Source organism: Gossypium hirsutum, chromosome A12 (genome assembly GCF_007990345.1).
Source record: "Gossypium hirsutum isolate 1008001.06 chromosome A12, Gossypium_hirsutum_v2.1, whole genome shotgun sequence".
Taxonomy (NCBI): Eukaryota; Viridiplantae; Streptophyta; class Magnoliopsida; order Malvales; family Malvaceae; genus Gossypium; species Gossypium hirsutum.
The window spans coordinates 80406219-80478307 of record NC_053435.1 but is presented as its reverse complement, the minus strand read 5'-3'; the positions used below and the strand labels follow the sequence as shown (position 1 = coordinate 80478307).

Sequence of the window (72089 nt, the reverse complement as noted above, 5' to 3'; positions counted from 1 at the left end):
TTAAGTGATAAGTAGCTACCTACCTATTTATTTTATTCAACATTTTTTTTTGTTGAAATTTTTATATTAAGTAAAAAATTAAAATGACTATTAAACACATTTAGAATATTAAATATTAAAAATTTTCATTTTCAGTGAAATGAAAATATTCTATGGTTTATATTAAACACACTCTTATATATACTAATAATATTGTAAAAATAGAAAACCAATTTATTCCAAATCAAAGTGATTAAATGCCAATTAGGCTTTGGCTTGTTATTTAAGGCGAAGGCCCTAAGATATTGAGTACTCAGGTTCAAATCCTATCATGTGCAATTGAAATGTGTGCGTCTCCATTCAACAATGTGTGTATGTCATTTGTGAGTTTTGTTTGATTCTTTCCAATTCTTCATTGCTTGTGTTTCGTATTAGTTTGATTCTACATTGAAGTTGATCAATTAATCTCTCTAAAAAAAATTGGAGCAAAATAATCATTGGTAATTTCGAAACTTAGTAACTAAGGAAAATTCGGTTAAGAAAACGGTCTACAATTATAGTGGAAGTTTAAAAAATTTCAAATCGAGTTAGCTTGTGATATTTATAGCAATAAACTTTTATCAAAAAGTACATGTGCTTTGTGTGAAATGAGTTTGAGTCGATCTTGGCTTTTAACCGAACGACTTTCTCCGTTATCCTCGTACCTTAAATTCCACTGAGTATGGGCTCAAGCAACATAAATCAAACACAGAATAAGAAACAATATTATTACTTCCAGGAGGAAAATAATTTTCTCAATAGAAACCAGTAAAGATCGTAATTCCCAAAAAATAGAATTTATTCTAAGTAAATAAATTACCACTTTTTCTGGCAGAATAACGATAACTCTATTTTCAAGAAGTGTGTGTTTAAGATCAACTGATATCACCTATTTATAAGAAGAGATAGAAAACTTCATCATTTCCATTCATTTGGTTCTACACGTAATTTATTTCTAGTTTCAACGAGTTAGCAGTAGGACCGATTGAACATATAAAATTAGGGTTCAAATAATTTATAATTAAATCTAGTTTTTCGCCCATTAATCATAAACTTATTTAGTTACGAAATCATTCCCCTATAGTATTATGATTGAGCTCTCCCTAATTACATACCATTATGAAAGCTATTTAATAAAGTGCTTGCCTAATGACTCTGTCATAAGTGTAATACCCTTATCGGGTATCCTTAAGCTCTATGAGATAAATTTGTTCTTCCAATATGATCTTATTTTATCTCATAGTAACAATTATATCTTCCTTGATGAAAAGTTATTTTTTGTCAAATAGTAATCAATTTATTTATCATAAAGACAAATGACCCATGACCATGTTTACTTTTCATCTATCATGCAATGTCGATGAGAGGATATCCTTTACCCGTTAGTTAGACTATGAATTCCACTATTGTAAATGATGCTACATACTGCAGAAGTCATTTGTGCAATGCACCAGCTTCTGATTCCTTATCTATTTGAACTCAAGCTTTTACTTACATCAAAGTATAAGTATCATGCATACATAGTCCATCCACTTAAGATTAAGGTATATCACATTATGAAAGTCACAAGTGAATTAATACGTAAACGGATCTAAGATCTATTCTACTCGGGTCTTGTCTTATGTACTATCATTCCAGTCAGTCACATCTATGTCTCTATGTCAGTCACATCTATGTCTCTATCTTCTAAGAATCATCCGCTCCGATGCTCAAGACAAAACATCTCCCTAATTGGACTTGATAAACGTCATATTATTCTTTCAATCAGATTGCTCATTTCCAATTAGACTAAGGACATGTTTGGATTTATCTACTAATACATGTCTTTTTGTATTACGATCTGACCATGTAATACCATTAATATTAATTAAACGTTAGATAACCAGTGAATCAATATTTGCTTCCATTTTGCTTTGTGTGCAAAAAAATTAATCATAATAAACAAAGACCATTAATATAATCAATGAATATTTTATTAAACCAATTTGTTTGAAAAAATTCTAGTATACAAAGACAAAAATACTACACTTAGGGCACTAGATCCAACAAATTAATCACAACGTTAATGTCTTCCATCAATTGTACATAATTTTGATTGGTATAATAACAAGTTTAGCCTTCAATGTTTACATATTTTGTCATTTTGGCCTTAATTCTAAAAAATCAACAAATTTAACCTCAACATTTACGCATTTACACGAATGTTGCAAGATAAATTTGTTAAATTAGGACCAAATCTATAGAATGTGTAAACTTTGAGGGCCAAATTCATTATTATTCCAATCAAAATCATGTACAATTGATTGAAAATATTAGTATCGTAATTAATTGTCCTTAGTTGCTCACTTTTGAAATTGCTCTAATTTTTTATAAAGGAACCAATTTGCTCAAGGGATCAGGGAGATTTTTTTACCAAACTCTCAAAGTAAAGTTATTAAATCTTAAGTGTTAACCAAAATTAAATATATTTTAGTTCATCATTGTATGTAAAAGTATATAATATTGCATTCGAAATGGCAAATTTTAATTATCATCTCTCACCTCAGCTTCGATTCCAACAAACTAAGTTAACATAACCATTATTGAATGTATCGAAAACAATGAAATTTATTTTCAAACAGGCCCTCCCCGACGGCGCCTGCAAAGGGTTTTTTGAACATTGAAAAATGTTGTCTCCTACAATAACTCATCTGCCGGTCTACATTTGGAGAAAAATTAATTACATCACATGTAGATAAGAACACTATCATTAATTTTGATGTAATACTTGGTTAAATTTAATTACTAATTTTATATTATACATATAATTTTAAATTCTAAAAAAGACAAGGATTAAATTTACAAATTTTACAAAGTATAAGGACTAATAGAGAATTTAACCAAGTTTTTACTTACAAACAAATTAAGACAATCAATTACAATCGGTATAAGAATTTATGAATTCATCCATTTGTACAAATGCATACTTTATATTCACATGGAAAAAAAAATTGCAGATTACTGTTAAAGATACAACCAAAAAAAAAAACTCGGGACCTAATTGAAAAACATATAAACCTTAAAAAACTTCTGAAAACTAATTAAAAGAGGCTTAAATTTGTTAGTCTCCTAAGAGTTGATAAAAGCTTTGGCTGGTGATAGTTATATCACCTTCACTTGTATCTCTAACTTAATTTCGTTGCATTGTGATTCGTCTGCCTGTCACCGGAATGCGAATCCCAAGGTTCTTTTGTGATCCGGCGTTCCTGCAAAACAAGATAACAGTATTAAAACTCCTTTTCAGATACCGGAATGGCTAATATAAATGAAAACGAAGCTCACATCGCGGAATAGTAGATCATCAGCTTCGAGCAAGTGGATAACATGCCCCATTTTTGGCCTTTTTGTTGCATCAGGATCAACACATCGAAGAGCGACTAATAGTACACGTTTAAGCGCTTTTGAAGCAGGCATCACGGGTAACTTAGGATCGATTACTTCTTCGGCTTTTCGGTTTCCGACCATGGTTTTTAACCATTCCACTAAATGCACCTCTCCTTGTGGTCGGGTATAGTCAACCGGACTTCTCCCGCTAATAACTTCCATAATAAGTATGCCAAAACTATAGACATCGCTCTTCTCGGTTAACATGCCGGTACAAGCATATTCCGGAGCAACATAGCTGGAAAAAAATGGACAAAATGATTAATCTTGGAGAGAAAAAGGACAAAGGCGGTAAAGGTATAATAGATACCCCTGTACTAGAAATCAAATTGTATTTTGACTCTTAATAAAAAAAACTGAACAAATTAACTTCTGCACTTTAAATCAAAGAGCAAACTAATCCTTTCAATTAAAATTTTCATCCATTTTTATTGTTAAAAACTAATGTGGCTGACGAAATAACTAGATAATTATACCTAGTGTATAACATAAACCTTAAACCCTACACCTCATATCATTATACAGAAACCAAAATTTAATAATAGAAATAGATGAAATTTTTAACAAAATGATCAATTTGCTCTTTGACAGATTATTTTACTCATTTTTAGATAAATGGGAAAAAATACAATCGATATGATACTTTTACCGACAAAAAAGCGGCAAAATGGAAGTATAAACCAACCCAAATGTGCCCATCACTCGAGTAGTCACATAACTCCGTTCGGAACACAAGAGTTTGGCAAGCCCGAAATCCGAAACCTTAGGGTACCATTGACGGTCGAGCAGGATGTTGCTAGATTTTACGTCTCGATGAACAACTTTCGGTTCTAGACCTTCATGAAGGTAAGCTAAACTGCAAATAACAATGGCATCCAAAGCAAAGAAATGAAGGAAGAGAATTTTACATGAATCAAAAGCACAAAGATGTAATGTTTTATAATTTTATTACCCCTTTGCTGTTCCTAAAATGATATTCATACGAATATCCCATGTAAGTGGACTAACATCACCAACATCACCATGGAGCCATTGCTCTAAATTACCATTGTCAACGTACTCATACACAAGCATCCTGCATAGCAAAACAAAACCCAGATACTAAGTTATCTTTCATGTCATTTTACTATCTATATTCAAGTTTCGGAGTTGTTCTTCTCCAATGACGTTGTCGACACTTTTAGTAATACTATGTCAACAACAAAATGCAATCTTACTTTCACAGTAACTTTTCATTGCACTAAAGATGTAAGTTGCAGTACCTGTAAGCACCTTCAACACAGTATCCATGTAATCTCACAAGATTCTTGTGCCGTACACGTCCAATTGCTTCCACTTCTACTTTAAATTCCTTCTCAGCTTGACCCCTGCAAATATATATATCAATGATTCGCAATAAACCCGAATCATAAATACAAACAAAGATGAACAGTAAGACGGATAAAAAGAGAAATTGGATACCTGTTGTTGAGCAAATTTTTTACAGCAATTTTAGTCCCATCAGTTAAAACACCGTAATAAACAATGCCGTAGCCACCTTCGCCGATGACGTTTTCTTCACATAATCCATCGGTGGCTAACTCCAGTTCCCTTAACGTATACCATCTTCCCCACCCAAGGTGACATACTTCCGGCCCGACCGTCCCGCTCCCAAACGACGGTGTTTCGCTCACGCTGGTATGTCCTTTACTTTCTCCGCTAGAGAACACCGTCACTACGTGCTGCTGCTGCTCCGTTTTCCCCAAGTCCACTTTAACCTCCTGAACGGGCGGCGTGACTCGTTGGTGATCCGGCGCCGATGGCTGACGGTGGTGGACTATTTCCTGGATCTCTTTGCAGATTGGCGGTGCGGGGTCAAGCTGTCGGTGTCTCCGAGATTTGCGGCGGGTTGTCAGACAAAGGGAGAGAAGGAACAGAGATAAAACTATGAAAGTACCGAAAAGGATTCCGATCACTACCCATAGCTTTAACCCGAAAACCGACGTTGGTTTCGATAGCTCCGAGTTAACAAACGCCGCGTCGTAAACCGACATTTTCAGATTCCGGCAGTATTAGCTTCACCGGAAATAAAAAAAATGGAAAGCCAAAAAGAAACCCAAAAAGGATGAATAAAAAAGAAAGTTTAAAATCAAAAGGAGCACACAAATAGAAAGATAGTGCTTCTTCTTCTTCTTCTTTAATGATCTGCACTTACAGCACTGAACACTTCTTTTAATACCTTCTTGCAACTATTTAAATAAATAAATTACTTTAATTAATGAAAATTAAAAATGTTTATTTTTTGTTTTAGTCCCTCTATGATACTAACATTTAAATTTTAATCTTTTTATTTAATTTAAAATGTGATTCTAAAATTGATGTGTTTCTTAAATTTTAAGTGTTTATTATAATTTTAAAAACAAATAAAATGTCATCTTGAATTTAAATGATATTTAAATTTATTAATATTATGAAATATGAATTCTAAATTTTAAAAAGATATAAATATGAACAACATAATTATAGGTTCTGATTATATCTGTTTTTTTTTACATAATATTTAGAATTACCTATAGCCCCACCCTATAAATAAAAGGATAATGTATTTCAGCGCACTATAACTATATCCTCATGTATTAGTAATAATATTTATGTCAATCGAGTTAATATTCAGTATATATAATATAATTTAAAGTGAATTGTATACTCAATATACGCAATACAAATAAGAAAGGTAATTTTATAATTTTACATTAAAACTAGCTTCTCCAAAAATAAGATTTTTTATAATTTAATTCATCTAATTTTATAATATTATTAATAGGTGGAGATTAATAACCCAATTAATTGTTGGAATTAAATGAAGCCATAAAAAATCTTTTAAAATAACATAAAGTATTCAACTGACATGTGTAAATTGACTAATTCGATTTTCATGTGATATAATGTGGAAATAAAATGGAGATTAAATCTCAAGCTTTAACAAAATGGAGGTACTACAACTGAAATTAAACCAAATTAAAAATGTTAATGTCTACCTGTCATTCTTAGCTAGAGTTGGACTTGGAGTTGGAAATTTATGTATAAAATTCAAATGACGAAATTATCCTTTTCCTTTTCATTTCTTTCCAGTTAAATTATGTTATTAGTCTCCCTATAATGCGTAAGTTGTAAATTTAGTTTTTTATACTTTAATTTATTCATTTTGAATCCCTATACATTTTGAATTTTGAAATTTTAATTACGATCATATAATGACCTTTTTTTTATACAATGTCTAAAATTATCCATAGCCTCTCACTAACCCTTAATTAGGAGGATAATATGCTTCAGCATACTCAAACCCACATCCTGTTGTACTAACAACAATGCCGATGCCAATCGAGCTAAGACTCAATCGGCATGACTATAAATTTTATTAAGTTTTGCTATTTCCAAAAATTTATATGGTAAACATATTATCACATGTGTAATGCAATGTCAGCTTGCTATTTTTATATATTATTCTAAAAAAATCAACAAATGAATTTAATGACTCTCATTTGTGTCAAGATTGAAATGTCAAAAATCGAAGAATATAAGGACTAAAAATGATTAAATTGAAGAACGTGGACTAAATCTACAACTTCAAGCTTGGTACATGACTAATATCATAATTTAACCAAACAATTTTAATTTTTACTGTTTGAGTTAGGACTAAAATTTTAAAATTCAAAGAGTATAGGAAAACTTGATCAATTTCTAAAGTACAGAATTAAAATTGACCAAATTAAATTATAGAGACTAAATCATCAACTTATGCATATTATAAGGATTAACAGCAGAATTAGACCTTCTTTCGTGTTAGTATATTTTAAGCCAAGTCCGGATAAATTTTCGACGGCTAATGACCGTTAAGAGGAAAATCATAGGATACTTTTTGTTGTAGTTAGCTAAGCTTACACCAAACGGTCAAGATGTAATCGAGCGAATCAGATTGAATATGGACGTCCCACGTGGGTATACAAAGTAAGCAACGATGATAAGGACTTACACGTGTAAGCACAGTATTATTTACAAGTAGATTTATTCACGGTGAATATCTTGAATTGAATTTAAATACAAAATATAAAAATAATTTGTGCTAATTTAATCCATTTCGAATTTAAATTAAATAGTTTAAAAATACAGTGGTGCTCATCGTCTTAGGTATAACTTAAATTCGAATAGTTACATTACTTTTAAGGCTTTGTCCTCTCTTTTTTTAATAATTCAAAAAGGAAATTAAATTTTTTTTAATTGTAAAAAGGGTGATTTCAACATGTAAAACTCATGCCATAATTTTGGTCCAGCCATAAATACCTTAACTCACAAGCAAACTGCAACTATTAATTAATTAGTCAATTTCATTTTATTTTATAAAGTCAAATAAAAAATAAGTGAAATGGTTAGGGTTCTTACTCTATTTTAATTAGTGGTTAAGAATTCAGTTCTCATCTTGAGTACATGGATGAAGCTAGAAAAAGTTTTTAAGAGGGCTGAAATTAAATTATAATTTCTACAATAGTAAAAATACAATTTTATCATTTTAATGTCTCTATTTTTATAATTTTTAAAAGATTAAATTAAATTTTTATCATTTTTAAGGGGATTAAAGTGTAATTTTACATTTATTAATTTAAAATTAAAAAAATAAAAGGCCTAAATGAAAAATTTTCTATTTTAAAAGGGATCGGAACCCAGACCCTTACTAGCCCCCTACTACACCCTAATCTAAATATGAAACAACTTTAGAACTCGTGCCCAATATCTAACCTCTTTCTATATATACTTTGAGAAATCATAAAAAGAAAATGATAGGTTCAACTTACCTAGTTGGTTAACAAGTTTTTTAATATTTAAATAATAGTTTAATTTTGGATAATAAAGGATGTATTTGATTTAATGATATATCTTTAATATTAAAATTAATAGCTCCTTTTAGTTTCAAATAAATTATTTTAATTTTTTTAAAAAAAAATTAAACCAGCTTTTAAACTTAGAGATTATATTGATTTGGACAATTTATTGTTATTTTTATTCAATCGGTCCAATTTAATTATGATAATATATTAATATTCTAAAAGACAGAAAAGAAAATTGTGATGGAAAGTGGGGAGACGAGAGGCGTTATTAGGAAATTTTGAGTAGATAAGGATAAATCATTGCATTAAATTATTGGTCAGTATTTTATATACTATTAGTATAATATTCTAATTTTATAAATACTATAATCAAATTATTATAACATAAATAGATTAATAATTAAAAAAAATTAAATTAAATCGATTTATTGAACTAAAATTCACATACGACATCGATATATTATGAGATTTTGAAACCCACACATATAATTGTAAATAATGAGTTTTAAACTTGAGTATTTAAATCTCAAGGTCTCCATTTTTGCCAACAAGCCGAGCCTTATTCGTCTCTTTTTTTTTTCAAACTCTTTTACTATACATTATAAATATAAGAAAATATGAGTTTAAATGTATTAAAGAGCATTTATTATCCTATTTAATAGTTCGAAATGAGGGTATGAATAGATATAAATTTTTTTAAAGAAATAAATAAATTTCCTTAATTATAGAATGTTAAAGTATTTTTGAACATGGTTTTATTACTTGTTGTTTTGTGGGTTCAAAAGACAAGTTGGAATTAGAAGGAAGCTAAAAGTAGTGTTCTTGAAGTTTTCTTTTTGTTTTCTCTTTTTACATAAGGAATAAAGAATATGCATTATTGTACTAATCATTCATAGTCACTATCATGATTTTATCATTCAACTATGATATAATAATTAGAGGATATGTTAGTGGATGTCTAGTGTTTTTCATTAAAGTAGCATTTATGAATAAAGATGGCAATTTATATGAACTGTTTTCTTTTGTTGATTCAATAAAAAAAATATTAAAAAGAGAAACTTTTATTTAAAAAATAATTAAATTCCTAACCAAGTATTGAATTTCAAAAGACCTGAGTAGAAGAAAAAAAAGAGTTGGAGGGCATCCAAGTTTATTGAGCATATTGATTTAATTTTGGGTTAAATGAATTTGATACTTCGAGTTTTGAGTGATTTTAATTTAAGTCATTTTATGTTTCACTTATTCATGTTGAAATTGGAGTTGTCCAAGTGGAGCAAGTTCTAATTGATTGTTTTAAGCTCAAATCATTTTAATTTCCTCATTAAAGTCATTTTTAGTTCAAGTTGTTTCAAGTTTTGCTCGATTATGAATCTGGATCGATTTGAATGTTCCAGAACGAGAATCAGACTAAGGAACAAGAATTTAATCCTGACTGAAACTCCCCTAAAGAATGATGCATTACAATCAAGGTTCTAAGAACTAAACCGACATTCAAACTTGTAGCTATAAGGTTATCAATTCTTGATTCAATTAGTTCGTTCAATTTAATTAAATGAATTATTTAAAAATTCATAAAATTAAAAAAAGATATTCGCAGGTCACCTTATCTAACCCTTCTCTCTAAACTGATATCCCAACTAGTTAGGATGGTCCAACCAATATATCCAGTCTGATTTAAACAACATTGACTACAATGTCTCCTCTCACATCATTAGACATACATTCCAGAAATGATGCAAATTATAACAACAAAATGCTACAAATATCCTCAGCCGTTGTCTGGATTTACTTATTGCATCAAACGTGATCCTCGGTACCGACACTGTAATTCTCATGTCTATCAAAACTATTCGGATTCTAACCTTGAAAATCCCTAACTCGTAAGGAGCCCCAAATTAAAGAGCCTATCTAGTAATGAATATATAACCTCTCAAATTTAAATGGTCGTCCATGTGAAGCTACTATTACCAAAATGATCTTGTATTCATGATGCATATTTTATATGCCAATAATATGCATACATACACATATACATACACGCAGACATTATTTGATATTTCAGTTCATGATCATGGCAGTGAGAGCCATCATATGGAGGTACTGCAAAAGCTTATTGAGATGGAACGAAGGTCAAACTCAAAGCCGATCAGCCTTTTCGGTGTGGCTAGTCATAGTCAAGCGATGTATGGTCATGGTCACAGTCACAATTCAAAGATCTATACACGGTAGCCTCTAACAGGCTAATACATTTGTATGATATAAACAAGGCATAGAAAAGACATCCAGTGTATTGACATGCATGCATGCATGCATTCATACATATATACATAACATCTGACTGCTACACCTTGTTAGCAAGTTAAGCAGCAGGACCATTTACCTGCAAGCTGGCATTAAAGCCTTGGAATGAGCAATGAAAGAGAAGAGCGCACAAACTGTTCCACAAACACTTTAGAGTACCTTGTTATGCTGATGGACTGGTGTTTGCCGAGATATGTGCGAGATTGATACTGTAGGAGCTACCAAGTTTCACATCCTCAGGCTCTCCAGCATTTGATTTTATTACTAGTTAGTAATGAATGTAATCTATATTTTGACCAGATATCGTTTAGACCTTTCGGCATTTACCAACCTTTAAGTCAGAACAGGAAAGAGAAGCCAAGAAGGACACTAAATAAATTCAACATGATGAGTTCGGATTCAAACTTGAATGTGGTTTCAGTGTTATATTTACAGACTTCCATCAACAATTTTTTAAGGGCTAAAAACTGAAAGTTAATATATATTGTGTAAAAGGTAACAGTGCTGAAGAAGAGGAAAAATAACTTACATGATCTTCAAACTCGGGGCTTGTCAAATTGACACACAGATTTCTCATCAACAACAATGCCTGCAAAGAGCCAAACAAAGCCCCTTGATTTAACTGTAAGCTTTATGTCAGGATATGACATCTCTATAACCTCACACCAACCACCCCCCCGAAAAAAAAAAAGAAAAGAAAAAGAAAAGCCTGGATAATTAACATCATTTAGTGTGACATACCGTTTCAAAATTTATCGGGTCCAGCTGCTTCAGCTTCTGCAAGTGCCCACTTGCACTGAGGTCAAAGACACTGCCAATGAAGCTGTACACCTCAGCAAAATCCGGCATAGCTGCATCAAATCAGAAGCAGAGTTATTGCTAATGGAAGGAAGGAAAATTTCAAGTTGCGGTAAAAACTAATGAAAAATTACATCATTTAAAATAAAAAAGAGAACTTGTAAAATTTTCAGAAATTAAAAAATTACACGCTGACATTGAAAAGTTTGCTACATGTGGAATCCTTATTTGCACTTAATGCCACAATGTTTTTAACGGCTCGATTTTGGGGGTGAACTGTTTGACAGGGCAAAACTTTAGGAACCAAACTGAGAAAAAAAATTCTTTAGGTGCCAAATTGAAAAAAACAGCTATTATAGGGGCTAATTTTAACAAACAGCAACAAAAAGAAGAAATGGGAAGAATATAGATCAAAATATGCCCATAGTCAAATACGTAGATGTTCTTTATCATGAGGCAGCTAGAGTTCATCATGAAGTATCTGAGACAAAATGGCCATTTTCTTGCAAATAGAGAAATATGTCTTTTTGTAACAATAAACAAATGTCAATATGAGCGAAAGTATTTTTCAAGTGTAAAGATAAGCGCATGTATCATACAAATCAGAGTTATCTTTTGATAAAAAGAACTTAATTCAGTAATCAGAAACAGCTGCTAAACCGTATTTGATTTACATCATATTAAGTGCTGCATGAGATAGCATTATAGATGTCAGTATTATTGAAGTGTTATTTTAGATTTATTATTTTAAGAAATTGCATGTGTCCTGTTTTTTGCCATTCCAGTGTTGCAGCTTCGAGATATGATAATATGGCAACATGGTCTAGGGATGCCCATATCAAGCTCAAAGTAGAAATAAATTACTAACCTCTAGATTTGTTCCCATGACCCCCTCCATCAATGGTTTCACTAAACAACCAAGTTCCGGAAGTGATTTTGTTGCTACTACTGTAACAAGAATTATGCACAATACATGGTCCAGCCAATGCTGCATCATCTGAAAACATACATGATTCATATGTGATTATATTTCCAGACTTGAGAGTAAGAAAAATTAAAGATAAAAGCAGTGCAGGAAAAATTAAAACCTTTGGTCAATTGAGATACAGAGACGGGTGGCACGGAATTGTAATTCCAGGAAGATAGAGCTGAAGTAGCAATCGGATTTCAAAGCATCGATGATGAATATTTTTCTGTATGTATAACCTGAGTTAAGCAACGCCGATGAAGATTGAAACGGTCCAGCAACTTGGGATACAACAGTAGCTGCAACTCATGCACAACTACCCAAAAAAATATACAACCAATATCGAAAAATATACCATACAGACAATTTTTGGGAGCTTTTTGTGGGTACCCATGAGCTGCTTCCCTTTTTGGCCGAGGGGGCGGTACATGTTCACTCATCCCATTTTACTGAACCTTAAGGAAATAATTCTGAGCATGGCTATGGATCTGTCAATTGCACCCATTAAAGTCTTCAGCAAACACATACCAAAAACAACATATATGGCCAAATTCATTGCGGGAAGAAACCATACCATCTTTCTAATTTACTTGGATCACTGTCTTAGACCCAACAAATGCTTCAATCTTCTTCTAATCATGATCAAATCTAAAATAAGGTAAACAATGATATCATTAGCACCACAAGCCACAGAGTATGCATATAATAATGTAAATATAAACAAACTCTATCAACGTATTTCTACGTTAAAAATCAATATCTTATTCAAATTTCATGCATTCCAAAAGCTTAATTCTAAGTACTTGGAGTTAAAATCAATATCTTATTCCAGTTACTCCTCAACCAAACAATGCCATCACCAAATTATCTGAAAAAGCAAATTGCATCGAACTGGTAAGTTTCCAAATACAACGAAATCCTCCTCAACAAATCTAGCAACCTTCTTCGATTTTTTTCAAGGAATTGACTTTGTTACTCACTTCATTAAATTCAAATTTAAAATTACTTAGAATTAAAATCAATATGTTATTCCAGTTGCTTCTCAACCTAACAATGTCATTACCAAATCACCTGAAAAAAATCACCAAGTAATTGCATCGAACTGGTAAGATTCCACATAAAACGAAAGCTCCCTCAACAAATCTAGCAAAAACTTTCGTACATCACTTAAGCATATTATCTTCAATTTTTTTTAAGGAAATTGACTTTGTTACTCACTTCATTAAATTCAAATTTCAAACTGAACAAATAATAGCTAAAAACAATACTAAAGAGAAATGAAATCTAGTAAATTTTACTGACAATTGAAGAGCTTCGAGAGACTTATCGTGCTCCTGCTCAGTCCAGCTCTCTTTAGACTTGGTAATAGTGTCAGGCTTCCTGATCTTCTTGTTCGGATCCTCCGACTAGGAACCGGTATTACCAACGGCGGACATGGACACGGAACTAGAAGGCGGAGGATGAGGCGGCGGCGGTAGAGAATTAAGAGACCATAAGCTTGAAATTCCCAAAAATTAATTTTAAAAAAATAATTAAATTGATTTAATTTTGGGATTTTCTTTAAATAGTAAAAAGAAGTAGAAAATATGGAAATGTGGTGAGGAAAAATGTGGTAAGGAAGTTACAGTTCGAGCATTTTTATATTCAAACTGGAGGGAGAGTTAAATGGCGGGAACTAACCGTACAGGTGGATTAATATGAGTCGTTTGATTGATAGGTAGGACATGTCCCAAATTGTAGGTTAATTCAAAGGTTTTAGTAAATAATAATTAATTGAATCGAAAATTAGTGATTTGACGAGGTACATAAAATCATAGATATAGAATAAATAGCTGTGAATCAAGAAAAGAAAAATTAGTAATTTAAGTGAATCAATTTAAGAATTTTGTATTGTTTTTTAAATAAATTTTTTATTTTTATTTAATTATTATTCAATTGAAGGTTCGATTAGTTGAACGAGAACTATTAATTTGATTTGTTGAATCGTCGTCCTAATTTTTAGGACACTGAATGAAATAGAGGGGTAATTCTCACTTATATGGCCATAAAGTTTCTATATTATGCAAACGTGGTTGATTCTATTTTTAAACTTTAAAATGCTTTAATTAAGTTTTAAAGGTATTAAATATTATATTAATCAAATTTTTCTATCAATTTATTCATTTATTTAAACATTAAGTGCGATTCAAATTTGACTTGTTCATGCACCCCCAATAGAGGTGGCTTAGTGAGAGTTCGTCGTGGCGATGCCTATGTCTAAGGTACGTTTAGTATTGTGGGGTTCGTCTATGAGAACATGTGTATAGAATGAGGTTCATCTACTAGGAACATGTGTAGAAGCTCATAGAGGTGACATAACAACACAATATTAGAGAAAAAATTGTCAAATTTGAGTACCAATTGATGTATTAATTGATGCAAATTATTATAAGACCTCCTAATAGTTGGGTTGATTTTAGATTGGATCAATCTAAACTAAATTAATTCCAGTTTTAAAATTTTCACATCATTTCAAGTTTGAATTGTTTCTAATTCAAACTATTTTGAATTAGGTCATTTAGGTTTGTCACTTGAACATTTTTTTTTTCTGGTCAATTCATATAAAGTTTAAATAATTTCAGTTAGGATAATTTAAAGTTTGAATTATTTATGGTTCGAGATGGATGAATTCAAAATATTAACTTTTTGTGATTATATCAAATTGAATAAGTTTATAGTCAAATTAATTGAATTATATTTTTGTATTGGGATCAAAATTAAAATATTGTTATTAGTAATTCCTTATTCATTGAGGTACACAAATTAGTTCACACAAAACCATAAAAAATTTAACCCAAACTCAAACTTGGAAAAATTGTCAATCCACGTTTCCACACTTGGTTTGGTTTAAGAAAAGAAAAAGGAAAGAGAAAAATAATCACACAATAATCAAAATTGAAAGCAACACCAAATCATAGTCTTTGGATTTTCTTTCCCAAATATTAAAAAAAAATTAGTGTCTCGACATTAAATTGTAATTTTTACGATAGTAAAAATATAATTTCACTATTTTAATATTTTATATATCTTTATAATTTTTAAATGATTAAATCAATTTTTTATTGTTTTTATCATGGACTGAGCCGAGTTGAGTTTAGGTTGTGTCTAAGTATGATATTAATATACTTTATACTTGTTCAAGTTTGGTCTAACTTAAAATATGAGCCTAAAATTTTGTCCAAGTCCGACCATGTTTGCAAAAAACTCACCTAAGCTTATTTTAGACTCACCTATATTATTTTTAAAATTTATTTATATTATTTTAATTTAATATTTAATAATTTATTTTTTATTTATTGAATTTTTTATATAGTCATCTTAACATTATTTTAATGTTTACATTAGAGTAGTGTTATATATTTAGTATAGGTTTATTTTTTTAATGTGTTATAAATAACATAATATATAAAAATAACATAATATAAAGTATTATAAAATTAAAAACGGGCCGAGCTCAAACCTTGAATGTTCAAGCCCGAACTCGACCCATATTTTAAACGGGCCTAATTTGTTGTCAAAGCCCATTTTTTGGGCATAATATTTTTGTCCAAATCCTCTCAAATTTCGGGCGAGCTTTCAAGTCTGGTTGGGTAGCCTAGCCCATGAACAAGTCTAAGTAGAGGGACCTCTCCCCCAATTTGAGAATTTTTTATTAATCCTCTTAAAGATTTTTAAAGAGTTATTTTAACACCAATTTTTAAAAATTTACATTAAGCTTTTCAAAATTTTTAGAAATTTTAATTAAGTTATTTAAACTTAATGTTAAGATTCATCACTACAAATAATAATTATATATAATTGAACTCGAACTTAATTTCTAAGAAGCTAAAACCTCAACCTAACTAATAAGCCAAAGCATCATTCACACATAATGCATTGTTATAGGTACTTCGCTCATCAAGGTTTCGCCATCACAACTTTGTTGTACAACCAACACCAACACCTTAACCTAGCCAGGGCCATCACTTATGCTAGGGCTAGACTCCATGAACATATGCCCGCGTATGGGTTTTTTACTAAATAAGTATAAAAAAAATTTAAAAATTCTAAAATAATACAACTAAAAATCTAATTACCAAAATGGTATAGTCAGGGTGGTCACGCCACTCTGACAGGCGGCACCACCCTGACACGACGGCCCAACAGTAAAAAAAAACTCTGAAAACGAAAAAAAAAGCTGAAAATGAAAAAAAAAGGGACATGTGGGTGCCAGAGGCGGCACCAGTTGTGTGGGTCCCACAAGCGGCACCTAAGCACTATAAAACTAAGCAGAACCAGCAACTCCGGGAGCAAGAATCAGCAGCAAGGAGAAAAAAATAAAGGGAAAATAAGAGAATAACTTACAAAAAAATAGCAAACAATTTTTTCGACAACATATTTTTTTTGCTATACTACATTAAAAAATTAAATATATCCACCTTAAATACAAATAAAATATTATTATTTTAAAATGATAATAAGTATAACATTTTCGTATATTATTTTTTAAAATATATTATTTACGTATTTTATTTTTTATATTATTTTAGCAAAAAGTGTTTCAAATGTATTACTTAAGTGTTTTTTATATTAATTTAATAAATAACTCTGACTTTGGTACCTTGTTCGTATTTTTTAATTTTTGGATTTTATTTTTTAAAATATATTATTTTCATATTTTATTTCTTTATATTATTTTAGTACATTATGTTTCAAATGTATTATTTAAGTGTTTTTTTGTATTTTTTAATAAATAACCCTGATTTTACCACTTTATTTGTATTTTTTACTTTCGTATATTATTTTTTTAAATATATATAATACATTTGAAACATTATGTACTAAAATAGTATAAAGAAATAAAATACGAAAATAATATATTTTAAAAAATAAGATACGAAAAAAATTCGAAGAAAGTACCAAAATCAGGGTTATTTATTAAATTAATATAAAAAACACTTAAGTAATACATTTGAAACATTTTTTGCTAAAATAATATAAAAAATAAAATACGTAAATAATATATTTTAAAAAATAATATACGAAAATGTTATACTTATTATCATTTTAAAATAATAATATTTTATTTGTATTTAAGGTGGATATATTTAATTTTTTAATGTAGTATAGCAAAAAAAAATATGTTGTCGAAAAAATTGTTTGCTATTTTTTTATAAGTTATTCTCTTATTTTCCCTTTATTTTCTTCTCCTTGCTGCTGATTCTTGCTCCCGGAGTTGCTGGTTCTGCTTGGTTTTATAGTGCTTAGGTGTCGCCTGTGGGACCCACACAACTGGTGCCGCCTCTGGCACCCACATGTCCCTTTTTTTTTTCATTTTCAGCTTTTTTTTTTCGTTTTCAGAGTTTTTTTTTACTGTTGGGCCGTCGTGTCAGGGTGGTGTCGCCTGTCAGAGTGGCGTGACCACCCTGACTATACCATTTTGGTAATTAGATTTTTAGTTGTATTGTTTTGGAATTTTTAAATTTTTTTTATACTTATTTGGTAAAAAACCCCGCGTATCAAGTGAAACTTTTTTGATCTACTTAGCAAATGATAGATGTTGAGTACTTTCTTGCATGTCTTACATAATTACATATAAAATATCGTCCAGTGCATTTCTATCATATTATTACCTATCTAGAAGGTTATTGTATCTCTCAAGTGACCAACCATGATGAAACTTGCACCATACACGTATTAAAACTCCAAATTAAGACAGAATTATGCTCACCTATAAATATTTTTTCCTAACCTTGGTGAAGGATCTCTCTTTTTCTCTCCTTCTACCTCTTCGGTGTACCAAAAATACCATAACTTTTCCTTACAACTCTTCACACACCTCAATATAAACCATCACCCAAACCTTCCACCTCTTTTTCCCATCAACATACATATTATTTGGCAAACATACAAGCATAGATTAAATATAAACATTGAAAATGAATTGTCAAATCAAAAGAAAAAAGTTGGTCTACTAAAAAGCACATAGCAATATTCTAAGATTGAGAAGAAAAAGATTGATGGTTTTGGAGAATTCTAAATAAAGCTATAAAAAATTAAAAGAGGGTTTGAAAAGAAAACCACACAAGTGGAGGCTCTCTTTTGTGGACCTAAACCTCTCAATTCAAGGGGCCGAAGCCAACGTAATATGACGTATATAGGCCGGCTACGCTACCATCTCACCCTCTCGGGTCTTTTTGAGTGATGGCAAGCAAAAGTTTCTTATACATACATCATCACTGTCAGCTTGCCCTTATTTAACCTAATGATACCTTCCTTTCCTTCTATCATAATCATGAATGTCAATTTCGATTTTGAATTTGAATTGATCATAATCGTGATGGACTAAAGCAAGAAATTAAAATATGAACTTGAAACAATATTACATGAAATAACTCGAATAAATGACTTGAAATGATAAACTGATACCAATTTAATTTACACGTATGATAAATTTAACATGATGAATCAATTATTTAAGTTGATTTAGACCCAAATCAAATCAATTCATACACATGATAAATCTAACATTACATGTAAATAAAAAAATAATAAACATAATAACAAATACAACCCCTAACATTTACTTTTTTATCACTTCAGTCCTTAATATTTAAATTTTATTTAAATTACTTTTTTTAAAAGAAAAAGTTACTAAACTATTATTTTTTTACACCATTGATGTAATAATCTATATATATCTTATTACTGATGTGAGTAAATTTTTTAAAATATAAACTTTAAAATTTGTTAATTTTTAAATAATAATATATTTTTTTAATTTATATGAAATATATAAAAATTATCACAAGTATTATTACGTGAATATCGTTAAAATTTTAATAAACTTTTTGATGAAAGGGAAGTGTTATATTTTCTTTGATGACATTAATTATAAAGCAGGAAAAAAAGTGAAGGCTTTTCTATAAGCTGCGTTTGGTCAAATGCATTCAAATATGCCTCAAACTTATACTCTTGGTAGATTTAAATTTTACTTTTTATTTTTATTTTTAAAAAGTTTAGTTTTTGAACTCATGTGTTGGTTTGATGATTAGAATGTTCATAGTTCTAAGTGTAGCCTACATTCAAGTCGCGCTAGTCGCATTGTTACAAGATTATCAAGTGATTTTTTTTTTATATTTTAAAATGCAATATCAATGAATTTAATAAAAAAATTTAACAGTACATAATTTTTTAAATCTGATAAGTAAAAGAATAAATTATTAAAAATAGAAGTAGAAGAACTAAATTATAAATTTACTAAAAATGTTAGTACTTATAATATACTTTAACCTTACAATTATTAGACAAGTTTAAGTTCTAATTTTAATTCAAATAACTCTTATAAATTATATTTAAAATGTAATGTTCTTAATATTTAAGATCTCTTTGTTTTAAATTGGTATTTGGTTTGTAGTAATAATAATAAGACTAAATTCTGCTATTAGTCTCTGTATTTTATAAAAGTTTTGGATTTAGTCTTTGTATTTTAATTTGCTTAACTTTAGTCCTAATATTTTTTTAATTTTTAGTTTTGTTATTTCCAAAATCTAATGCACCAAGCAATTGCGCCCAAATTTGTTTGTTTAAATTCAATTACTTGTCTTGTACTATATGTACAATTGTAGATTTAGCCCATATTTTTTAACTGGATCATTCTAAGTTGTAAATTTTGAAATTTTAGTCTTAACACAAATAACAGTAGTTAATCCATTAATTGATTTTTTAGTCAGTAATTTGTGAAAATAACAAGCTGACTTGGCAATATACACATATGAGAATATGTTTGGTGCATTAGGTTTTGGGGACAACAAAACTTAATGAATTTAACATTTATCATTTGGTGATGGCTAACATTTTAAAATTTTAAAAGTAAAGTGACTAAAATGACCAAATTAAAATATAAAGACTAAATCTAAAACTTTCACAAATTAAAGAGACTAATAGCAAAATTTAACCTAGTAATAAAGTGAAACCTCTTAATGAGAAACAAGTTATTTTAACTATTTACATTGTTAGGTGTAATAGTAAGATATGTTGCTCTCAAGAGAACATGAGTTCGAACATGAAAATACTCTTAAAAAAACTATTTACATAATTAAAATTTTTGTTAAAATATGTCGTAAGTCCCTATACTTTTTTAAAAATTTAGAATTTAATCATTGTACTTTTATTTTTAAGAAATAGTCCCTCTACTTTTCAGATTTTAAAATTCAAGTCTAAATGTTAACATCGTTAAAATTTTTGGTTAAAAAAATGACATTTTAATTAACTATAAATTTTAACAGTGTTAACAATTAAACCTGAATTTTAAAATCCGAAAAATAAAGACTAAATTTTAAAATTTTTAAAAAATAATAAAAATTTATCACATATTTTAACCAAAATTTTAAAAAAATTTATAATTTTTATCACTTTATGCAACATACATTAATAAGATGACAACTTTGGTATTGTATTATCCAAAGATTCGGATCGAATCAAACCACTAATACATGTTGCGGTACCATCCATGTATGATATGGTGGTCCTCCACGTTTCCTTATCGGGGAATTTCTTACGGTTCAAACTTCAAAATGCTGTTAATCAACGGCATTCGCGTGAAAGAAGCCAGCCCTACCACTTTGCGTCATCCATGTCGGGACCAATTGAACTTTCTAGTAACATGATAGTAAAATGGGATAAAATAACATTTTAATCCCTCAATTTGATAATTTTTTAACTTAGTCCCTGATTTCTTTTAACCCACTTTAGTTTCAGAACATAGACCATAAGATTATACTGCACCGTTATTTAATTTTTTTAGATATATAAAATCTAAATAAATAAAAAATTTGTGCATTTTTTAAAAGATGTTGATTTATCCCTAATAATATTTATATATTTTTTGGTAAATAGTAAACTTAGAACAATTTTAAGAAAACATCAGAAATTAGAGTATTTTATCTATAATCAACAAAGATTGTCGAATATTCTCTTTCAAAAAGTCCTTTGCATAGCTCGAAGGATCATAAATAATAATCAATTATTCCACCATCAGCCTTAGCAATGCAGTCCGTAACCTTATTGGCATCTCTCTAAATAAGTCTAAACTTAACTTCTCAAGGTTTCAAACACCAGTCATGAATGTATTACTCATTGATACCCAACCATTCCAAATAAATCCAATCAACATGGCATTATCACTTTCTAAGTCAACTTGCTTGAATCCTCGTTCAAAGCCAATTTCAAACCTTTTAGTACATTATCAAATTAATAATAAAAATATTTGAAAATTATATATATATATTTATGACAGTATTCTTAAAAGCTTAATGGTAAAATCTAAACTTACCACAAATAAGCAAAAACAATAGTGAATGGATTTAAATGGCATGGCAATAACCATTTGAATATTTGACCCACAGCTCAAATAAAATGTAGTAGGTTTGAGGGCTAACTTTCTGCCACCACTAGTAGTAGGTAAGGGTTGAACCTTCAAATGAAATATATCCTTTTTTTTTAATTTTAGAAAAATTTAATGTTAAGATAAGCTATTTATTATATTGGGTTTAAATTTAAAATTTCATGTGAATATAAAAAATTATTATAAAAAATTATTTAAATATCATATAAAAAGCCATAGCTCGATTTATTTAACTAAAAATAATTAGATTCTAAAAAAAATTCTTTAATAATTAGGTGTTTTAGTTTTTGATGAAATAAATATGAATTTCAAATATTTTTTTCCTAAATAATTGAATTAAAAAAAATGCACGAAACAATGTCGTTTTTAATTAATGAGATAATTGTTATGATTTAATAAAAAATGTGATAAAATATGAGCTGCCTTCATTGCGAAAACCCGCAGGTGTTCGGACGTAGAAATTTGACCGGTGGGGGCCACGCTCCGACTGAAATGCCCAAATCGGCGACTTTCCGTGCTGTTTGTTATTGAAATTATCAGTCAAAAGCGAGAAGTTAGTTGCACGCGCCTCAATCTGCGGTGCACAAAAAAATTCACGCCTTCGCAGTAAAAATATCTTTGTACGCACCTGGGTGGGAGGGATCCACTTCCATAAATTACCTGCCATCGAATTTGTGCAATAATTTATTTTAAGTTTAAAGGTATATTTTAATTTTTGGTCCATTTTATATTGAAATGATTTTAATTTTAGTTGATGAAATATTATTATTTTAATATTTTAAAAATCAGATCAATAATTAAATTAGTCAAGTTATCGACTTCTAATCTGACTAGTTCAATCATCGATCTAATAATAATTAAATTATTACAAATTTATAAACCAATTCAATTGTGAATTTTTTGTCTTAATTTTTTTTACTGATTTTGAATAATTTACTTATAAACTGATATCAATCCCTTTACTTAAATCGGTATACTGAATTGTGCTTTGTCCAATCTATTGCTTCAATACGATTCCAACAACATTATGATTTATATTATACTTATACCAAAAATTAAAACTACAATTGTTCCTCTTTAAAAAACTAGAAATTTTATTTTACGACAATAATATATAATTTAAAAAATTTACAAATATAAATATAAATACAATTGTAATACAAAAATAATTGCTTGCCAAATATTTCAATATATCTTTTTTGACTTCTGACATCAATAATTAATATTATGATCCACTTACGAAATTGAAAAAATGTCGGTTTTCAAATTTGTGCTATTTATGAAATTTTAATTAATAAGTTCACGTAAACTTGAAAGTAATATAACTTTTACTTAATTTCTTTTCGATCAAGTTTTAGTTTAATTAATATGAATATTATTGTTAATGTAGAAGGATCTGAGTTTGAGTATACTGAAACGCATTATCCTCCTATTTATAGATTGGAGAGAGATTACAGATAATTTTATTTTAAGTATTATCTAAAAAAGAATAGATATGATCTAATATAAACTAATTGAATTAGATTAAAAATTGGATTGAAAATAAATATTCTGACCATTTGACCGATAATTTTTTTATATTAATAACAACCATTAAAAAACTTTTCAAGAATAAAATGGAAAAAAAAGTGAACCTTAAATAATATTATTAATACTATTATTATTATTATAAATTCAAAAATAAATAAAAGATGAGGCAATGGTATGGTTACAACGCACCTTTCAAGAGCGTGGAGATGACTTGTACAAATTATACATGTTTTTTTACTGCTTTTTTCAATGCTTCATCATCATCTTCCTTCATCACTCTCTTATAAACTCTCACATCCATGGCCACTTGTTTTCACTCCCTTCCATTTTAGTCTCATTATTCACTGCTCTCTCTTTCTCTCTTCTTTTCTTTCCTCTACTCTAATTTTTTTTTTAAATCAGTCCAAAAATCTTTCCATATTTTTCAGAAAAGCCAAGCAACATCCCGTTACGTCTTCAATCCAATCTCTTCCTCTTTCACAATTTTCCCTTTGCCTTTTTATCTTTCTTTTTCTGTTTTTTGTACACATTCTCTCAATTCCTCTCTGGGTTTCTTTTTAGATTTAAAATCTCTTCAAATTCCCTTGAGAAGGGTGTGAGCAGAAATGAAGGTATAGTTCCTTTTGGGATCTTTTTTTTCCTTTCTGTTTATGACTTTAGTTATTTGTTTTCCTTTTCTGGTTTTTGATTCTGAGGGAATCTTGTTGATGGGTTTGTTCTTAAATTCAATTTTGATTCTTCTTTTATATTGATTCCTAAGAATCAAAAAGACCGATTTCAATTTTTTTCATGTTCATCTTGTAATTTGAACAGGAAAAAAAAATCTTAATTATGATTCTGAAACAGATCTCTTGTTTTTTATTACAGAAGGTAGTGTTGAAGCTGGATTTGCATGATGATAAAGCCAAACAAAAGGCTTTAAAAACAGTCTCAACTCTTTCAGGTAATTGTTCATATATTTTAAAGCATGAAATCTTTGTAACAATTGCTACATGTGTAAAAAGTTTTTAAACTTTTTTACCCTTATTTTCTTTCTTTCTATTAGAGGCCCTTTTTTGAAAAGTTTATCAAATTTGGTGATGAAAATCTATAATTTTCCTAATTCAATTTCTATACAAAACAAAGATTTTTAACATAAACTAACTGATGTGACACTGCATAAAGAAATTTTCTTAAATAAAAAAGATTATAATTAAGTATTTACTTGATTGCTGCCCAAATGTTCTTTTTTAATATTAAACAAGGAAAATGATGGGACTGCTTAATGTATTTGTATGATTTTGAAAGTTTAAACGTTGGTTGATTTGGTTCGGGATTTAGTTGGAATTCAATATAATTATTCTAGATATAAATTAGTGTTATAATAAAGTTTTAATGTGATTTCTGAACACTGAATCGAAAATGTGATTTGTTTTTTAACTCAAGGAGAAAGCAAAAGTAAAATGATTACTTGTCATATATATTATTCTTTCTTTTGAGCTGGCCTTGTGATTAATGTTTCTTTTCTATGATATATAGGAATTGATTCCATTGCCATGGACATGAAAGCAAAGCAATTAACAGTGATAGGAACAGTTGACCCTGTGACTGTGGTAAGCAAACTGCGCAAGCATTGGCCAACAGACATAGTATTAGTAGGACCAGCAAAAGAACCAGAGAAGAAAGAGGGACCAAAGAAAGAAGGTGAAGCCAAAAAAGAAGATGAACAAAAGAAAGAAGGTGAACCCAAGAAGGAAGATGAACAAACGAAAGATGAAGCCAAAAAGGAAGAAGGTAAGAAAGAAGATGAAACCAAGAAAGATGGTGAGAAGAAAGAAGAAGAGAAGAAGGCATTACCACCACCAGACCCTGTTTTGGAACTTGTTAAGGCTTATAGAGCTTATAATCCTCATATGACTACTTACTATTATGTTCAAAGCATGGAAGAGAACCCTAATGCTTGTGTTATTTGTTGATGGAAATTGGTGATGGGGAATTGAGAATGTCATCAATGGAGAATATATAGGAGGTTCTAAAAAAAAGGAAAAAGAAACACAAAGAAGATTATAAAAATCCTTTGTATATATAGATGGTGAAATGCCTCTTTTTACTCCTTTTTGGTTTTTTGATTATGTATAAGTAATGTTGTTTGTGTAGGGGAGTAGATTGAATAAAAATCAAATTTTGGGAATTTGTTTTGAACCCATTGTTGTATTCTATTTATTTCTTTTGATACAAAAGAAGTTTTAGATTAACAGTTTTATAGAAGGTTGAAAGTAATACTTATAAATCAATTATCGGTTTTATAGAAGGTTGCAAGTGATGTAGATCAACCACCCTGGGGACTTATCAGTTATCGAATGAGATTTGAACCCTAATGTTATCGGCTTTATCGAAGAATAAAAGTGGTACTTATAGATTAACTATCGATCTTATAGAAAAAGTGATACATTCAGATCAGCTACCACATAAGATTCAAATCCTTATGCTTGAATTTTCTTCCACTTCACCCAACCCCACACCAACCTCTTCTACACCCATCGCCCAAATAAAAAAAGATAAAAAAGGAAAGTGGTATTTACTAAAACTAGTACTAATAGATCAGCCACTTAATGTGATTTGAACTCTGATGTTTGAATCTTCTTCCTTTTCACCCCAATCCCACACCAAGTCATCGGTCTTCCAAAAGGCGGGAAGTGGTACAGATCAACCATTGAATAAGATTTGAACCCTAACGCTCGAATCTTCTTCCCTTTTCACCCCAACTCCTCTCTTCCACTGCCACCGCCCAAACAAACATGATCAAACAAGGAAAATTGGGATTCATTGGATGTTAATGCAATGCCACACAAATATGTCAAAATGAAGATACTTCGTTTAAGGGTGCTTTTTGTTTGCAACAGTTGATGATATAGTGGTGGGCAAAGGAGGGAATGGCAGCTGAAAAAAGCAAAAGCAAATTAAAAAAAAAAAAGGGTTAGCTTTCACATGTTTGACAACACCATGACCATGGTGGGTCATAGTGACATTCTTCTCCTACTACATGTTGTACAATCTGTTGTATATGTCAATGTTCATTTATTGATTTGTGGGTCTTTTTTTTTCACTAATGGATCTATCAAACAAAATCTCTTACGTGAAAGAACTGAATGGTCCCAATGCATTGGTCGGTTCATTCACGTAATCATTATTATTATTAGTATTTTTTTTTCAGGTTTCTCACTTTCTCTCTTTTTAGAACTTAGTACCCATTATTGTTAGCTGGAGAGCATAAGGGTGTGCTGTTTTTACCTAATGTAATTTTCTGTCTCAAGACCCCCATACTTTTAAAGTGGATAGACTTACATCCCTAAATTATAACATTCATTCTAAATTGATCCCCAATTCTTAAAACATTCTAATTATATCCTTAAACTATTAAGGTTATATCAATAAAGTCCTTTAATTATTAAAATCATTAATTGAGACGTTCTCTTACGTAGCATAATTAAAGCAAAACTAATCTCGTAAAAAATGGATGTTGGAAAAATGTAGGTTTTGAGGTTTTCGAAACATTTAAAAAAGGTTTATCGTTTGCTCTCTTTTTTCGATTTTACTTTATTTTTAGTTTTAGCTTTTAAAGATTATGCAGTAACATTTTTACTTTTTATTTAAATTTTTTGTTTTAAATTATATCACATAAGATTTTATGTGTCATTTAACGATTAAATTAATAGTTTTTATAATATAAGGACCTTATTGATATAACATTAATAGTTTGAGGATGCAATTAAAATATTTTAAAGTTTAGAAACTAGTTTAGACTGAAAATCTTTATTTAGGGATATTTAGTGCAATTAAGTCGACTTAAAAAGGTGAAAGTACTTTTAGATCCCTCTAGTATAGGGATTGAATTAATTTAGTTCTTTTATCATTACAAAGAATAAGATAAAACCAAAATTTAACAATGTTAGTGTTTATTGCTTAAAAAGTTACGTTTATTATTTAACAAAGTTAATATTTTTAAAGCTTTTATGGTTCTGAAAATAAAATCTATTATTTGGAGTTGAATGCAATAGAAAAATAATGATTTTCACGTCTTTTTAAAATAGTAAATGTTAACTTTGTTAATATTTGACCTTATTCGATTCTTTCTAATAGTATAATGACTAAACCGATCCATTTAATAATAAAGAAATTAATTTGATTTGATCTTTACAATAGAGGGACCTAATAGGTACTACTTTCATTCTATAATTGAAACACTACATAAACATGATATAAACATAGAGTATTAGAATTGCTCCTTTAGTTTTAATCTTTGAATTGTTATTATTGAGAAGACTTTATTTGAATATCATCTTTGACTCGAACAAGATTTGTCTTATGTAATAAAATAGATGAGAACATTTATAATTATAAAAATAAAAAGAGTAGAATTTAAATTATATTAAAATGGTTTATAATTTTAGGTCTTAGGGCTTTATAGGATTTTGTTTGTTTGTTAATTAGAGTTTAAAAGATTAGATAGAGTAGAATTGGTATTTATAGACATGTTATATTATTCAAAACATTAAAAAATAATGAGAATTTTTTGTATTATAATTGAAAAATGCATGTGGCTTTTATCTCAAAAAATTACATATAAGATTAATAACTCAGATTTTAAATTGGTCTGTTTTAATTGTGTTTAAAATATCAATATTGTATTAATCATGTCTTTGTGCCAGCTTAGCTATCAACTTGGACATTAAATAACGGATTGGATTTGTCGTGGAACATATTTAAATCCCGTGAATTAAAATTTAAACATGTTTGTACCTATTACTTGGATAACTTAGATATGAGATGTTTATAAAAAGAGACAATATCAAATATGTTAATAAATACAAAAAATTAAAAAATTAACTCAATACCTCAAATATATTGAATGTCAAATTTAATTTAACATTTAACCTCTAAACTCTAAACTGATTGGTAGTGTGAAAGAAAGATATAATTATTAAAACATATTAAAATTTAATGACTAATTATTTTATACAATAATTATAGACTAATAAAAAAGTAATTTCTTCTTGAATCTAAAAGCTTCTGAATCTCCTGTACTTGCCATCACTTTATTTGTCCTTTTAGTAACTCAACCTAATTCAATTAAAGATTAAATGAAAAAAAAAAACAAATAGACAACTGTTGTAATGCAATATTATTCCATATTGAAGAGTGCATCGAATTGTACAATTTCTGTATTATAATTGAAAAATGCATGTGACCCATGTTTTCCCTTTTCCTCCATAATTCTACTTAATTTTCTCATAAAATTAGGTGGCTAATCTTAGGCATGTGTCATTTTATTTTAAACTATCACTTTATTCTTTCTGTACAGTGTTTTTTTAACAATGGTTAGATATGAACTATGGAAGAATGATTAAATGGTGGTTGAATATCTTCATTTTATGAATTTCTTAAATTCGTAAATCTACTTAAAAATATGATTTCACAAATTATCCGAATATTGTTATTCAAATTTGAATTAAATATGATTTTTTGTCAAATATTCGAATTTGTTAAAAAAAACTAATTTAGAAAATTCAATCATTTTTTGAATACTCGAATTATAAGAATTTTGTAACAAGTGGATTCGAATATTCGGATATGCATCTATTACCTAAATAAGCAATGCGAATCCAGATAATGGATATCTGAAGTTTCTACCTGCACCCGCTTCAAATTCGTAGTAGATAGTAATTTTAAAATCCGAATCTGGAATATCCAAATTAGAAAATAATAAATTGATATATGTGAATATTTGAATATGCAATCTGAATTGCCATCCTTAGGTATGGTTATGTATGAACATATATAGTGTTAGCTGGCAATTGGACATGATTGATACGATATTGATACTTTGAGGACTCAACTAGAATAATTTAAAGTTATATGGATCAATTCAAAATTTAGAAAATAGTTTGGGGATGTTTCGAAAAATTAATTGTAACACCCATACTTGACCCAATCGTTGAGTTCGAGTTACGTAATGTCACATTCGTTGCTAGAGCAGCTACTTAATACAATTTAATACAATAGTTTATACATGCTATTATATTCAATACATCATTATAAACATTTTATACAATCATAACCGGGATTTATTCGAGTTTACGAAAGCTCGTTTGGTAACTCAAGGCCGAACAAGGACCAAAATGTAAAATCTCAAAACTATCAGGTTGACGTCGCGACGTTGGGGTACCATGTCGCGACTTTAAAAAAATAGTGAGTGTCATCACGATGTCGGGGGTCTGAGGTCGCGTCGTCACTTATTGTTTCCAAAGTTTCCATATGGTACCAATTCACAACACCTAAACCAAAGGTCAAATGAATCATTCCAACCATTTTTGCAGCATTGTACCATCTCATTACATCTTTAACATACTACATGCTTGATTCAAATTGACATTAACTATCCATATTTCCAAAGTGACCATTTACGATACAAAACTGACTCAAAACATAGGTACATGCCATCTATCGAAAACATAGGGAAACTTTATGAACATTGCTAAGTCGAGTGTCATGGATTGGATGTTGGATCGCTTTTCGAGTCTTTAAGATCTACTGTTACAATCTATATGGAATAAACAAACCGTATCCTGAACGATAAAGCTCAGCGGTACTTTCATGATTCAAGACAATAAAATATTATAAATAACATGATAGGTTTCAATCAAAGCACAATTTAGTTTCACCAATTCAACTTACAAATCATGTCTCATGAATCGACTAATTCCCTATCTCAAATGGCAACATACATGAACAATTCATACCAAGTTTCCTATCATCACAATACATTCATTTTTATTCCAATTATTACCATATATTTATAGAATTATCTCAATTTCTTATGGAATCTATTGATTCATCTCATTTCCATATTGGCTCTTAGGGCTCGTATAAACCGGTTCACATGATCTTCTACATGCTGTCATTTTCCACATTTCATATATATACAGAGTATACCAATTTCAATCACATTTCATTTCAATTATCATATAACCAATTCATGCTTTATAAACCCTATTAAACTGACACGAATGTAAAACAGGTACACGGATCTATTACTTTGTTATCCAAGGTTGCCTAGCAACAATGACTACTAAAACATATACATACTACCACCCTAGGTTGCCTAATAATGATGACTTTCACAATTTGTTTACTCTATTATCCCGGTTTGTTCGAAAACAATGACTACCAGAATATGTACATTCTATCACCCCCGGTTACCCGAAAATGATGGCTTATAATTATTATACTTGAGCCTATGACGTGCCAATTATATCCGACTTTGCCCGAACAACTAATAGGATAATTAATATTTTAATTATGTATTATAAACTGATTTACATATATCATGATCACATACCATTTCATCATCAATTCATATTGTATATTACACATCATTTAGCAAAATCATATCATACTTGTTTCTACGATACTCAAAACAATTCAATTCTTGGCATTTAATAAACATAATTCGATTCATAAGAAAAATAATAATATTACCTCAATAACCAATATGCAATGATCATGTATATATATACATATATATTAAACTTGAATCATAAAAGTACAAACTGAAGTTGTTACTTTTCTCCGACTCTCGTCTTTCCCTTTTCTTGTAACGACCAGCCATCATCTTTAGCTACGTTCGATAATTCAATAACAAGAATAATATCATATTACATCCAAATGACATTAAAATACATAACCAACATATTTTTCATTTTATTTAATTTAGTATTTATATCCGAGATACTTGTATTTTTCAATATCTAACATCAGATCAAAATCAGACTTCACATTCTTTCATTGGGACCTTATACATTCTATCTAGGCATAATATAAAAAATAGCCCCTAACGTTTGGCTATTTGCCCACTTTGACCTTTAACCTTTTTTGGATCACTTTCACACCTATTTTTTTTTGGTCAAATTGGCCTGTTTCTAACGAAGATGCTGACATGGCCGTTAGGTGACTAACGATACTGGTTTGGAAAAAAACTACTCCACCTAAGCTCCAAAGTATTTGACACCTAATTAAAATTAAAAATAATTCAGAAAAGAGAATCAGATATTAAAAAAAAAAAAGAAAAGCTCAATCGATCCTAGAAACAAAAAAACTCTTGAATCAACTAATAAAAAAGAGAAAGGGAGAGAGTAGACAATGAACCCTAACTTGAGAAAGTAAGAAAATTGTGCGAAAGAAGATTACCCAAAGGCTGTTACAGAATCAAATTTGATTTTGGATGATAGATTGAGGGTATGTTTTTAAAAGTTTTCACTTTGGAAACATTATGTATGTTATTTCGATTTATGTTTAGGGCTTTTGAATTTGGGGATTTTGGTTTAAGTTATTGAATTTGAGGATTTTAGGTTAGGGGTTCTGATTTTGGGGATTTTTGTTTAAAGTATTTCGATTTTGGGGATTTTAGTTTATTATTTTTTATTTTTGAGACATTGATTTAGGGTTTTGCTACTAATTAAAAGAAGAATTTTGTGTATTTTAGTTTTTGGCTACTAACGAAATCAAAATCCCTCAATAAACCCAAAACCCAAAGAAGAGGACTTTCTAATTGTTTCATTTGACAAATTCTCATGTTTCATTTACTTTTTGGTTCAGTGCGCAGATTTTAGGTGGGGGTTATGATGTTGGTTGGTTGGTGCAATAGTTCTAGGCATAATTTAGTAAGTGAACTTATTGAAGTGGTCCCTCCATCTTTGGTTGTCGTTATGTTATTATATGTATATAAACTTTATCAGATTTGATTATATAATTATTAAATCATTTAACTTTATTCATTTATTGTTTATAATATTTAATATTTTGTTTAACTATACCTTTTTTTGTTGCACTTTGTTTGTCTGTTAGTATGAAATCTTACTATTTTCTAACTTTTGTAATATGTTTTTTTATTGTTTAAACTGCAAATGCCTATAGAAGAGGAATACTATATGAACTTGTATGTTGTAGGTAAATTTGTACATGATCCCCATGTTAAGTGTTCAGGTGGTGAGATGATGAGGCTGAAAGAGGATCGAGATACGATATCGTATTTTGAGTTGTGTAAAATAGTTAAACAAAAGGTTAGGGTTTAATACAATACAACTAATTTGTTTTAATGTACCTAGTAGTAGGACTTTATAGGATAACCTTAGGGCTGTGTGGAATGACAGTAGTACTATAAACATGTTGAACTACTATGTTAAGCATAATGAAATAAACTTGTATGTAGAACATGAGATTGGCACTACTATTTTTTCTGATGATGATTTAATATTACTTGTAGCAACTGTGGCAGGTACTGGTGATGGTAATGAAAGTGTTGAGGTTGCTGGCAATAAAGGTGGTAAGGGTGTTGAAGGTTTAAATGGGAAGGGTGTTAAAGGTTTAAATGGAGAGGGTGTTGAGGTTGCTAGCAGTGAAGGTGGTGAAGGTTTAGGTGGGAAAGGTGTTGAGGTTGTTAGCAGTAAAGGTGGTGAGGGTGGTGAGGTTAAGGGTGGTGAAGGTGGTAAGGGTGTTGAAGGTTTAAATAGAGAGGGTGCTGATGTTGCTGGCAGTAAAGGTGGTGAGGGTGTTGAAGGTTTAGGTGGGGAGGGTGTTGATATTACTGGCAATGAAGGTGGTAAGGGTGGTGAAGGTGGTGAGGGTGTTGAAGGTTTAGATTGTTTAGATGTATCTATTGAAAGGTTAGAAGAAAGTGATGGAGGTTTAAATAGTGGTGTTGAAGAAGCTGGTGAGGAGGGGGTTGAGGATGAAAGTGATAGTGATTCAAAATATGAGAATGTTTATTTGATAAATGTGATGTACTTTTCAAATGGTGATGATGATGAAGAGTTTTAAGAAGCTAGGCAAAAGGTGAGGGAAGTGGAGGGGGAAACCAATGGGAAAGCTAAGGAAACAATACTTGATGAGACAGAAAGTGAAAGCTCTAGAGAGCAGTTTGAGGATGAGGTCCTTGAAGAAGTCAAGGGTGAATGACTAAATGATAGAGCTGATAGCGAAGAAGAAGGAAATGAGACTGAATATTTTGATAGTGATGTTTATGGGAGCATACTTGGGTCAGATGATGATGACAATACTGATGCTTGTAGAAGAAGAAGTAGGTTCTCCGCATACAATCCAAACGCAGAAGTTTGTACTTCTGTACTAGAATGATTTTTAAAAATAGTGAGCAATTCAAATATGCAATTCGTAAGTACTCAATATGTTGTAGAAGGGAACTTAAGATAATTAAGAATGAACTAAATAGGGTTAGAGTTAAATGCATTGCATCAAACAAGTGTAAATGGAGAATATTTGCAAGTTACAGTAACATGTCCAGATGCATGCAAGTGAAAAGTTTTCATGATGAGCACAATTGTTGTGTTAGTTTTAGAAACAAAATAGCTAATGTAAAAGTAATTGTAAATAATTTTGAAGCTACTATTAAGGACCACCCAAAAATGAAGCTAAGGAAGATGCAAAGAAGGGTAGCTTCAGAAATTCATATAAATGTTAATATGACAAGGTGCAGAAGGGCCAAGAAAATGGTGAAGGATAAGTTGCAGGAAACTTTGTAGTGGAATTTGTTATGCTGTGGGATTATGCTAATGAGTTGAGACTAAAGAATCCTAGAAGTACTATAAAGATGACAATGAATAGAGTCACATCTGAATCTCCACCATATTTCAAGAAGTTTTATGTTTGTTTTGAAGCACTGAAAAGAGGTTGGAAAAAATGGTGCATACCTATTCTAGGTTTTGATGGCTGCTTTATAAAAAGTCCATTTAAGGGTGAGATGTTGTCTACTATTGGGGAAATAGAAACAATCAAATGTACCTATTTTCCTGGGCTATTGTTGAGGGGGAATGCATTGATTCTTGGTCATGGTTTCTTAGTCTTTTGACAACAGACTTAGGAATGGAAAATGGCTTTGGGTATACCATCATCAGTGACCAACAAAAGGTAAATAATGCTATTTATTTTTCACTAATTTATTACTGATATTTTACTTATGTTTTGTAAATTAATTTGCAGGGTTTTGAGATAACCATTAATGACATTCTGCCTTGAGTAGAACATAGAAATTATGCTAGGCTATCTTATCAAACTGGTCTGATAGGAAGAAAGCAAAGGCATTCGAATTTACTTTTTGGAAAATTGTGAAGTCCACAACAAAGAAGAAGTGGAAACAAAAAAAAGAAGAATTGTATAAGATTAATGAAGGTTTTGCAAAGGAGTTGTTCTCTAAGAATTCGAAAGCTTGGACCAAAGCCTTCCAGTGGTTGCACTCAGTGTCAGATATTGTTGACAATAACCTCTATGTAGCATTTAACTCTAGCATGGTGGAGTCTAAATTCAAGAGCATAATAACCATGTTGGAGGAAATTATAGTTAAAATGATGACCAGAATAGTGGATAAGAGGAAGCAACGCAGTTCATGGAAATACAATTATGATCTACTAATAAAAAAGAAATTTGATGACATCAAGAAGGAAGGTGTTGATTGGAAGATAATCTGGAATGGGGAAAATAGGTGTGAAGTTAAGAAAGGCAGAAAACAATACATAGTAAATGTAAAGGATAAAACCAGTTGTTGTTGAAGTTGGCAATTATCTGGGAACCCTTGTCCCCATGCCTTTTCTGCTATATGGCATCTTGAACAAGATCCTAATGGCTACTTATATAGGTACTACTAGAAAGAGACATATTTGAAAGCATATGCATATGTTTTACAACCCATAAATAGGTTACATGAGTAGAGAAAATCTGGTATTGAGCTCGTGCTTCTACCAGTTGAGAAAAAAATGCCTGGTAGGCAAAAGAAGAATAAAAGGAAGGTAAAAAATGAACTAAAAAAAGTGAAGCCTGGACAACTCAGTAGGGCTAGTCTAATTATGAGATGTAGGAAATGTGGTGGTGAGGGTCACAACAGAAGATCATGCCTTCAACCTAACACAACTGGATAACAGGTATATATAAACACTTTTTCATTGTCAAGTTCCAAAATATTTAAATCTAATTTGGGGTTATGATTTTTTATTGTCTCAGTCTGGCACAAGTACAAGAACTAGAAGCCAAAAAAAGAACAATAGAAGACCATGAATTCAACCTAATACAACTGGATCACATGTATATTGTAAACACTTTTTTACTGACAGGTTTCAAAATATTTAAATCTAATTTGGGGTTGTGATTTTTCCCTCAATTTGGTACGAGTACAAGAACTAGAAGCCAAAAAAGGATAGTATATCAAGAACCTATCAGCACCCAAGAATCAACTGCAGTAAAGAAAATGAAGAAATGAATTGAGATGTTATTTTGACTAAACATTTTGTTTGTTTGTTGAAATAGTTGCTTAATATATTTTTTGTTTGTCATTACATGTGATAGTTGCTTAAGATATTTTTTGTATTTTAGGCTTCTAGGACTTGCTTGAAGTTGGTATAACAATGATGGTATATGTAACAATTTGATGTGGCATACCATTACTGCTATTGGCAACTATGTGGGTCTAAGGTCATTTTGTTAGTTACTATTTTGAATATGACATAAAAGTCAAATATCCAACGTTTTAGTACATGTAACTTCTTTTTTAAACGAACATTCTTTTATTCATTTTGCTCATAGACCTTTCATTATACTTCCCTCAAATTAGCTACAAACACCAATTCAAATGTGACAATTTATGTCAACAACAAAGTTTGAAGGTACTAAATGTACAAAACATAAGAACATGACACCATGCTTTTCAAATTATAACATTCCTAAATAATGTGAAACATAAGATAAATAATACACTGCAAATAAATATTTTTTTATAAAACTCTTACTCTTTTTTGAGTGATTTGCATTTTTGCTTCAAGCTCTTAATCTTTATGTTTAATTCAATGAGATCCACAACATCATGATTGACCTCTTTTGTTTGATTGTTCTTGTCCACATTTTGCATATTGCCACTCTCAGACATCTCAACATTACTGCTTCTACTACCACTCTCAAACATCTCAACACTTTCACACTTCATAATATGCTTCTTAAGTCTCGTATTCTCTTTTGCAAGTTTCCTTTCACTATCACGTATTTCATGTATTACTTCATTTGCCCTGTTACACAGTTTATCATCATACCACTTAAAAAATCTGCATCCACCAACCTACAACTCACTCAAAAATCTAATGCTATGACAAATTGTAGTACCAATTTAGTCTAACCGATAGAAAAATCAAACAAACTAAAAAAATCTCTAATTTTTTATGAACCCTAAAAGAAATTGGCTAGATATATGCTTACTAGAAAATTTGAACAACCATAATACCTTCTACATGGGTTTAAATCGCTCCACAAAGTCTCTTTCGGAGCTAACTTGTTATAGAAATATGTTATTTTCTCTCCATCATAAATGAACTCCCCTTGTGATGAAGAAACCAACTTCGAATAAGGAAACTTCTCCATTTATAGCTTCCAACTACTTTTTTCAGACAATATTTTCGATTCTTTTACCAACCCATTAAATTTCAAGCTTCGATTTTTGCAAAATTTTAGTGGAGAAAGAGAAGATATGAGATTTAGGGTTCTTCATTTAGGAGCTCTTATATTGATTTAATTGTGTCCGTATGTGTTTAGGGATTTTTATTGTTTTTTTTATTTATTTTAAATTCAATTTTGATGGCGTGGCATATAAGAAAAAAATGATGTCACGTCAGCATTTACATACATTTGGCGCCTAGGTGGAGTAAATTTTTTCCAAATCAGTATCATTTGTCACCTAACGGCCACGTCGGCAACTCCGTTAAAAATAGATCAATTTGACAAAAAAAAAACGTTAGGTGTGAAAATGATCCAAAAAAAATGTTAAGGGCCAAAGTGACCAAATAGCCAAACATTAGGGGCTATTTTGATATTATGCCTTCCATCTATAGAATAATTTATTCAATTTAGCCCCTCATGTTACAAAGTTATTTAACAAATTAAATTTAGTTTCTAATTTAGCCCTTATCATAATCTAAGCTTATCGATTATCAATTTCTTCCATTTAAGCTCAAAATCATTAGCTTCTCTATCATAGAAACTAGTTAAATGTCAACTAATTGAAAAAATTGATATATGGGTTAGCTAATTCAAGCTCCCATGATCAAGAATCTATAAAAATTAAAGAAAACTAGCTTATGTACCTTGGTTGATTAATGGCCAAAAGTTACTAAGGATGTTTGGAGTTTTTCTTTTCGTTTCAATGTTTTGGACAGTTGAACAAAGAGAGAAGACAACAATCTTCCACTCAACTTAACATATATACTTAGATTAGCATTAGTTTTGCTTAATTAATTATATTTAATTAGTTAAATAAAGCCTTAATATACATATAATTAAACTAAGTGGAATCAACCATGATCATTCACAACTTCATGTTAAATAATGGCTAAATAATCATTTTGGCTATTTGGATAATTTCTAGCTAGGCCCTCTGTCACACCCCTTGCCCAGTCTGGTTGTTAGACCTAAGTTATAGGAGGTTACCATGTAAAACTCAAATAAAAATTTTACAAAATTTAAACATGCATGGCAGACCATGCCGCGGACTAGAAAAATTGTGGATCGATCAATTATGCATAGAATTTTAGATTGCTAAACTGCGGAGTTTTCTGTGGACACAACTTTTGCTCGAAGTATGGAAAACTATTAAAATGACGGATTGTTCCACGGATACCTCTACAATGCAATAAGTACTGCAAAAACTACCTATAACACCCTTAACTCGAAACCATTGCCGGAATAGGTTAAGAGGCATTACCGGACTTATAACTCAAATCAGAACCACCATATATCAAATATCATCTCATTACTAATAAAAGTCATTCATTCACATTCAATATTCACATAAAATTAAGTATACAATGCTTAAACATGCATTCAGGACCAAATAGATAACATATGAAAGTTTCAAAACTTATAAAAATTTTCAACTTTTAAAAGGTCACACGCCCGTGTGAACAGGCCATGTGCCTCACACGATCTAGACACACCCGTGTGTCAAAGCCGTGGCAAAATAGGGCTTAGCTACTGACTTGTTCACACGGCCGAACCACACGCCCGTGTGTTCAGCTCGTGTGCAATGCACATGCCCGTGTCTAGGCTGTGTGCTAGGTTGTGCCAAAAATAGGGGGTATTCTATTTGTGACGTCATCATACCAATAAAAGTCACACGGCCAGACTACACACCTGTGTGTCTAGCCCGTGTGCTAACCTGACTTACAAATGAAGGGTACCCCAAGGGACACACGACCGTGCAACATGACCGTGTGTCGCATACGGCTAAGACACACACCCGTGTCTCTACCCGTGTGGACAAAAATAGGCCATTTGAATAGCCAATTTGCCACCCCAATAGGGTCAACCTACAAGCAAAGAAAACAAGCATATTTATAACACCATTTCAGCCAAATTCAGCACCAAAACATAACCCTTTTCAAATCATATAATAGTCACTAAAATTCATACCCATAAATCTTACCAATTCATACTAAACATAAGGAAATATCATGCCAAAACATTTTCTTCCATACATCATTCAATCTCAAGTTAATCTTACCAAGACTTACCAACTAAAACATGCAACAATTTCAAATTATCATCACATACTATGAACCTTTATCAACCATGAGTTCAATCACAAATTAGCCAAGTCACATGGCTAAGCATATACATCACAAAACATACTTCTCACACTACTAGCCTATACTTCAAAAAGATATGCATTTTCAAAAGTACCAAAATGAGATTCGATAGTGTGATGACGATCCTGGATGATCCTCGAGCTTGCAGTAGCTACAATATCTAAAAAAAAAATGTAAACACACACCAAGTAGGCTTTTAAAAGCTTAGTAAGCTTGTACTAAAATCATCAATAATATATAAAACATAAAACATCAACATATAAGTATTTACGCATTTTCAATCTATATGACCATATCAATTCTGTGAACTTAATATACAATACCATCTACCACTTAGGCATCGTACATACCTGAAGCTTTCCGTACTTATTCACTTTCATACTTACCTCTCGTTGAATATTATAAGACTTTCTGTCAATTATTTGTACTTTAAACATCTGTACACTTAGTGCTTAGGATTAGTTGAAGCTAGAACGATTCCGCACACTTAGTGCCATCTCAACTGACCGAAGCTAAGTCGGTATCGCAGACTTAGTGCCTCAAGTAGCCGAAGCTAGTTTAAATCGCACACTTAGTGCCAAATACTTTCGATTCATGTTCATATACATTCAGCTCAATTATTTATACATCTATGTGTCGAAACCATTTTTTATTTTGAGAAAAAAACGAGGATCGACTTTTAAAACAAAGTGTGGGGTTGCCACCAATATTTTTGTTTAGGTGTGATTGGATCACCTAATAAAACATTTTATTCCATTTAAAATAACTTTGGTCTATGTAAATTTAAAAAAAACGGGTTCGGGAGCTAGTTACGTATGAGGAAGGATTAGCACCCTCACTACGCCCAAAATTGGTACCAAATTGATTAAGTATTGTCCTTATGTCTAAGATTTAAAAAAATAAATTAAAATATCGTTCTTTTTAAAATATTTGAGTGGCTCAAGTTAGTCGTCAAAATTCTCTCGTTTCAAAGGAATACAGCATCACATCCTGCACGATAGAACACGATACTGTATACCTTCGAAACCTCGATTAATTTTTGACTTCCAAAATATCATATGTTGAAAATTAAAAAAGGATGTTCAATTATTTAGTCCAACGGAAAATTGAAACTCAGCACGGTAGGGCACGATTTCCCGAATTTCTAAACATTGAACATTGCCTTAGTTTAGAATTTTTAAATAAACAATTGTAGACTAGCTCAAAACACATTTATTTGACTTGAAATAAAATGGAATAATTAATTTTAAAAAGTTGGAAATTACAAAGCAACATTTGTAAACAACAAGAGAAATAATAAACATGGGATAATATATACAACTAAAGTACCAAACTTGGTACATGAAGACAATATAACTCTATTTAACCAACTAACAAAACAAACAATTACAGAAAACTAATTCAAGAAAAATATAACCAAATTTCCAAACATGAACGAAGAACAATTGTTATGATAATACAAAAAAACGAATAAATAACATGCAACAATAATATATGGAATAATATAAAACAATCAATACCAAATGTACAAAACAAAATAGAAACAAGAAATCAATATGATACAAAACAATTTTAAGAAAGTGATGAATTGATGAACAAATAGCATATGCTAGAATTTGAAATATTTTACATAAAAACTAGGGATATGTATATACACACAAAAATTTGAAATTAAATAGATCATCAAATAAATAAAAATATAGAATAAATAATACATAAAATTTAACATATAAATGAATCAAAATAAGTATTATAAGAAGAACTTTGAAAAGAATGCTATACAAAACGATTTAAACCCAAAATTTATCGATAAGATATAATATAAATTTTATTCATAAATGTAGTAATGGATGTCAATATAAAGTTTTAAACAATGGTGTACATGTTAGAAAGTTTTAAGATAAATATAACCGTAAAAAATATATAAAAGAATGTATATGAAGTACTAACTATGTAATATGAAATTGATGATTGTACAAAATAATTTGAAACAAGATTTATTCATCCACAATGATTAATATACATGAAGTAAAAATATTAATATAAACAATGCATATATAAAAGGATAATAATATAAGAAAATATTTGAAACAAACAAAATATATAATACCAAAATTAGATTTAAAAGAAATAAATAATATATATAAATAAAATTTAAAAAAAATTATATGATCATATTCGAAAGAGGATTTAAATCAATAATTCAATATAAATTATGTATATGTATATATAAATATCAATGTATGACGATAAATATTATATAAATCTTTTAAACATAAAATTACATAGAGCAATTTTTAAAATAATAGATTATATAATAAACAATTCAACAATATATAAAAGAAAATTAAAAAAACTAAAACAAAATGAAATTAAAAAATAGTTCCAAAATAACATATTAAAATAATAGGTTTTTAAAAAAAAACAAATACATAAATAAATAAATAAATAAATCCTAAAGAATATAAAACATAAGCTAAACTTAATTGAAATAAAAACAAAATCGAGAGGATAATTTATAAATAAAACAAATTATTAAAACTGAGCTGAGGATCGAAATAGAATGCACACAAATGATTGAGGATCAAAACTGAAAATATACCAAATTTCACAACGCTGCGTTTATGCGCGAATTAAATCGCAAAGACACGCAGATTTTAGGAAAAATTTGAAACAAAATAACATGTGAATAAGGATCAATTAAAAGGCCTGTGCGAAAACGAAGGACCAGCCTCGAAATTAACCATTCGAAGCGCCAAGGAGCAGATCCAGCCTATGGACTGGTTTGCGCGCGAAGCTTCACCCCCACTTACACGGCACCGTATCAAATCATCTTCATTCTCATTTATTTTTCTCTTTAAATACAACAAATCCTTTTGATTTAAAAAAACCTCAAAATCATTTACACACTCTGCTAGGGTTTCGCATGCAGCCGCCGAACCACCACCAGGTCTGGTGGTCGACGATGCGCAAACAATGGTCCAATCTTACCAACGAAGGAGCCTTGACTACACCTATGGAGGTTTTGTAAGTGCATTCCCCCCTCTTTTTCTTCTTTATACTTAAAAAACCTCAAATCTTATGTTATCTTTAATAAAACGAAGCGACATTTGAACAATAAAATAAAATTTCAACACCATTCAACCTTCGCCCAAACCTCCACACTCCTGAAATATTCGGCTCTCCTCAGCGCCGATTTAGGTAAACTCTTTTTATTTTCATTTTGAAAATTCCAGGCAAATCAAAAGAGGGGAAAAAACTTAAGGAAAAGAAACAGAATTCGAAATCACCTCTTGATAATTTTTGATTGCTTTCTCTGATATTCAGTATGTGTAAATGTGAAAAAAAAAAGAAAAGTCCCCTCCATTGGATTACAATCGGCCTTTTTATAGCCAAAATAAAATATAAAATATAAAATTTACAAATTTCCTTTTCTGCTCTATTTTTGTTGCCGTTATTTTGTTATCCTCCTGTTATTTGCTGTCAATCTGCGCTGCTGCTATTCTATTTTACAGGTGTGTATGGTGTGGCGCGTGTGGAGGAGCAATGGCGCGCGTGGAAACCGATTCCATACGAGGCTGCGACGCAACTTGGTCCTACGGTTTCAGCTCCTGGTGCCGAAGTTTGGGCCATCTGGGTTGTTTTAGGAGTGGAGTAGGCTGGGATTTGGTTTATTTAGTAATTGGGCTGGGTTTTGTTAGGGATTTGGGCTATTAAATTTAAATGAACATTGGACCTTATTTTATTTTTACTATTTTTTTATATTTTGGTTTTTTGGTTATTTATGGGCCAGGACGAAATGGGTCATTACACTATGCATAATCAAAACAACCACATGTACTTATAATATCATGTTCTACGTACGAACTTACCTTGTACTCGAAATTGTTGACTCGAACGTTTATTCTATAATCTTCAACTTCCCTCGGTCTAAATCCGGATTCCTCTTTTCTTAATCTATATGTATTCAAAATTAATCCTTTTATTCACCAAATCATTCAAAATAATCCATATACACACAATTAGGGTACTTTGCAAAATAGCCCTCACATTTTCACATTTCAACACTTTAGTCCATAATTCACAAAATCACAAAATACACAGAATTTTAATATACACATACTTGGCTGAATTCTACTAGCACTCATAATAATCCATACATTTCATTTATGTCACATTTTAGTCCCTCAAAATAACATTTTTATAATTTAGCCCATAATACTCAATTCCATCAAAAATTCAAAGACAAAACATGTAAACCCAACATCAAGCTTTCATAATTCATCAACTAATATCAAAAAGCTCATATTTTCATCAATGTCACATTTCAAAATAATCATCAATTTCTCCAATTTAAGCATGGGCTAGCTAGAACACTTAACAACAGTCACAAAAACGTAGAAATTATCAAAAACCGAAACAAAAACATACCTCAATTAAGCTTTAAACTAGCTGAACCCTAGAAATCTTTTTCTTTCCTTTTATTCTTTAATTTTCGGCACCAACAAACATATAATGCCTATTTTCATGTTTTACTATAACATAAATTAACTTATTAATCATTTTACCATTATAACATTTGTTAAACCATTATAAAATCACATAATGGATGGTTATTAATGTCCATTAAAACTTCCAATGGTTAAATAACAACATAAGGACCTCTCATTTAATAAGCCAAGTCAAATAGGCACTTTTAACATCTAGCACACAACTTTTACATTTTACGCAGTTAGGTCCTTTTTGCAAATTAAGCACACAAATAGTTAAATTTTCACACTAGACTTTTATACATGTAAATTCACTTAAAATAGGCAGGAAAAATAATATTTAAATATTTTTCTGACTCGGATAGGTGGTCCCAAAACCACTATTCCGACTAAGGTTAAAACCGGACTGTTACATTACCAATGTATATCATAAACAAAACTTGTATCCATTTTAATTACATACATAAAAAAAGCACAAGGATAACCCTTCAAACTCTAACATGACTGATTATAAAATAACAAACCCTCTATATACATGCCACTTAGACAAACTAAACAAAATCAAAGGTCTACCACAATGTTGGCGGATAGTGTGAACTTCTTGTTGATTCAATATACTCGGTTAGTATCTACAAGGTAAAAGTAATGCGGAAGTAAGTATTAGGAATACTTAGTACGCTCATACAAATTCAATGATTAACCTACCTCCAATAACCATTATATGTTAATCTGGTTTGCAAAAACAATTTACCTTTCAACTAATACATACTATCATTGAGGTAAATGTATACACTAAATTACATACGCTATGCCTAATAAGTAATCGTGTTTGTCACAATAATGACATTCCACCTTAGGGTAGGAGGAGAATTGATGACCATTCTGATGACATTTTTTTTATAGAAAACATTGTTAGAGGTAGACTTCTGAGACAATAGTCTAGTAGTAAGAGTAACATCGGAGGAAGATGCTTGGACCAGCCTAGACGGGTCTCCTCAAAAATAAGTTTTTTAACAGTATTGTCAAGGACGAAAGAGGACTCTGAAGTAGCAAAGAGGCTCGAATTGGCTCATATTCAGGGCGAAGTGTCATGAGGACCTAGATAAGGCGAAGATAATCTTCATTGACCTTAGCTTGGGACAATTGAGTCCAGATCGGCTTCACTTTGGCTAGAAAAGGCGTTCACAAATAGACTAGACTTTTGCTTGAGATTGTGCAAGGTACTCCATAGTTGAAAGCAGTGAGCAAGATCGGTGGTTCAATATCGAGCAACAAGAAAATCCCATATCTCTTTTGTTGTTTCAAACTCATCAAACTCCGCATAAATGTCAGGAATAGAAGTATTACAAAACCAAGTGATAATCTGATAATTCTTACTGTCTCAATCCAACAAACGGTCTTTATACTCAATAATAGTCTCATCTGTCTCATGAATAGGTTGAATATTATCACCAGTAACAATGCACCACAATTTTTGGTCAATAAGGAAGTTATACATCCCGGAAGCCCAAAAATTGTTATTTGTCCCATCCAGGTAGCATAAATGGGGCGGGAAATCTCTATTTTCTCCATGATAAAGATAAATCAGATAGAAAAAGAGTGAATAAATAGGAGTAGAACAATGGAAAATAGTGGGAGTAGTTTGGTCAACGGATTGAAAAAGAGGAAGAAGCAGGGGCTATGATGCACAAAACAGGACCAAAAGAGCAAAGAAAAAATAGAGGGGGAACTTAAGCTCTTGATACCATGTTATGAAACTTGTGAAAAGAAAGAGGAATAATTATTTTAATATATATTTATTGGTGTACAAGTGCTAAGTATTTATACTAGTACCTAGGAACTATACATGGAAACTAACTAGTCAAATTTGGATTATAGTCTAATTTGCATGCTAAAATAAATTTACATTAACAATTGGGTTGTAGTACATACACATACTTTCAAAGACATAGCCAAAGAGGCAGGCAAGAGCCTCCTTTGGTTAAATGAGAAAATTTTCGATTAGCTCTTTTCAAACATTAAATCATTCTATTTAAGTTTTTTAGTTCTTAGTTGAATGAAAAATTTTCATTTTTAGCCCCTCCTAAAAATTAATAATACAATTAAATCCTTTTTAACTTTGCCCCCTCTAAAAATTTATAATTTTATCTCGATCCTACTTAAAATTTTTAAGTTCACCAAAAGCTGATATTTTTGAAGTCTAAAAAATCAATTGACTTGCAACATGTTTTGGAATGGGATCCAGGCAATTTTGGCTCAAGATGTCTTTTGACCAATGAAAGATTTATCTTTTAGCTTTAAAACGTATTTTGAATCACCTTATTTCAAGTTTAAGAGCTCAAATTATGCTTATTTCAGTAAAAATTAAGTAAGTAGAATTTTTTAACTGGAATTATTACGAGAATTTTTTATTTCATGCTTAAATCATATTGATTTTGCTTTTAATATCTAATTTTGCTTGTATATATACATAGAATATTATATTATATTATATACTCTTAATTCTAAAATACAAGATAAGTAAACAAGATGGAGAAGGAACCCTTGGACGGCAAAGCTTAAAGCTTACGCAACTCAATGTTGATTGAGCTAAGAAAGCCAAAAATTTACCGTCCTTTGTAAACCAATATAAACATTTAAAGATTTGTTTGTGGTAGGCTATGGACTATGGTGATGACATATATATAGAAATAGATGGAACATAATTTGGCATCATATATATATATAACTTGAAGGGTTAAACAACTGCTGAATTGGGTGCAAACATATTGTTCTTTGGGTGGGGGCATCATATTTCATCTCATATGGTACGATATTAGGCTTCCATTTTACTTTTTTTTTTGTTGAATATTCAATCAAACATTTAAAACTTACAAGTTGAAAAGAAAGCATCTTATTTGGTAATATAGGTATTTTTATTTTGGTCATTCAAAACAGAAATTAATTAAATTGGTTGTTCTACCATTAAATGATAACAGGATATTGACTATGCATTTCCACGTTAGTTACTCTAAATAGGAGCCGTTCCTATTTTAATCATCTAAAGAAAAAAAATATGAAAATGCACTATTAATCTTTCCATTACCATTTAATTGAAACTGGCTAACAAGATAGCTTACCCTTCTCTCTTATTCTTTTCAAAAGTTTTATAATTCCATGTCTTTTAATGCCCTTACAAGAATTTTTTTTATTTGATATATACCTCTCTAACACAAAATCCTTGTTTTTCAACCAATAACAAACTTATATGTTAGCCAACAACTCAAGGCTATATAAAAAAGGATAATTGTAAATTTGGCCCTTATACTTTATCAAATCTTATATTGTGATATTTATACTTTCAAAATATCGGTTTTGTTACCTAAACTTTAATTTTGTCTATCAATATTATACTTGAACTTTAAAAGTTGTTAGAATTTAACATTATTAGAGAGAGATAACCCATTGATAGATGAAATTAAAATTTAGGTATCAAATCAACATTTTAGAAGTAAAGATACCATTAAAAGTAAAAAGTTCCGCTTTGCCTTTCTAATGATAGTAACTAGCGATGTGATCAGCTTAAAGCTACTAACAACATTATAAAAATAAAGGGATCAAATTATGCCAAATGAGAAGGATTGATCTCAAATTTTGATATAGTAAAGAGACTAAAATCATAATTAAACATTTTGGCACTGATTAAAAAAGGGTAAACTATACTCAAGGTCACTAAACTATTAATAAGTTTATTTTTGGTCACTCAACTTCAAAATACAAAATGGTCACTGGCCTATTAGGATGTTTTTATTTAAGTCACTGGTTGTTAAATTTTTTTTTTAAAGCCTGACTAGCGAGCTCCAAGCGATGATTCAATGACCGGTATGATGGATTAGTACCCATTAATGAGTAGAACATGCCATAAATCCAAGTTAATCTAAAAACCAGTGTTAGAGATCAGAGAAGAAAACTGTTTGGATTTTTGGTTTACAAATTCGTGACGTTCAAAGTTGTTTCATGAAAAAGACTGAATTGTAGAACAGAAAGAGAATGAGAGCTTTTGATTGGTGCAGGTGGTGTGAACAGAGAATGTCGTAAAACAATAATTTTAATAGTCCAATAACTTAAATGAAAACTTCCGAATAGTTTAGAGACTATTTTATAACTTTTTAAATTGAGTACTAATATTTTAATTAATAATTTATGTTATAAAAAATCACGAGCTGATTAATAATTTATGTTATAAAAAATCACGAGTTTATGTTACAATGTCAATATCTGCATGTTTTCGATTAGATATTTTGAAACACATTTGTAGACTAAGACTATACTATATATACATACCCCTTGAGTAAGCCATGGAATAAATGGCTTCTGGATTACTTGAAAGCTTCATAATTTCATATGGGGGGAAGTCACTGATGTGACAAATCTAGCATACCATGTATACAAAGCCATGCATATATATATAATTCATGATGCACATGTGAGATCACATCATGTTCCATGCCATGTTTGTTTGTTTGTCTGTCTCAACTGTCCTTTGTATTATATATGTTTGCACCACCTAGGCAATATTAATGGCATGGAAATGGAATGTTATGGCCAATCAAATGATGTCATATAATTGATTGTTGTCTAGTTATTTGTCTCGGTCAGGATTCCACCTCATTTCTACTTTGTAAGTAAACAATTCTTTGACATTGTTTGATTTTTGAGTATTCAAGTTGATGGGAGTTGATGGGTACGCTGAGTTTTGTTATAGGCATATGTCATAGTTGATTTTGTTTAATTTTACATTCGTCCTGTTTTGGATTAGTTTGATTTTTTGTTGTAATTACTTGAATATGTTTATGAAATATATAGGTTAAATTATAATTTTAGTCCTTTTATAATATTTAAATTCAAATTTTAGTCCTTATACAATAAGTTGGTATTATTTTATTATTTTTTATAATATCAGTAGTTATTTTTAAAATAAAATATTAAGAAAGAAATATATATATATATAGATATATATAAAGATACACATAACAATTTGTTAATGCTACTTGTAAAATAAAAAATATATATATCATTAATGTACTAAATATTAACTCTTGTTACAATGCTAGAACAATATATATTTCATCTCCCACAAACTTAATGCTTACATTCGGCAAAAATTTTCAATGCAGAAATATACAGAGAAAAAATTAGTAACCTAGTGGTTTAATAAATCCACTGTTAAGTTGAAATATCATAAAATTTAGGGTTTCGAATTTAAGTTGATTTTAAGTATTTGTTAAGTCTTCGCCCGAACAAGTGGTGAGTGAGGGGAAATCATGCATGGAGACATTATGGTCTCGTCATACAATCTAGTGGAAGAGGAACTGAGGCGAAGGTGTTTCTTCCGCCAACAAAGTTTTGACCTATTCGATTCTTGGTTCTCTCGATCGAGCACAAATGCTCGAATCCTGTTGAGGGCTACTTCGACAGTCTCGTCATCCATATTTGCGAAGCAAACTCGAAACCAACCCGGCTCAAAACATTGAAAAGATGAGCCCGGGGAAACATTGAGTTTCACTTCATTAAGAATCACACGCCACAACTCAATTTCGCCCTCGAAAGATTGCTCTTTAAGGAGCGGTCTCATGTCCATCCAAAAAAACAAACCGGCATTACTTGTTAAGCAAGAAATCCCAACTTGTTCCAACCCCTTGGTGAAAACATAGTGCCTCTTGGCCAACCTCTTAGAACTTTCCCTTAAAAAGTTCCCCACGAACCCATCGTCGGACAACATTGAAGCAAGCAAATACTGTGTTTGCGACGACACCAATCCGAAACTTGACATCTTACGAGCGCAAAGCATAACATCGTCATTGAATGAGTACACTATCCCGACCCGAAAACCTGGGATCCCCATGTCCTTGGACAAGCTATAAACAATGTGAATGAGATCGCGGTTGCAACAATCCATATCTTGTATAACCTCGGCAACGCTAACGAATCGAGGGGAGTCAAAGACAGTGGCAGCATAGATTTCGTCGCAAACGAGGTGAATGTTCTTTTCGTTGACAAAAGCGACTAAGCTTCTCATCGTTGCAATGTCCAATGTGGTGCCTAAAGGGTTCGAAGGGTTCGCTATGATGATGCCTTTGACATTGAGGTTCCATTTTTGAGCTTTTTCATAGGCATCTTCCATGGCAGCTCTCGTTATACGAAAATTGTTTGAGCTTTTGCAGTCAACTGGAACTATTTCTAACCCAGTGCGCCATCTTAGGTCTCGGGCAAATCTACACAGTTTTCAAATAATGAGCAAAGCAGATATAAGAATCGAATGAGTGATTCAATCGGTGAGATTATTTGTTTTTGGTTCCAACATTATAAATTTTAAAATTTAAAATTTAAAAAATTTAAAAATTTTAGTTAAAGCTAATTTTTAATTATTTTTTAATCATTTAGCAAAAATTTAGATCTGTTTAAAATATGGGTTAGGCTCAAGCTTTGAACATTCAATGCCCAAGCTCGGTTAAACCTATTTTTAAGTTTGTAATATTTTATATTATCAATTTATAACACATAAAAATTAAATCTATAGTAATATATAATACTACTATAATGTAAATATTAAAAAATATTAAAGATCCCTATATATAAAATTTTAATGAATACAAAATATATTATTAAATATTAAATTAAAATAATATAAATATATATATTTAAAAAAATTTAAAAATATATGAGTGGGTCTAAAATAAGCTTGGATTAATCATTTATAAGTACGAGCAAGTTCAAGCAAAATTTTAGATCCATATTTTGGGCCGGACTGAATTTGAGCAAGCTTAAAGTATATTAATATCATACTTAAGTTCGACTTGGTCAGACCCATGAACACCTTAAGTTGAACCACCAATTACCTTCAATTAATGAAAAAAATATAAAAAAGTTTAATTTCACTAACATATCAAAATTATTACCGAAATTTTAAATTGATTCATAAACTTTAAAATATTCAAATTAAGTCTTTAAAATATTAAAATTGTATTGACGACTCTTTTCATCAGCCTAACTATTAACTTAAACCTCAATAAGAATGTTTTGAGACTATAAATGGATTGAAGTTATGGATGATTGATTAGGATATTTAGTACAATTAATCCAAAAGAAGAAGAATTATTTGTGAATGAACACGTTTCATATGAGGCATTTATAGGCCAAGTGGCCTACTCCACTTTGGGCTGGGTTTAATTTTATACCTTTTTTTTTTGGAAAATCTAAGTTTTAAAATATTTCAAAATTATTTTCTTTATAATATATTGAAAAAGGATAATATTTTATAAACCTATAGTAGGATTAAAAAACTTTATAAATAGGATTAAAAATATATTCTATATATACTACCGTCAAATACTTAAATGACATGGGTTCAAACCTTATCATCTTTCAATATTTATAAGATACGTACCCTGGATAATAAGGAGAAGGTACAAGGAAAGTGTCGCCTGGATCGGCTAAGCAAAACATAATCTTCTCGTTTGCTCCTGTGGCTCCGCTACTCATCACTATACGGTTTGCATCAAATATAACCTTGTTTCCTCCTACTCTTCCCATAAACTTCGCTATAGCCTGAAATAAACTCGTTTTTTACACGTATTCAGATATAAACATAGATTTTAATTTTTAAATATATATTCGTATCTAACATTCACTCAAATTTGATTACCTCTCTAAACTCTTTCAAGCCATGGTAATCTTGAAAGATTGCAACATCTTTGAACTTATCAACTCCTCCAGCAGTGCATATGGAAGCTTCAGGGTTTTCCATTATCCACTTTTTTATCAAATCAAAGCAAAGCTGAAAAGCGAAACAAAAATGGAAATTAATCAACCAACTACTAGGGCTAGGAAAATATTTTTTTATTTTCTATTTTCTTTTCATTTTTAAAAAATATTTTATTTTTTATTTTATTTCCGATAATAAAAATATAAAAATATTTTATTTTTATATAAAATGAGAAATAAAATAAAAAATCACAGAATCTAAGATATCAAATTTAATATTTAAAAAAATATTTTTTGCGTTTATATAAGTTTGAAGCTTGTCAATTCAACGAAAACAAAAATAACCTATGTTTTCTAAAACTAATCATGAATTTTTTAAAAAAAATTATGCAAGAGTTATTGATTATTTTCATGTAATTAAAAAATTAAAATACTTTAAAATTTTATCAAATAAAGTTAAAAATCATAAAACAAAATCATTTTTGTCAAATAAAGTCCAATAAATTTAAACCCAAATTAACGTAGAAAAATTGAATATCGAACCAAATTCAACCCTACTGATTACCTACATACAAACACATGCATGCATACATACATACATACCTTATTCTCTGCTAGGCCCATTTGAATGACACCATTGGGATTCTGAGTAGGGTGAAAAGAGTTATTGTCATAAGCTTTCCACCCATCAAAATATGGTGAATTCTCTCCATGTCGGTCGTTAGTGGCTATCTTAGACAAGAGCTGTGTCTTGTTCTTTCTCTTAAACTCCATGTTTCTTTCTTGCTTTTGCTTTTGCTTTTACAGTGCTACTATTATAAAGCTTGAAAAAGTTTCAGTTGCAGGTGGTAATAACTAAAGGGATGGTATAGTGAGATGTTTATTTGCAGACAATGAGAGAATTGTGGTCTTATTTATAAAGCAAGCCAACCAAAAATGTCTTCTTCTTCTTTCTTTTTTTTCCAAATGTTTGATTTAGACACGAGGAATTAAGACAGACAAAAACTCTGAACACCATAGAATTTCAATTCTTTGTGTTTTTGGAACTTTTGGGTTCGTAGTGGCTTGCGTGTGAGTAGTGATATCTGCATGTGCAAACCCATTTTTCAGGGAGGGGGTTAACCAAAATTTTGGTTCTTAATTAAATATAAATTTTTATGATTTTAATAATTTATATATTTATAATTTTTGGAGGTTAAAATGTATTTTTATCATTACTAATTTAAAATTTTATAAATTATAAATAGACTTAATAATTTTTTTATTTTAGAAGGCTAGAGTTTTTGCCAATTCCCTTAAATTCGTTTTTAGATTAATATTTGATGGATAGACATCAAATTAATATCATATAGTAATTGAAGTTAAATGCATGGAATATATATATATGTAAAACAGATATTTAACTAGTTCATTGTTGTTAAATATGCTGGTTATTCAGGAATACTGAAGCTAGAAAATTATTTTAGAGGTTAGAGATAAATTATAAATTATTGGGTATTAAAATAAAATTTTGTCATTATATTAGTATGTAATTTTATATAATATTTAAGAAATGAAATGATAAATCTACCATTTTTAGGGTAAGGCTACTGCCTCTATCTGTTACTTTTGCCTTCCTCACTGCTTTTATTGCACTAAAATAACCTCTATATTTCGAATGAAATATTGATTTATGTTAAGCAAAGACAAAGAATGAAGATAAAATTTTAAAATTTCAGAGGACTAAAGGTAAAAAAGAATCATGTTAAAAAAGGAATTAAATTAAATTATTAATTTTTGGAGGGGTCAAAAATGAAAAATTCCCGTTTAGCCCTAGCCTAAAAAGATTTAAATTGAAACCTTTTAATTTTTTGGAAGGATTGAGTATTTTTTTTTCTCAAGGCCCTTATCTCCTCCGGCTTATTAAGGGCTTATACGGTTACAAATTAGAGCTGACGGGTTTATTTGAATGAAATAGAAGTATAGGAAACTTATCTAAGTAACAAAGCTCAAGGACTTACTTAGAAATTTATCCTTTTCTGTTAAAATATTTTTATTATCCAATGAAGCACTACAGGAAATTAAGCCAAAATCTTTCTTCTTCTTCTTCTTCTTTTTTTTTTTGTTGAATTACGTAGAATTTTCAGTTAAATTTCTCCATGATTTTTCTTTTCTTTCCAAATTTGAGAAATTGTGGTTCAATAGTTCCAGGAAGAGATTTCCCTGAAACACATTGTTTGAAAGTAATAGTTTTTAAATTCAAAGCGATAAATATGATAAATAGTGTAATTTTTTTTAATTTTATAAAAAAATATTTTTCTAGAAGGTAAAACCCTTCCCCTACAGTAAATCGAATAATATTTTTTCCTTCACTTTGGTCTTGTAAAAGAACATCTTTTTGGTCGGTTGTCAAACTTATCCGCCATTAATGTAAATTAACATTCCGAAATATCAGATTGAGCCATAAGAAATTTGATTTACTTTATATCAGTTAAGGATAAGATTTTGTTTTAGTGACGGATCCTGAGACTATTTATCATGTCTAATAAGATTTTAAAAATTTCGAAAATTCGACAAAGGAGAAAAAAGAAATCTTTCAAAAAGATTTAGGACGTCTAATTAAATTTTTTAAAATAATTGAAGGAAAAAAAATCAAATTTTTTCAATTTTTTTTTTGAGAGGAGCCAAGCTCTCCTAGGCCATTATAACCGCCTCCTTCTACTTTGCTCGACTTTGAACACATTTGAGATCAATATAATTATGAGTTATTGTATAAGATAGATCTTGTTGTGAAAGATCTATTACTAGAAAATTTATGAGTAAAGTCGAAGAGTGTGAATTGTACATATTACCAATTAAATGAAAAAATAAGCTTCAGTATATAGAGAGGACCTTACAGTTTAAGAATAACCATATAAACGATGAAACCCACTATACTAAAAAATCTCGGCAATGTCTGGCTTCCCTAAAATAGAAAATTACATTTTTGATCCTTTAAAATTTATAAAATTTTAAGTTAGTATATGGTGAAATTACATTTAGCTCCTCAAATATGATAAAATTTTGATTTATTCATTCATTAAAAATTATAAAAAATAAACTATTAAAATTATAAAATTACATTTCAACTCTCCTAAAAATATATAATTTAATTTCAGCCCCTGAGAGATCCCTTGATTTTCTTATTTCGACTTCCTCCAAGGCCTAGTGCTTCATATCTAAACTACTGGTTCATGTGCTTGCCCTAAAGGGGCAAAAACTTATCCACTCTTCGTACTCGTTTTTAATATTTGGTTGTGTCATTAACCTAAAACTAAAATCAAATATAGAAAACCCATTTTCAGGGAAAATTGCATACAGTACATACTATACCTACGATTGATAATCATGGCGTCCACGTTGCTGGAGTTGTTGAGAGGTTTCCCAAGAATTAAAGAAGCATTGATATATAATACCTAAATATATATATATTTTACAATAAAAGTATCTATAGGTTAATTTTATGGTTCATGAAAATTAATTTTATTTAAATGTATAAATATTAATGGTTAAAGTTATTATTATGTTAATTTTAAAAACTGTCACTATTAATCGGTTAGTGACTAACGAAAATAAAAATTGAATAATTAAGTGATATTTTATAACTTTCCATTATTAACCGACAAAAAAATATTTTAATAGTCAGATGATTATTAACGTAATTTACCCACCTCGGCGGAATGGTACGATTGATATCGATGGCGTCCACGTTGATCATGTTGTTGAGAGATTTCATATATATACATATATAAGACGAGAAAGAAAAACACCAAGTTCAATTCACCGAAGCAGTTGGTCTCCATTGCCTGAAATGGAAACCAGTGACTTGAACATAGTTGGCTTATCGTTTCAGTGCAATAACATTCCAAGACAAAAGTTGGTATTGCATAGGCAGGACTACATGATAATTCTCTTTTTTTTTTCTTTTAATTTATTGATTAATTTATCATTTTTACTTTTAGTATGAATATGATTTTAATTACTTTATATTTTATTATAAATATGGTTTGTTGATACATGAAAGTAGCATGGAGGAAATTATAGTAAAGATCAAGGATGGTTCAATACTTTGATTGGGCGAAAGATCGTATTATGTAAGTAGTGGAGATGATGGAGATGGTGAAGATAGCAAAAAAGAGGGACAAAGGGAACGAAAGAGTTAGAGTAAAGTGATGAATGATTGGTTGTACCCTCTCTTTGAAATGAGAGAGGGCTTATACTGGTCAATCTTGTGAGACACAATTATATCTAGTTAATTGGTTGGTCTCTTCGAAAATCTTTGTTAGGTGATGAATGTGACATCGCCTAAGTTGCAAGGTATATAAATAACAATTGATAATTATCTTATTAAAGTGGTTCAACTATGAGAGATAAGTAATTTGCGTGTTCCCAAGCTTGGTGGAACAATCCTAGTACTACAAAAAGGTAACAAGGTGGCAGAGTTCTCATGAGTCCTAGTACTACGAAAAGGTAACAAGGTGGCAGAGTTCTCATGTGTAGCAAAATTATTTAGGTATAGATTGATTCCTGAAATTTTTCTTACATTAGTTCCAAATTTTTTTTAAATTTTATCAGTACATGATGTTGGCATCTAATACACATATTGGTTCCTCCGTTAATATCATTTGTTTTTGAAGAATTTGTTAAAGTGGACAAGTATGGGGCGACACATGAATTTATCTTTAATCATTCTTAAAAAATTTTAAAAAAAATTTTAAATTCTAAAATTGTTAAAATATGTTATAAATTATAAAAAATCAAAAAAATGAGTATATATAAAAAATAAAATATGAAAATAAAAAATTAAGTTAAAATTTAACATTTAAAAGCTCACTTTAAAAAAATATAAATAAAAACAATTTTTTAAAATCTAAAAATATATAACAAATATAATTAAAATATACAAGAATAAGAAATAGTCAATTTCTTTAGAAATTTACAAAAAATAATGAAAAATTGATCGGGCTTGACCAACATTGATTGACATTGATAGGGAGTTGACCAACGTCAAACGGTTAAATTTTTTTAATGTTTAAAATATTTTTAATTTTTATATTTTATATTTTTACAATTTCTTGTAATTTTCAAAAAATTTAACTAAATTTATTTATTTATTTATTTTTAAACATAATTATATATTTTAAAATTCTTTTAAATTAATATATATTCTTTTTTTTTGAACTTTTATAATTTATAGATTTCTTATATTTTTTAACAAATTTTATTTTTATTTTCAAAATTTTAAGTTTTTTTAAGAATAATTAAAGATAGAATTTACTTGTCACCTCATTATTTTTCCAAGTGTTAGTCACATGGTTGTCCACGTCATAAATTCTTAAAAAAAAAACAAAACAAATGATGCTAGTGTAGGGACCAATTTAGGTAACAATGCCAATCTTAGAGAATAATGAGATAAAAAAATTCAACTAATATGAAAAAATTACTAAATTCTGGGATCAATCTATATATTAAACCAATTATTTATAGCCACTACTTTGAATCTAAATTCATTTAGGGTTAATTTAGTATTCTCGTTGCATTTAATAAAATGGAGAGTGTGGTTATGAAGTAATTTTGAAGCCAATGAGGACTTGTATGATGATAATGTTGGAAATTTCGATATATTTTTTTAAATGTGTGGGTTTTTTTAAATTTATTTTAATTATCGTTAATTTGTTTGAGTTGTGAGTTAGTTGTTGAATTAATTATTTTGTTCAGTTCTTGTTTTGTAATAATTGATTCTGATTAAAATAATCATTTATTTTAGCATTGTTTTTGTTGGCAAAAAGAGTTTTTGCATAGCTAAAACTATGCTAAATACAGACATATAATACCGCTAATTTACTAATATAGAGTCAATAAAAATATCATTGGGTCCATGTATTAGGTGTCGGATTACATTTTGCTTCATCTACTAAAAAATAGGCAAATTAGTCATTGTACATTAGATCAAAGAGTAAATTGATCTTTTCTGTTCAAAATTTCATTCATTTTTAATAGAAGAACCAATTTACTCCAAATTTACCTTTTTTTCTTTAATATAAGAGGCAAAATATAATTTAATTCCTAGTACAAAAATCTTTAAAACACTTTTACCGAACAAAATATTTTAAACAACTTGAAATATACCCACTAGATTAATTTTAAATATAACCAATCATATGTTTCAAACTCATTTATATGTATTTTTGTGCATCTATAAGAATGATAATGTAAATCCTAGAAGGTTTTTTGAAAATTAAATTTCCAAAATTGATTGAAGTTCCATGGATGAGGTGGCTAAGTGCCCAAACTTTACAAGATTTTTATGTTTGGTGAAAAGTGTTGACTTAGTTTCCTCCACACAAAATTTATCAATATTTTTTTATTTTTTATTTCATTTAAATTCCAATTTCATCATCAATTTTACAATTTAGAAAAAGGGATCAAAGATTCCTATCCACACCACCATACAACAAACCACTTTCCTTTGATTGGAGTCCAACGTCGGTTAATTAGGTATTTAAAGTTTTATATCGTTTTATCCCAAATCATGATATTTACTAATAAGAACATGAGATATATCATGTTTTTATTGGATATTGTACGCTTTTAGAGTAAAATGAGATAAAATTGATAATTTATAGGTTAATTTTGTAGTGAAGCTTTATCTGTATATGAATATTCTATTTAATCGTTTTAAAATTCTTGTTTTGACTTGAACAATTATTGTTAAATATCTATTAACTACTGTAACGTGATCTTTTGTGAGTATTAAGTGAAACTAGTAACCTCATGACATAGTATTACACATATGATAATATATTTGCTGTATAAGATTTTAAAAATCGTAAAATTTAAAGTAACAAATTTAATAACTATCGTTTAATTAGGATGACAAAATTATAGCAAAAAAATGGGTAAAAAGATCTTTTTAGTTCCTCTCGATATTGATATTGACCAAATTGGTCCCTCTAAAAAAATGAAGCAATTTAATCCCTGTTAATTTTAAAAGTGAGCAACTAAGGGCAATCAATCATTGCGTTAATGTTTTCCATCAATTGTATATAATTTCAATTAGTATGTTAACAAATTTATCCGTCAAATTTTGTATAAGTGTATAAATATTGAGACTAAATTTGTTGAATCTTTCAGAATCAATACCAAATTGATAAATTATGTAAACATCGAGGACTAAATTTGTTATTATATCAATCAAAATTATGCAATTGATCGAAGACATTAACACCATAATTAATTGCCCTTAGTTACTTACTTTCAAAATTGATACAGATTAAATTGTTCTAAAAAATTCTTAGAATGACCAATTTGCTTAATATTAAAATTGAAAAGGACTAAATTTTTTTTTTTATTTTTAAAAATAAACCCACAACTTGTATAATATGAGACTAATAACAAAATTGTACATTTTAAACGTTAACGTGTGTGTAAGTGTGTAATAGACGAGTCTTTATATGCAAACTACGTACCTGATATTGGTTAGGCTTTTGTTTCCTTAATTTCCAAAGACATGTTATAAACTCATTAATTTCTTCATTTTTCTTCTTTTAGAACTAAATTCAATTTGGTCCAAACTCCACAATTAATTTTTTTTATAAGATTAAAAAAAATTCGTTGTGGGAATTTTACAATTTTGACTTTGTAATTGAAAATGCTTATCAAGACTCTAAATTTGATCACTTTATTTTTAGTTTCACGAATTTTGATTCTTAAATTTTGAATTTCATTAAGGTGTGATGAGGTGGCACTTTAATATCGCGATGAGGTGACATATTAAGAAAAGCAAAACTGCAAAAAATACTAAATTATATAATTTGTAAATGTTGAGGGTTAGATTTGTCAGAACCTAGACTAAATTGACACAATGTATAAATATTGAGGGTTAAAGTTGTTATTATGTCAATTTTAAAATTTATCACCATTAGTCAGCTGGTGAAAAAAAAGCGACAAAATTTACTAATAGTTGGGTGACTATTAGAGTAGTTTACCCTTATTTTTAAAATAAAAATTCACATAAGCATTTGAGCTGAAGTAGTTATCAATGTTAACCATTTGAACTAACCAATGACTTTTATAAGATATATCGGATTATACTAAATTAATGTATATAGACTAAATCTTAAATTTAAGATTAATGTAGGGATCAAAACCCATAATTTGGCCATTAAGAAAATATAAAGTCTATTTCTTTTGAAGCAAAAAATGTGTTAAATGTATTTTTTTTCCTACATTAGTAATTGAATTAAATAATCATTAACCATGATGAATGAAATTGTTCATTATTTCATTTTAACTATAAATATTATTAAATCAACTTTAAAAAAAATCCTAAATATAAATTAAATATAATTTAACTCTGAAAATTATCCACAAGAGAATGAGAAAAGTATCAATTAAATATAAATACTCTTCCTAAAAGTAACGATGCTAATATTTTAGTAATTAATTCGAATTTTAAAGTTGATTTGATACAAATTAATTGCTAATTTTATTAGTTTTGATTTTTTATAATTTTCTAATAGAATAAATTTAGTAATAATTGTAAATTTGTTTAATTTTACATTTAATTTATTAAATACAGTTTGATGGATTTGATTGAATCTAGGTTTTAAGATTGATTTGATAAAAAAATGTAATTCTTTTATCAAATACAAATAACATATTTAAAAATGTCAAATTTAAATATCAAATTATGTATTAAGAAATAAAATTTATTTATTTATCAAAAAATAAGTCAACTGATTAAATCATTGTTGACTTTCAATGTCATCGTAGGTGTAAATTGTTTTTAGCTGTCCGCTTAGACCTGAGACCAGCCTGTTCGGGGAAATGACACGTCTGTAGTCAAAATTGGTTAAAATCTACTCCAAATCCCTGTACTTTTAGTATATTTTGAATTTATTCTATTTACTTTTTTTTCAAAAAAATTTAATCATCTACTTTTTTGTTTTAAAAATACATGTTCAATTATTTAAAGTCTTGTCTACTCGGAACACGTAAACTCAAATGTGCATGGTTTGCCTTTTAAGGCACCTAGCATGGCACTCCTGCTTTGTAAACTTGTTTCTTCAAGTACTTATCCTCTCAAGAAAATCAAGAAATAAAACCTCCATTGAAGACAATATCAAACTTGTTAAGGGTTTGACCTATTGTCCAATCCTTAAGAAAAAAATGTGCCTTTTTCTTTTTCTTTTTTTGTTGAGGAGAGGTCAACTCTGTTAAAAGATATCTGCAAAGTGTCATCTAATTAAAACTAATATAACCCCTTAACAACCCAACAAGCCGCTCTTGTTCTCTAATCCAACCGACTCTTTAGGCACTCTGACTCTTGACAAAGTAAAGAGACAACTTTCATTAGAGATAATAGTAAACTTATCGAGAGATTTCATCAACTTTAAACAAACAACTTTCCGAAAACTTCTCCTAACGATATCGACCTTCCCTCAAACAACCGTATTTAACCATTAATTAATGTCAAAGACCACAATGCACCGGTAGCTATGGCAGGCTAGGCCATCAATAATATTTCAAAAAGAATTGAAACGAGAAAGGCAACTACACCCCATTAAACTTAATATTAAAAACAGGGTAGTGCTCAAACAAAGGCTCCCTTTATGGTGAAGAACATTCGATTAAAGCTTTTGATCCGGAAACAAAAGCAAAACGGAACAGACCCAACCCGGCATTTTTCACAGTCACATACACAGCTGAATACAATGCAAAGTAAACTACAACTTTGGCTAAAGGCCTGCGGCAAAAACAGAGCAATTTTCCGATAACATGGCCAGCCAACTCATTAAATCGAGCCACTAAAACTATCCTCATCTAGCAACTATTTTATGCGGTCAAGGTAGAAACCTTGTGTCCTTGTACAAAGCTTTTTAATTTATCGGATTCACCAACAGTAGAAAGCCATTGTGTGAGAATCTCCATGGTTATATAGTCAGGACTGCAACCATGCTCGATCATACTATCCATCAATATAAATGCATCTTCCAACAAATTGTTCTCTTTAAGCCCTTTAAACATTGCATTGTATGTGGTGGTATTAGGCTTCACCCCCTTTGCTTTCATTTCGTCCATCAGCGAAAGCGCAGCTTTGACATCGTTATTCTTGCACAAAGATTCTATAAGAATGTTGTATACTACAGTGTTTGGCGGAACTTTTGACGTGGAACTCATGTTGTTAAAGATCTTCCTGGCTTCGTCAAGTTTTCCATTTATGCAGTATCCGTGTATAAGAGCTCCGTATGTGGCAACCGTAGGGGCAAGACCTTCCTTAACCATTTTTTTCATCACCCTGTGAGCGAGTGTAACTTTCCCAGCTTTGCAAAAATGCGCAATCAAAGTGTTAAATGTGATAGTATCGGGCTTAACTCCTGTTTCTTCCATTTCCTTGACGATTTCATAAGCTTGATCTACTTTCTTCTTCTTGCAGAACCCACTAATAAGAGAATTGTAGCATACAATGTCAGGGAGGAACCCGGCTACTTTCATCTTCGAGTAAACATTACCAGCATCATCCATCCTTCCAGCTCTACACAAACCAGAGATCAAGCTATAATAAACAATAGCATCCGCAGAGCATCCGCTTCTCACCATTTCGTCGAACAGATCAACTGCCTTACAGAAATTATCGGCATTACAGAAAGCAGTAATTAAAGTAGTATAAGCAGCTGCTGCATTGCCCTTTACCCCTTTCTCCTTCATATCACCGAAGAACTCGAGTGCACTATTGATCCTCCCGTGTCGGCACATACCGTCCACCAACGTATTAACAGTGATCGCATTAGGTGAAACACCATCTTGTTGCATCTTTTCAAACAGTTCTTTCCCTTTCTCAACCTCTCCAACTTTACAAAACCCATCAATCAAGCAATTATAAGTGACTGTATTAGGGACTAAACCCTTATTGGACTTCATCTTTTCCATTAAATCCAACCCTTCTTCTTGCCTGCCTACTTTGCAGAGCCCATTGATCAAAGTATTGAGAATAACAATGTCAGCTTCAACTGAAACACCATCAATCCCAGTTTCTTCACCCATTTTGTTGAGCACCTCCATTGCATCATCAACCCTTCTTAACTTGCATAATTGATTGATTACAATCCCTAAAGTAACAACATCGGGTAGAACACCACTCTCTTTCATCTCAGCCAAAACAGTGTTCATTCTTTTAACGTCACCACACCTCACTAATCCGGTCAAAAGCACATTGAAAGTTGGGGATTCAATGGGTGCTCCTAGTTTCAGCTGTTCATGCAAAACATCCCAAGCTTGATTGATTTTCCCATTCCTACATAAGCTAGAAACCAATTGTGTCAGCCAATTTGTCTTTGGGAAAACACTATGTTTCCCCAAGTTTAAAACCAGCTTAATCAACTCTTCCTCGCTGACATTCCTCCCTTTCCTGCCTCTCTTGGTCAAACCATAGAAAACAATATCCCCAGTAACGCCATTAGGTGGAGACTCAGATACCGGTTGAAGCATTTCATCGAGCACATTGAGTGCGCGGTCAATACGACCATCTCTCAACAAAACATCGATCAAAATATTACGAATATGTGTACTTTTAATAGGAAGGTCGATTTCATCAAAAACAACAATCGATTTATCCACCATATCGAGTCTCCCAAAGTAGCGTATAAGAAGCGCGGTGGCATTGACAGTAAGAGGAACACTCCATTCTTTAGAAGCCTGATACAGTTCGAATAACCTTGATGCCGCATCGGGTTCTTTGCCGGCTAGTTCAAGAAGGGCTTGGAATGAATGAGAGAGGGATTGTGTATTTGTAGATGGGGAGTTTTCACGGAGGTGTTGGAAGAAATTAAGGGCTTGACAATAGGAAGGTAAGCTGCGAGTGGTTTTCAAGATAGAACGAGGAGATGGAAGGGGAGAAGAGAATAATAGCGATTGCAAAGGTTGAGAAGAGGACCATTCTTGGTGTGGGGTTTCGAGGAGGAGTTGAACTGTTTGAGTGATTCTTTGCTCATCGTCTTGCGGCGGCGTTAGTGGTTGTGGGTTAGGTTCGGTGCAGAAGCGACGGTTGTGTTTAAGAAGGTAGCGGCAGAGAAGTTTTGAGTGCTTAGATGCCGTAAGCATAGTGTTCATTTTTTTTCTTCTTTTTTTTGCTTTCTTTGTACTTTGTTTAACAGTGATGGCTGTTGATATAGGTTGGTTCTCCTTCTCATAAACCAAAAAATGCGATCAAATCGGAATAAATTATTAAATTGGGTTTTGTTTAAATTATTCAGAATTACCATTAAATCGAAAATTGAAATATGTTGAATCGGATAAAATTTAATGGAATAAAATTGATGCTAGTTCGATTTTGAAATGTTACTCTTCAAACACATTTCTTTGATAGTTGATTATTGATTATATATATATTTTTTCTAAAAAGGACTGTTAGGGATTTTATTGGTTTGGATTTGTTTAATTTAGATTTTAAAAATTTTGGATTTTTTTACTTCGAATCAATTTTAAGTTTAGATTTTTTAGGATTCTGAATTAAGGTTTGATATTTAGAATATTTTATGTTTTAGTCTCACTAAATTCTAGTCATTTTGAGTTGCTGAAGTTTTAATCACTATTAAAGTTTAGTTTACTATTGTTTCTCAAAATGTCAAAAATACTTTTGAAAAGTGCTTTCGAACTCAAGAGTAAAAATATATATATTTTTTTTTACTTTTTGCAAAAGCGCTTTTAGAAATAAATGATAATTTTAACATTTATAAAGTATTTTATATAATATATATATATTAGGTATGTCATTATTTTACTATTGAAATTTATTTTAAATATATAATAAAAAATTATTGGTTAAAATATAGTTTATGTATTCGAATTAAATTTTATAAATAATTAATATTAATTGTTTAAAAAATATTTAAAATTTATATTTCTTATATTAAAATATTAACAACAAATTATAATAATTTTTTTATATTTTTACTGAAATATCATAATTTTAACTAATTTAAATATTATTTAAATGCATATTTGTTACTTTACAACACTGTGTTTAAAATGGACATTTTATTTCTCGAAAGTACTTTTTGACAGTAATGCTAAACACTTAAATGTTAAACAAACTTTTCAAAAATATTTCTTAAAATCACTTTTCCACAACACCTTTTAAAAGTAATGTTAAATTTGTAACACCCCTATCCCGTAACCGTCGCCGGAATAGGTAAGGGGCATTACCGGACTTGTAACTCATGTCAGAACAGTAAAATTTTGAACTTTTTCTTGAAATAAAGATCATTCATTTAAATAAGTACTAAGCACATCCAGGGATAAAATTTAAACTTCTCTAAGTAAACATTCAAAAGATGCCATTTTCGCATGGCTTATATACATTAACCAAAAATATTCTTCCGCCACTAGTCTATTCTATACATGCCATAAGATAATCCAAAACGTAGCAGTACCAAACAATGGATAGTGATAGTGTGACTAGTTGCTGATGATCCCCGAGCCTGTAGCTTCCAAATGAGATCTATAAAACAGAGGAAACAGAGTAAACGGAGTAAGCATTACAATGCTTAGTAAGTTTTAAGCAGTGTCAACAGATAACAATCAAATTATAACATAGTTATTCGTATTTTTATTTCACTCTTCCTTCGGGCATACCATCCCTTTACCGAATATGCACATCTCATCATACACAATAGGCAGATAAACTTTCACATAAAAGTGAGCTCATGTGACATAGATATATCGTATGATTTCACATAACCTCTCACACTGATCCGATGTCACATAATCATAGGAATAGTCTCATAGATTGCTCTCGTATGCAACACATAACTACCTTATGATTTAGTGCAAATCAAGCTCACATATAAACTTGGAGTACATACCTGTTTAACCTTTCGCATTGAATATATTTATAAGCAATTCTTATTACGAAGTCTTATAGCTTTAACCTCTACTCGGATTATCGGTAAGACCTTTAGCTCAGACGAAATCTCCACACGAAGTTATCGGGTCTTACCCGGACAAAATCTCCACACGTAGTCATCGGGTCTTTAGAGCTCGGATATAGTACGAGCACGAAGCTTTACGGACATTAATCAGTGATAATATTCTCGCATAAAGCCTGCGGGGTTTTAACCCGGATATAGTACTGACACAAATGCCCTTCGGGATTTATCACATTTATACACTTTCACATCCATCACGTTGGCCACTCGGCCCTGTCACATATATACACTTTCACATTCATCACATCGGCCATTAGGCCTTATCACATATATACACTTTCACATTCATCACATCGGCTATTAGGCCTTATCACATATATACACTTTCACATTCATCACATCGGCCATTAGGCCTTATCACATATATATACACTTTCACATTCATCACATTGGCCATTCGGCCTTATCACATACTTTCACATTCATCACATCGGCTATTAGGCCTTATCACATATATACACTTTCACATTCATCACATCGGCCATTAGGCCTTATCACATATATATACACTTTCACATTCATCACATTGGCCATTTGGCCTTATCACATACTTTCACATTCATCACATCGGCTATTAGGCCTTATCACATATATACACTTTCACATTCATCACATCGGCCATTAGGCCTTATCACATATATATACACTTTCACATTCATCACATTGGCCATTCGGTCTTATCACATACTTTCACATTCATCACATCGGCTATTAGGCCTTATCACATATATACACTTTATCTTGGCCGAATCTACATCAATCATTTTCCAATGAATAATTCAATTTCACGCCATACTATCGTTTCATATTCGAATACTCATATATCGTTTTACAATATCACGATTTAGAATTCACGTATGGGTTTAATCAATAGCTTATGAGCCACTAAAACAGTTTTATCCATGTTTACAACAAAATCACATATTCACTACGAGCTGTGTTTCCTGAGCAATAGTCACTAAATTATTCGTAAATGGAGCTACGAAACTCCAAATGAAGTGCCGTTAATTTTCCCTGAAAATAGACTCATATATATTTTATCCATAAAATTTTCAGAATTTTTGGTTTCGCCAATCAATACCAGATTTTTCTTAAAGTTTCCCCTATTTCACTGTTTGACTATTCTGACCACTCTTCACTACAAATCAAATTTCTCATTGTACAAAATTCAAAATATGTTCTTGTTTATTTCATTTGAAACTAGACTCACTAAGGAATCTAGAATATAAATTTTGTCTTTTAAAAATTTTTGTACAATTTATAATGATTTTCTAAAAACAGAACAGAGGATTACAGTGTCATTCTGCACTGTCTCACACAAATTTAAATACCTCATTATCGGAAATTAATTTTCTTACACGGTTTCTTTTATAAGAAACTAGACTCATTAAGCTTTAATTTCATAATTTATTCAGCCTCTAATTCAACTCCAACAATTTATGGTGATTTTCTAAATTCATGTTACTGCTGCTGTCCTAAGCAGGTTTATCACAAATTTACTCTTCTGACATATCCTTTTAGCACTTCATAATATCATATCCATTTGGCAACATATCATATCAATAACTTACCTATACTTCATAATAGCCATTAGGCTATATGCATAAAAATTTACAATAGAGTTATGATTCTTTTAATATGTGCTTAACATATCATACTCAATCACATTATAGGCTTTAATACTTAAAACTTACCTCGATCGCTAATGTACGTCAATTCCGACTATTCGACCAATTTCCCTTTTTCCACGATTCGACTTTGTTTCCATAAGCTCTTGATGCTCAATCAACAATTTTTAACTTCAAATTTGCAAACAGCAATGTCATCACTTTACATAACAGAAATTAAATTTCATTACTTAAACTATCCACGACAATCACCTTCCGAGCACCTTAATTTTCTTTAAGCTAAACCACCTCATAGTATACATATACACATTTGGCTAATTATAAAACAAATCAGCACTCATAACCAAATCATTAACTAAAATCACATTCGGTAATATGCTTTTAAATAATTTCAATATTTATTAACATCTAAAACTAATTTGCTTGGGGTGCCATGAATTATTCAAATCGGCCGAATATCATTGAATTTCTAAAATCATGCTTATAACCACTTGGCCGAGTTTCACATATCAAAGCCACTTATATATATTATTCAAAGTATTTAACAACACTTAAAAATCCAAAACCATAAAACTCAATTCATATAACACCAAACTCAATGCTAAATCACCCTAGGCACATTCGGCACTAGCACAAGCACACACACATTTAACTTTTCTAAAATTCAACTTTAACAAGCTTCCTATGCTTCCATGATAAAAACCGAATGCTCATCTTACCACCAACATGCATATTTAATTATCTCAAGCCTCTCTTAAACAATTTTATTCATAATAGCATGAACTCAACAATCCATTACTCATACAAAACAACATAACCGAAAATCCCTTCATGAACTAATCACTCACATGTAACATACTTTTCAAAAACAAGCTCATAAACATATGAATTTTGGTATCAAATTATCCATTGAACATTCGTTTACTATCTTCTATCCTCAACTCAAATTTCCTCACTCATTTTCACTAAGGCCAAATCTAAAATGCCTCATAAAAATTAAATTTATCAAGTGGGTTTCGCTAGAAAAAAGGAGAAACACAAATTCATCAACAATTTACAAAACCACATCAAATTACCTTCAAATTTGCCTCCAATTGACCGAATGGTCCCCAAAACCATCCTTCACTCTTCTTCTTTTTATGAAATTCGGCTAGGTGAAGAAACAAAGATGAGTTCTTGTTTTCTCCCCTCTCTTATTTGATTTTTGGCTAAAAAGAACACTAAAGAGCTACCTTGTTCTTTTCACCAAATTCTTTTATTATTTAATTCACCATTATAATAACATTCCACTAAGCTTTATTTTACAATTAAAATACAAAAAAAACAATAATTCCATTCAAAGCATGGCCGGCCACTAACCTTAGAAAATGGATATTTGACATGCAACTCCATTTATTTTATTACTAACTTTATTTTATTGTTTCCTCCCATGATGCACCAACACAACATGTCTATGACATGTTTTTAGCCATAACATCTTGTCCACCCATGCTCATGGCCGGCCACTACATATTAGGGGGGGAAAATTGACATGCAAGTCCTCCCTTTTGATTACATGCACTATTAGGTCCTTGTAGATTAGCCTATCACATTTCAAAAATGTCACCCATAAGTCCTTTTGACTAAATTCACATGCAATTTACTAAATCGAAGCCTAAAACTTTCACACCTTCATAATCACATATTTTAGACAATAAATATCACATTCAAATAATTTGGTGACTCGGTTTAGCGATCCCGAAACCGCTTTCCGACTAGGGTCATTTTAGGGCTGTCACAAAATTAACCCTAAGTTCCAGTTATTTTGAATTATTTTCTGAAGTCATTTTAAATTAACAGTCCGCATGTATTACACAGTATTAGTAATTAATTAATTTAAAAAAATTAGTGAAATTTAGGGTGAGTTTGGATAGACATTGTGTTTACCTACTATTTGTAACAGCCTAATTTTCAGTGGTGTCGGAACAGTGATTCGAGATCACTAAATCCGACAAATGAGTAGGAAATATTATTAATTTAGTGAGTATAAGTTAAATGTGAAGTTAAGAAAATTTTTGAAATAGTGAAATGTACAAAAAAAAATATATATTAAAATAATTAGAGTTGAAAACGAGGTATCGAGACCTCGGGAATTTTAAATCGAGCCATAAATATTTTTATAAATATTTATGGAGTGTTAATAAGTTAGCATTAAAGTTTTGTCAAGAAATTTTAAAGTACTGATAGCTAATTGAACAAAAAGGACTAAATTGTATCAAATGCAAAATTGTGGGAAATGATTAAATAGTTTAAATGATAAAAGAAAGAGGGTTTAAAAGGAAAATAGACCCAAGGTCTACTTGTGCAGGACGGCAAGAGCATGAAATCACCAAGAAAATAAGGGCAAAATTGGAAAATTGCAAAATTTACTTAATAAAGCTAGGACTAAAGTGGAATTATCTAGATTTCTCTTTATTTTTCTGCATTCTCATCAGAAAAAACACCATGGAAGAGTTACCTTAAGCTGGTTTTTCATATTTTTACTGCAAGTAAGTTCAATTCTTGATTATTTCTTGAAATTTTTGTGTTTTTGTGACTTCTACAACTAGGTCCATTTGTTGAATTCATTAGTTCTTGATTCTATGAAAGAAATTGAAAGTTTCTATGAATATGTGCTGGAAGTATATGATGATTTGATATAGAATTAGAGCTTTAAATTGTTTATATGCTGATTTTATTGAAAGAATTGAATAGAAAGTGAATGTTTGGGACCTAAATTGTAAAAGAGTTTGAAGTTAGAGTTTTATGTGGAAATTATGAATTTCAATAGTTATGAAATAACTTATAATGTCTAGGAAAAGTATTAATTGAGAAAATTAGTTTAATTGAGGGGTTAATTAAATAAGGACTGAATTGTATGAACTGTGAAATTTGGGGCAAAATGAAAATCAACATTTTGCACTAAAACAGTTTTGGACAGCAGCAATAGTCTAACTTTGAAAAATATCCAAAAATTTTATATATCTAATTAGAGGATGAATAAAATATTAAATTAAAGCTTATTGAGTCTAGTTTCTTATAGAAAAAACGGTGTAAGCAATGGAATTGTAAATCATGAGATATAATAAGTTTTATGAGACAATGTCAGAATGATTTCGGATTCCCCTATTCTGACTTTGGAAAATCATAAAAAATTGGAGAAAAATAATTAAGTGATTAAAGTTATATGTTTAAAATCCTTAAAGAGTCTATTTTCAATAGAAATAAGTGGGAACATCATCCAAATCTCGTACGATGAGATAATTAATTCTGAATGAAGAAGGGTCAGAACTGTCAGACAGTAGAACAGGGGCAACTTTAAAGAATAAACTGTACTTATTGGCTAAACTAAAAATTCTGAAAATTTTATGTAATAAGATAAGTAAGTCTAGTTTCAGCGAAAATTAGCGGATCTTAATTTCAAGTTCTGTAGCTTAAGATATAAATAATTTAGTGACTATGACTCAAATGGACAGTTTTGAATATACATAAGTAAATAGTGAAATTATTGATAATGCTACTTGTTGCATGTTATATAAATTAAGAATGTGGAATGGAGAGGAGGAAAATATGTATGAATATTCAGCTAGCATGGCTAATTTGTATGTTTTAGGCTCATGGACGAAATTGAATAAAAGTAAAATTTTATGGGCAATTTTGTAAAAAAAATGTTAGAAATGACCAATTTGCATGAAATGGGTTATTTTATTATTTAAATTACAAAATCGAATGAAATTATTAATTTAGCTCATGATCAGGAAAAAACATGTTTTAAGGATTAAATTGAAAAGTGTTGAAATTATGGAAAATTCTGACATTTTATAGAATTCATAGGTTGTTATCAATTTGTTTGAGAATAACGACTGGAAATAATGATTAAATTGCAATAATTTTATTTTATTTTAACCTAAGGATGAAATCGTCATTAATTAAAAGTTTAGGGGTAAAATGATAATTTTGTTTAGAGCATTAGTTGAATGTATTATAACATGAAATAAATGAAAACGACGATCAAATTTTTTTATAAAGATCCGGATGACTTGAATACGAGACTTGAACGTGGAAAAGAAAAGATATCGGATTAATGAAATATCTGATAAATGAATCGGTAACTCCGGTAATGCTCCGTAACTCTATTTCAGTAACGGATTTGGGTTAGGGGCGTTACACTATTAGTGTAAAAACAATGGTAAAAGTAAGATTAGATACTATAACGATATTGTAGCATAACACAAAAAGCAAGCTAAATACTCCGCATTGTTGATCCAAACTCACATTTAGTCTATTTTTTTTAAAAAAATTGTAAGTCGGTTAGGTATAGCCCATCACCTAAGTACAATGGCCCATGCACATGATGATGATAATTGGGTTTTCGGACTAGACTATCCTACTGAAATTCATTTGCTTGATAGGTAGTTAACTAAAGGATAAATTAGTCTGACCAAAAAAAAAATTATTCCTACTATTACGAAATTATTGTAACGGGCCAAATGTGCCCGGGCCCAACAAGCAAAAATCAAAACACCAAAAAAACAAAATACAAATAAATTAAACCAGTCCAAAATTACAATGGCCCAATATAGCCTAAAACCAAAAAACCTTAGATAGCCCAAAAGCCCACTACCTAAACCAATTTTCGGCAGAGTAAGTAACCCTAGCCCTAGGCACCCCGCTGCCCCCATGTGCGTCCTCAGCGTGCCATCAGCTGCAACTCTGCCACAGTCACCTGCAAACAAGCAAAGCAGAAGAAAATAGCAAAGAACAGTAATAGAAACAATAGCAAATAAAGACATGAATAATAGCAGTTGTAACATAAAATGTTCGGCTATAAAAGCCATGAAAATAGCTTGTAATGGACACGATTTAAAACATAAAACAAAGAAATCAATCAAAGAAAGAAAGTTTCAAAAGGTGCATATTTTATTTATTTATTTTTATTTGAAATAAATATATAAATAAATAATAAAATTTTACCTTCAGTTTTTCCGTCGTCGTTGAGAACGGTTAGTCTTCCGTCGTTGTCAAGAAACTCCGGCAATTCAAACGTCATAGAACCCATTCGGGTTCCAACGAGGGTTAGAAAGGCAACGAAGACGAAGGTCTTCCTTAGCAATTTGACTTTTTCTTTTTCCTTTTTTATTTTCAAAATTACATCCTAGATCTAGGTTTTAAAAGATTAAAAAAAAGGTTTTGAGATTTCCAACCACCGTGGA

At 30.2% G+C, this 72089-nt stretch overlaps 5 protein-coding genes, 1 long non-coding RNA gene and 1 pseudogene across 6 annotated transcripts; 3 read left to right on the top strand and 4 right to left on the bottom strand.

The window, feature by feature from the left end:
• Positions 1-2882: 2882 nt before the first annotated feature.
• LOC107923775 (probable serine/threonine-protein kinase At1g01540) lies at positions 2883-5657 on the bottom strand. Its single transcript, XM_041082791.1, has 6 exons — positions 4903-5657; positions 4704-4808; positions 4394-4516; positions 4127-4297; positions 3340-3679; positions 2883-3263 (listed from the first exon to the last, which is right to left on the bottom strand). The coding sequence occupies exons 1-6, from the start codon at positions 5472-5474 to the stop codon at positions 3183-3185; spliced, it is 1392 nt and encodes a 463-aa protein (XP_040938725.1). The 5' UTR covers positions 5475-5657; the 3' UTR covers positions 2883-3182.
• A 5323-nt stretch (positions 5658-10980) lies between these two features.
• On the bottom strand, positions 10981-12799 carry LOC121211414 (protein REVEILLE 6-like; annotated as a pseudogene).
• A 10751-nt stretch (positions 12800-23550) lies between these two features.
• Positions 23551-25504, top strand: LOC107923806 (heavy metal-associated isoprenylated plant protein 39). The gene is made up of 3 exons (XM_016853958.2): positions 23551-23934; positions 24191-24266; positions 24842-25504. Exons 1-3 carry the CDS (start codon positions 23929-23931, stop codon positions 25276-25278), a joined length of 519 nt encoding a protein of 172 aa, XP_016709447.1. The 5' UTR covers positions 23551-23928; the 3' UTR covers positions 25279-25504.
• Positions 25505-32524: 7020 nt separating this feature from the next.
• LOC107919513 (S-antigen protein-like) lies at positions 32525-33178 on the top strand. The gene has a single exon (XM_016848965.1). The coding sequence runs from the start codon at positions 32525-32527 to the stop codon at positions 33176-33178; it is 654 nt and encodes a 217-aa protein (XP_016704454.1).
• An 8532-nt stretch (positions 33179-41710) lies between these two features.
• On the top strand, positions 41711-42926 carry LOC107923816 (uncharacterized). The gene is made up of 2 exons (XR_001691654.2): positions 41711-42018; positions 42507-42926. It is a non-coding gene; the product is annotated as an uncharacterized lncRNA (long non-coding RNA).
• Positions 42927-48519: 5593 nt separating this feature from the next.
• On the bottom strand, positions 48520-52095 carry LOC107938597 (1-aminocyclopropane-1-carboxylate synthase). The gene is made up of 4 exons (XM_016871820.2): positions 51828-52095; positions 51166-51297; positions 50908-51068; positions 48520-49735 (listed from the first exon to the last, which is right to left on the bottom strand). Exons 1-4 carry the CDS (start codon positions 51996-51998, stop codon positions 48745-48747), a joined length of 1455 nt encoding a protein of 484 aa, XP_016727309.2. The 5' UTR covers positions 51999-52095; the 3' UTR covers positions 48520-48744.
• Positions 52096-60857: 8762 nt separating this feature from the next.
• LOC107923823 (pentatricopeptide repeat-containing protein At3g61520, mitochondrial) lies at positions 60858-63423 on the bottom strand. Its single transcript, XM_016853972.2, has one exon. The coding sequence runs from the start codon at positions 63351-63353 to the stop codon at positions 61080-61082; it is 2274 nt and encodes a 757-aa protein (XP_016709461.2). The 5' UTR covers positions 63354-63423; the 3' UTR covers positions 60858-61079.
• Between the last annotated feature and the right edge of the window lie 8666 nt (positions 63424-72089).

Coding starts and splice junctions, on each gene's coding strand:
- LOC107923775 (XM_041082791.1), bottom strand. CDS start 5,474: ATGTCGGTTTACGACGCGGCGTTTGTTAACTCGGAGCTATCGAAACCA. Junction 3,680..4,126: donor CGAGTGATGGGCACATTTGG/GTTGGTTTATAC, acceptor ATTTTTTTCCAG/CTATGTTGCTCCGGAATATG. Junction 3,264..3,339: donor ATGATCTACTATTCCGCGAT/GTGAGCTTCGTT, acceptor CTTGTTTTGCAG/GAACGCCGGATCACAAAAGA.
- LOC107923806 (XM_016853958.2), top strand. Junction 24,267..24,841: donor AACAGTCTCAACTCTTTCAG/GTAATTGTTCAT, acceptor TATGATATATAG/GAATTGATTCCATTGCCATG.
- LOC107919513 (XM_016848965.1), top strand. CDS start 32,525: ATGTTGAACTACTATGTTAAGCATAATGAAATAAACTTGTATGTAGAA.
- LOC107938597 (XM_016871820.2), bottom strand. CDS start 51,998: ATGGAGTTTAAGAGAAAGAACAAGACACAGCTCTTGTCTAAGATAGCC. Junction 51,069..51,165: donor GCTTGAAAGAGTTTAGAGAG/GTAATCAAATTT, acceptor AGTTTATTTCAG/GCTATAGCGAAGTTTATGGG. Junction 49,736..50,907: donor CCTTCTCCTTATTATCCAGG/GTACGTATCTTA, acceptor AAAACTGTGTAG/ATTTGCCCGAGACCTAAGAT.
- LOC107923823 (XM_016853972.2), bottom strand. CDS start 63,353: ATGAACACTATGCTTACGGCATCTAAGCACTCAAAACTTCTCTGCCGC.